Genomic DNA, 72,089 nt, shown 5'->3' with positions numbered 1-72,089 from the left:
CTTCTTGTATACCATCCAGAATTACTTGCTTATGAGATGGACAGCTGTTGTGGCCCAGCAGGAACCGTTGGAGCTGCAACCAGACTGATAGTGAGGGGCCTTATGAGTCGGCTCTGGAAGATGTGGAGGACCCTGGACAAGGTTCCGACTCCGAGCAGGGATCAGAGAGGCTGTTTGGCCACCAGGAAGCGCCTGAGGCGTGGAGCAGTGGTGAAAGCCAAAGGGAGTGTGCTCCTCACATCATGCCTTGGAGCAGTGGGGAGGAGACAAGGGAGTTGGTTTTGGATGCTCAGCAACAGAGGGCTGATAGATGTAGAGAACAACTAGGCAGATACAGAAGATACGTAATTGGACCCATGTGGTTGTAATTAGGCTCCTCTCAAGATAGTATTTAAGGAGGGACTTTCCTGGAGGCTGGTTGCAGAGTTCAACTTATCTACCAATGCTGGACAAGTGTTCTCGTGCCTTTGTCTTATCTTGGAAGTCTGGATTGCTGCCAAGGTCTAGTCAGTGTGTTAATTTACTGGGAATAAATTGTCTAGCTGTATTCTTGTCTTGGAGCGCTTTGGTGTACGAAGAGGGGGGTCAGAACAGTTTGAACTCTGCCCCAAACAAAGCTCCATTAAGCTATAGTGGAGCAACTACATGCTGAGAATGCCCAATTGGCACAACAGTTGGCTTGCTGGTTGGGCAAGTAGCTCAGCTTCAGGGGCCTGCTAACCCCCCCCCCCCAAGGAAATGTTCGGTGGCTGTGCCGGACAAGTTTGATGGCAAACAGGCAATGTTTACAGTGTTCTTGGTACAATGCCAGCTGTTTATCAGCTTGAGAGTGGAGGAACTTCCCACTGACTGGGCTAAGGTGGTATTTATTATTAGTTTGCTTTCAGGTGCAGCAGCTCGTTGGGCAACCCCGTTGCTATCTAAGCCTAGCCCTCTGTGGATGATTTTCCTTTTGTGACCATCTCAGGCTGATGTATGATGATCCCATCAAGGGGGAAACAGCCACCAGACTACTCAAGTTGCTGCAGCAGAGCCGTGGCTCCTTGCAGGATTACGTCAGTGAATTCTGGCTGTTTAGTCAAGATTCAGCTTGGAATGAGCCCGCCCTCATGGACACTTTTCAGGATGGGCTGTCAGATGACTTGCAGGATGAGCTGGTGCAGGTGGACAGGCCACCGATGTTCAACGAGTTGGTCCACTTGTGCCTCTGGATAGATATCCGGTTGCAGAGATGGCCCCCCCCGCCGTGCACCCCCAGAGACCAGCAGGGTGCTGGTCCCTCAGGAGACTACAGTTGTACGGGAGGAACCCATGGAGTTGGGTGCTGCCAAACCCTGCTTGTCGTGCACGGAGATGGACAAACGGTGTGCAGGGGGGTTGGATTTCTACTTGGGGATCCTGGACACCTGGATTTGGTTTGCCCCCAAAAGGGTAGGGGCGCTGCATGGCCTGCAGCCTCCCCTCCAGTGATGGAACAACGTGTCAGGAAATGTGTGGAGCCCGATCTGGGGGAGACTTTAGGTTGGGTGCACGCCAAAACAGAGGTGGACGGGCCTCCACAGCACATGATCTTAGCAGCACACCTCCTCTTGTCAGATAGTCCGCAGGGAATTCAGGCCCATGCCTTGGTCGATTCCGGGGCTACCACGAACTTTATGGATGCGGAGTTTGCTACAAAGTACGCTGTTCCTCTATGTCCAGTGGGCCCACCGATGCGGGTCAAGACCATTGACGGTTGGGTGCTTCTGTCTGGGCCTATCAAGGCCGCCATGCAGCCCTTGCTCCTAGTCCTCGGGGAGAACGAGGAGGCCATCCAATTTTATATTACTTTGGGCCTGCATTTCTCCGTGGTCTTGGGCTTGGCTTGGCTGCGAGTGCACGGCTCTCAGATTTATTGGTCGCAGAACCTGATTATGTTCCCTTCCTTGGAATGTGTCAACCACACCCATCACATCTGCACAGGCCAGGTGCTCAGCTCACCCAAGGTGGCCATGCCGCCGGGTTTAGCAGAGTTCGCAGACGTCTTCACTGAGCAGGAGGTGGATCAACTGCCGCCGCACCGGCCTTATGACTGTCCCATTGACCTAGTACCTGATGCAAAGCTTCCTACAGGTCGCCTGTACTCCATGTCCAAGCCGGAGTTGGACGCATTGCGGGACTTTCTAGACAAGAACCTTGCCCGGGGTTTTATCTGGACCTTGTCTTCGCCACTGTCTGCCCCGGTTTTGTTTGTGAAAAAGACCAAGGATCTGAGACTTTGTTGCAATTACCATCGCCTGAATTCCATCACGGTGCATAACCGTTACCCGCTGCCCCTGATTCCTGAGTTGTTGGAGCATCTCCGGTAGGCGACGGTGTTTACAAAACTGGACTTGCATGGGGTTTATAACCTGGTCCGAGTCAGGGCGGGGGATGAATGGAAGATGGCCTTTGGCACCCGGTACGGACATTTTGAACACATGGTCATGCCGTTTGGGTTGACCAATGCCCCGGCAGTCTTCCAACACTTTATGAATGACATCTTCCGGGACCTCTTGGATCAGTTTGTCGTCATTTACCTGGACGACAACTTGATCTACTCGATGTCCTGGAAGGATCATCAACAACGTTTGCACCTGGTCTTGCAATGACTCCGAGAGCATTGTTTATTTGCAAAGCTGGAGAAGTGTCAGTTCTGGCAGACTACCATTGAGTTCCTGGGACACCGTATCTCCCCTGAGGGAATTGCGATGGAGCCGGGCAAGGTGGAGGCGTTGCATAGTTGGCAACCTCCTCGATGTATGAAGGATGTTCAGAGGCTCCTCAGGTTTGCTAACTATTACCGGACCTTCATCCCCAGCTTTGCTTTCTTGACTGCGCCCCTCACTCGGCTCCTGCAAAAAAAAGTTCCGTTTTGCTGGGGGCCCACGGAGCAACAGGCATTCATGGCCCTGAAGCACGCCTTTACGAAGGAGCCGATCCTGAAGCACCCTGATCCCCATTGTCCATTGTGGTGGAGGCGGATGCATCTGACATTGCGGTGAGTGCGGTGTTACTGCAGGCTCGCGCCCCTGATGGTACCCTTTACCCTTGCACTTATTACTCACGGAAACTCAATCCTTCCGAGCACAATTGCACCATCTGGGAGAAGGAGTTGTTGGTTATCAAGGTGGCGTTTGAGGCCTGGAGGCATCACCTGGAGGGGGCCAGGCATCAAGTCAAGATCCGGATGGATCATAGAAATTTAGAGTTTCTGACAACGGCGCTTAAGTTGAACCAGCGCCAGATCCAGTGGTCTCTGTTCTTTGCCCAGTTCAACTTCAAAGTGACTTACATTCCTAGTGTGAAAAACCAAAGAGCAGATGCCCTGTCTAGAAAACTGGAGTACTCTGACCCTGCAGACTCACTTTTACCCTGGACCGTTCTACCCATCAAATCCTTCGCTGCAGTTCACGAGCCCATGGACTTACAGTCTCTGATACGGGATGCACAGCAGGGCAACGAATGGGTAGAGCAATGGAGGGCAGAGGTAGGGCCGGCTTCCCTGTGGACCTTCGACGATGACCTTTTGAGATACCGGGACCGGCTCTATGTGCCTACAGGGCCCCTCCATGGACTTGCTTTCTCCCAGTATCATGACAATCCAGTGGCGGGACATTTTGGCCTGTTCAAGACTTTAAACCTGGTCTCCCATACTTTCTGGTGGCCCCGTTTATGACACGACATGCAGTTGTATGTCACGTTGTGTGTGCAGTGTCAACAGGCCAAGTCAGCGACAGGAGCTCCTCCAGGCTTGTTGCAGCCATTGCCGACCTCAGACAGATCCTGGGGAGCCCTGTCCATGGACTTCCTGACAGAGGTGCCTCTGTCTTCAGGTTTTACCATGGTCCTCGTGGTGGTGGACATGCTCACCAAGATAGCGCATTTCATCCCCTGTTGGAGATTGCCGATAGCCCGCGCCACTGTTCGCATGTTCATCCAGCACGTTTTCCAGCTGCATGGCCTACCTGACTGGGTCGTATCAGACCGTGGGACGCAATTCATGGCCCAGTTCTGGAAAGGGCTGATGGCGGCTCTAGATGTCCAGGTTTGTTTGTCCTCAGCACACCATCCCGAAACTGATGGGGGGACGGAGAAGGTGATTGGGATTTTAGAACTGTACCTGCGTTGCTTTTTGAATCAGCAGCAGAACAACTGGATGGAGTACCTGGCCGTGGCGGAGTTTGCGTTTAACAACTTGCAGCATACCTCCACACAGACGACACCCTTCATGGCTAATGTTGGGTATCACCCTCGCTTTTTCCCTCTCACCCCAGTGGACTCCCCAGTCCCCGCAGCTCAGGACTTCCTCTCTGAGCTCTAGGTGGTCCACCAAGTGGTGCGCCGCTATCTGAATCAGGCAAAGAAGGACTACAAAGGGTGGCAGACAAGTCTCGATGTGTGCTGCCCGAGTTGGCTGTGGGAGATCATGTGTGGCTGTCCACGTGGCATCTTCCGTCCCACTGGCCGACTAAGAAGTTGGACAACCGGTATCTTGGGCTGTTCCCCGTGGAGGCCATCATCAACCCAGTGGCCTATCGCCTGACCCTACCACGCTCAATGCGAGTACACCCGGTGTTCCATCACTCGCTCCTCATCCCTGAGCGGTTGGCTTGCCCTCTCCGCCAACCCTCCCCCCCAGCTGTCATCGCATGAGGTGGAGAAGTGGCCCGGATCCGAGACTCGAGATGGCTGAAGGGATGTTTTCAGTACTTGGTCGACTGGAAGGATGAGGGGTCGGACAGGGGTTCTGGACTGATGCGACAGATGTGCATGCCCCTGCTTTGGTGCGAGCCTATCATGCGCAATATTCCTTGAGGCTGCACCCCAAGTGTCAGACCCAGGGGAAGGGCCCTGAGGTGAGGGATAGTGTTGTGGCCCAGCACGAGCCGTTGGAGCTGCAACCAGACTCTGACAGTGAGGGGCCTTCTGAGTCTGCTCTGGAAGATGTGGAGGATTCTGGACAGGGTTCTGACTCCGAGCAGGGATCAGAGAGGCTGGTTGGCCACCAGGAGGCGCCTGAGGCATGGAGCATGGTGAAAGCCAAAGGGAGTGTGCTCCTGACGTTATGCCTTGGAGCAGTGGGGAGGAGACAAGAGAGTTGGTTTTGGATGCTCAGCAATGGAGGGCTGATAGATGTAGAGAACAACTACACAGATACAGAAGATAATTGGACCCATGTGGTTGTAATTAGGCTCCTCTCAAGATAGTATTTAAGGAGGGACTTTCCTGGAGGCTGGTTGCAGAGTACCAATGCTGGACAAGCGTTCTCGTGCCTTTGTCTTATCTTGGAAGTTTGGATTGCTGCCAAGGTCTGGTCAGTGTGTTAATTTACTGTTAATAAGTTGTCTAGCAGTATTCTTGTCTTGGAGTGCTTTGGTGTATGAAGAGGGGGGTTAGAACAGACAGCTATATAATTTAGATAAATAAAATAAATATACTTCCAAGTGAATTATAATATGCCTGGTTTAATATACTGAACACTATTTTAAGCTTGTCTATGCTATCCCTTGAGTACTTTGTATTGTGCTTTTCAGAGCAACTCAGAGAACTGATGTGGAGCATGTTTATGAAGACTACTATGTTTTGTCTTTTTCATTTTCTTTCAGCCAGTGAATTGCTTCTTTTGAAGGTGGTCTCCTTTCAAAATGCAGATGGTTTCTCAGCAGAGTGAAGGAGAGTGAAGGAGAGACTTTGACAAGTAAACCTTCCCAAGTAAATGACTTAGGAAGCTCAGATATTCCCAGAAAGATTGGGTTTACTGCCTTCATCAAGGGAGAAAGCATCTATTTCACATAGATAATATACCTATTTATGGGAGAATAGACAATAACTTTGACAAAATGAGTGGGCATTATTCTGGTCAATAACCCTCCCCTTGTGTACAGTTTTGGCAACAATTCTCATCATTCTTTGGTTGAATGTTCATGACATAAAGCAGAGGGATATCTGGAAGTATTGGAAGAAATGGCCTTGGAATGCTTCAGGAGAGAGAGAGAGATGCGTGTGCAACCAGAGGATCTGTCCATCCATCCATCCATCCATCCATCCATCCACCCATCTCATATAGTTGTTCTCTTGACATGAGACTTAAGGAAGTAAGCACAATTAAAATCAATATAATTTAAGAAAATAATGATGACAATGATGGTTATAATCAGGGAAACAGAATACAGTGATATTACAATCTATATATTTCTGTTTTTACAGGTCTCAGATTAATAGCAGTGTTTTATAGCTATTCATATGTCATTTTATGAAAGGGAAGAATTTTGAGGGGAATAAAGAGAGGGGCATCAAAGATAATGACTTGGCTTTACAGTTAGTTGATAACATTTGACAGCAGAAAACAAAACCTCAGTTCAGTGATTATTATATGGTTCTGATTTCATACCAAGAAACTATCTTCTAAAACTGACAACAGATTCAGATTGGTTATGTCCTATGACATGATCACACCAAAGGGACAAAATAGATATTCATATTTTATTATACTTTTCTTTATTAATATTCCCCTGTTATTAGGCTGGGACTTAGCACAAGAATACAGCATTTAGGGAAGCAAATGCCACACAGTAGCCCAGCACTGGATGATAAGATGGAGAAGATCTCCATGGCCACCATTTATTTCCCTCTTGTATTCAAGTGATTGACACAAATGGCAGCCAAACACTGCAAAAGACCACCGTGCTGAAAACAATGAATTTAGATTAATTAAAATTGGCAGGTAGCTTCCTAGTAAAAAAAGCAGCAGTGAAATCAACAATGGCCAAAAGACCCAAATAACCTAGCACACAGCCAAACAAAAAAACTGTTTGTTCATCACAAGCTTCCAATCCAGCATCAAAACATTAAAAACCTAACATATAAATATAGTTAAAAGAATTAAAAAAAAAACATTTTAATGTTTTTTCCCAAAGCCTTTTCAAGCCACCAGGGACTTAACTGATGCAAGGACATCAATTGTTGGAGATTTTTAGCCTTCTTTTGAGAGACCCTGTTGTCTTCAATTATAGTTTGAAATGTTCTATGCATGTGTGTTTTTATGATAGTGGAAATATAACCTTAATGATGATCCATGAGTCAGGTTTTATAACTATAAGGTAAAGGAGATTTATGGTTTGGTAACATTACATGGCCAGGCAAAGCCCAGTCCTTAGCTACCTAGATCCTACCAGAAGGAGAATCTCTGTGTACTCTATGTATGTGTGTGCCTGGAAAGAACGAAGAGTCTCAGATTAGTAATGTTATAAAACCAAGATCAAGAAGAGTGATAGATAGATATTTTGCATAGCATCTGAAATAGTCTATTTGTATAGGGGCTGCATATGAGATTCAGGAGCTTGATTTATGTAGTGCCACGATGATTGCATGCAAATATAAAGGATCTTTCAGATATTCTACTAAATATTACGAATTGAGGTTGGCAATCTCAAGTAGACATGATTCTACTGCCCCTTGCAGGTGCATTGAATGTAATAAAGCACAAAGCCCAATTTTATTAATGTTCGTGTCACTGCGTTTTTTGTTTGCCAGCTGTGCTTAAACTCTAAGACATATGGTAGACTGATCTGACTCATATCACTAAGCTCACTACGCATGTCCACATTTTTTTTTTGTTCTCATGCCAAGAAGGTAGGCAGGAACACTGCCAAAATGTAATCATTAGCTAGTAAGTTTTGTTTTCATTTTCTTTACAATAAAATGTGTTTCTTAGAATATATCTCGGGTTTATTTTTCTTAATTATGAAGTATACTTCAAGGAAAAACCACGGTTCATCCCTCATTAAATACAATTACCTCAGGAGGGGAACAGGGCTGAATTTCCACCCTGACACGTGGTAGCAGATGATGGTTGGAATTATGGCTATTTTGGATTGATTTATGGTTTTTTCCTTGCTTGTTACTTTGATGTTAAGAGTCTAGGCTAATTAGTCAGATGATTATTTTTGCGACTGCGGAACGCTGATTTAAATCACCTCTAAAATGCCAAAAAAAGGAAAAAAATAAGAAAACATTCCACAAAAGATATAAATGTCTCTGGTCTCTCTGATGAAGAAGCGAAAAGTATTTTACACAGGCATTCAACCCTTCAAATGTCACATGATGTTCTTTCTTTTCAAATTACACATGCCACACAAGCAGAAAGATTAACTGAGCAGCCTAAAACTGAAATTGCAGCACCATCTGCTGGCAGAAGTAATTTACTAGAGAAAGCCGACATGCATTGTAAATTCCAGGAGCAATTACAGATATTGCACCAGACTTTATCAAACATGTCCTTAACTCACTCAGATATTCAGGCTGCAATGCAACAAGTGTCTCCACAGGCCCAATCTTCAGCACCCCCTGGTGGTGCTGGTGTTTTCTTAGATGGAGCACAACGATACTTAATGCAGCAAAGGCAAATGGCTGCGTCTCCAGCAGGCCATGTTAATATTGCTGCTTAAGCACCGGCTGCAGCTGTAGTACAGCAACCACAGATTCGAGTACAGAAACCACAGGGTCAACAACAAGTATATTTACCTGCACAGCCAGCATTTCAAATGCACATTCCTCAACAGGCAGCGTCTCTTGCTCCATTGACTGGTGAGTCAAAATTAAAAATGTCAGGACAGAATTATAAGGCCTGGGTCAGTGAGGTTGCACTTTTGCTTCACAGAGAAGGTACCCATTGTATGGTGTTGAATCCTCCTGTCCAGCCATGGACTCCTGAAATAAGAGACTTAGAGACTAAGGCTTGCACAACATTATTGATGTCCATGGATACTGAATTGCAGGTTACTTTTCCACCTGATGCAACAGCCCAACAAATTTGGGTCCAATTGGAAAATTTCTACAGGCCCGTTTCAATCGAATCTTCGTGTTTGCTCATGTCTGAGTTCCATGGTTCGAGATTGAAACCCGGTGAACAAATTGGAAGACATTTAACCAAACTGAAAGGAATGAGAAAAGAATTGAGAGAAAGAGGCCATTTCATTGATGATATTCAAATGATCAGCATTATCATTAACTCATTGAATTATGAATGGAAAGATGCCATTGCAAAGATTAACCAAGTGCCTATTGCTCAACGTACAGTGGACAATGTTTGCAGACTTTTAATTGAAGAAGAAGCACTCATGTTAAGCCATGCCACATTTGCGAAGATCACCCGCATCAATAGCTCCAGCGAGGCATCCCTTCCGAGGAAGAGTCTACGTTCCAAGGATGCCAAGATGCTACATCTGTAACCGTGTGGGACATGCCACGCGGGATTGTCTCCAACGAGTTCCAGCTCCCATCACAGCCCAGAGGAACAGATTCCAGAGGCAGAGATGGAAGACAAGGTTGTCATGGTCCAAGGCGTGATCCACAAGCTCCACTCACCACATTGGCCTTAACCAACGATCCACAACCTCATCCAAAGTACGATAGACAGCTTTTGTGGACTTTAGATAGTGATGCAGCGTTGCATGTTACCTACAGAAAGGAATTTTTCACAGAGATGCACGAGCCTGAACCTGAACTACACGAACTTTATTCTTTCTCCAATCATCCTTGTAAGGTCATGGGAAAAGGAATTGTTTATGTTGAAGAGCTCGATGCATTCATTCCTGATGTTTATTACATACCTACAGCAAAAAGTAATTTGCTTAGTCAGAGTCACCTGTCTAGAGTATTAAAGTTCCAGGTTCACCACCTTGAAAAAGCAAGTTACATAGTTAAAAATGGAGATATTGTTGCTGAAACCAAGTTAATTGGTGGTGTTTATTACATAAAACCAAAGCCTAAACCGCAAACACAGGCAAGTATACAAACTCCAAAAGAGGAGAGCACAGGCCCAGAGAGAGATGCTCCAGTGAGAGATCCTGTAGCTACTCCAAAGGATCCTAAGGCCAACAAAAAGAAAATAAGGAAACAGGGTGCTTAGAGCAAGCCTGCGGTTCCTCACAAAACTGTTAATGTTGAAAATTCACTAATTGGTAAACCTTTGCATTCCAGGTGTATCCACAAGTGGCATAGAAGATTGGAGCATGCCAGTTTCCGTGTTCTTAGGAAAATGCCAGAGTTCGCAAAAGGTTTGGATCTAAAGGGGTGTAAGGTGTGTTTGGATTGTGCTGTCTGCAAGAAGCCTAAATCCAAAGCAGCAGCCATTCCAAAACACGCTACACCCCTGTCAACACGCATTTTTGATTTGGTACACACTGACGTAGTGGGTCCTTTTCCGCCAACACTTGGTGGTAAAAAATATTTCTAACAATTGTTGATAATTACTCTAGATATGGATATGGATATCTTATGAAAGAGAGATCTGAGACCTTTCTTTTAAAGACTTTGCAGCTCTTGTTTCTACCCAACACCAACTTCGCATCACCAGAATCCAGAGTGATCGTGGTGCCGAATTCATGTCTCAGCGTTTCCAGGACTGGATGCGTAAGAATGGAATTCTTCATCAGACATTGGCTCCGTACACACCGGCTCATAACAGAGTCGCAGAACAAAAACAAGGGGTCCTACAAACCATGAGGCGTTGTCTCCTAGAAGACACCAACTTCAGTAACCCATACTGGGGTGAAGCTATCAAATATGCAAATTACATTGTCAACCGTACTTGGAGCAGTGTAATAAATCAGACTCCTTTCTTCATGATGTATGGATACAAGCCCGATCTCAAGAACCTCCATATTTTTGGTTCATACGCTATGGTGAACATTCCCTTAGCTCAAAGAAGAAAAGGAGGTCCAGCAGCAAAGAGACTGAGATTTATGGGTATTGATGATAATTCAAAATGGAGCAAATTTATTGACTCTAAACATGTAATTGTGATTTCCCAATCTGCTAATTTTAAGTAAGATGTTGATTGGTCTAGGATTCATGCCAATGATCCTGGAGTTTATTTTCCTAGAGATGATGTTGTAGATGCCATGCAGCCTGATGACCAAGATTCACAGGCAGATATTCCATCCACTAGTTCTTCTCAACCTGATGTTCCATCTTCGCGAGCCACGGATGCTGATGCTAGTGATGAATGTGAGGACTAGGACAAAGCAGAAGAAGAATGGTCTGTTGTTCCGAGACATTCCAAGAGGGTCACTAAGGGAATCCCTCCACAGAGGTATTTGTGGCAACTGACAAAAATACCCTTGCCTTTGATTTGCAATGTTACACTTCCTCCTGATACATTCACACCAATCAAGCATCTTCCTGATTCAGAGCAAGAGAAGTGATATGAGGCAATGTAGAATGAAATGGACAGTCTAAAGAAACTTAAGGTATTTACGCCTGCAAAACCTCCAGCAAACAAAAAAGTCATTGGCACTCGATGGGTCTACAGAATCAAAAAGAAGCCAAATGGTGAGTCATTGTACAAGGCTAGACTTGTAGCTCAGGGATTCGCTCAACGTTATCCTGAGGACTACACAAACACCTATTCACCGACAGTCAGAACTGAGAGTATAAAAATTGCTTTAGCCACTGCAACTATCCTTGGTTTAGAGGTTTTCCAGTTTGATGTTGACATGGCTTATCTACATGCTGATCTAGATGAAGAGATCTACATGAAAGGTCCTCCAGGATTCCGACAGCAAGAAGAGAATACCTGGTTTCTAAACAAAAGTCTTTATGGTTTGAAACAGTCTGGTTTAATGTGGTACTTATGTCTTACTGACAAACTAAATTCAATGGGCTTTATTAAGTCCTAAATTGATGAGTGCGTGTTCACAAAAAGATCTAACAATACATATGAGATAGTTCTTGTTTATGTTGATGATATTGTTTATATTGGTCCAAATAAGAAAATGAGTGAGATTTTTGCTAAAGGTTTGCAGAGATACTTCACGTTGAAATCTTTAGGTCCTATTAGCACTTACTTAGGTGTTCAGATTGACAAAACACAGAAGGGGTTTAGTCTTTCACAAGAGGATAAAATTGAACACATTTTGCATCATTGCAATATGAAGGATGCTAACACAACAAAGACACCCATGCAAACAGATTTTCACAACATGACACATGAATGAAGTCCTGAGTTCGAGGATCAAACACTTTATCGTTCAGTCATTAGGTAACTGTTGTACATTAGTAGTTGGACCAGACCCGACATTGCACTTAGTGTTAATTTCTTGTCTCGACACGTAGGTAAGGCAAAACAGTTTCACTGGACATGCGTTAAGAAGTTATTAAAATACCTAAAAGACACTAAACATATGAAGTTATTGTTACAACCAACACATACTGATTATGCAGAATTATGTTGTTATGCAGATTCTGATTAGGCGAGTGATAAGAAATCACATAAAAGTACTTCAGGTTATATGATGTTCCTAAATGGATGCCCTGTTTACTGGCAAGTGAGGAAACAGAATTTCATTTCTTGTTCATCTACTGAAGCTGAATATGCTTGTGTTTCAGATGCTTGTAATTTTCTAACATGGTTTGAAGCTTTGGTCACAGATATCTGGACACGTCCGATTCGACCAATCACCGTGATGGAAGATAATGAATCGGTGGTTTATATTTCTGAGTCACATTTCACAGGTTCTAGGTCCAGACACATTGACATCCATTATCAAAACATAAAGCAATTAGTTAAACAAGGTTTTCTTAAATTGCAATATGTATCTACACATGATCAAATGGCTGACATGCTCAACAAACCGCTTCCAACAGTTCAACACGAGCATCTGCGTAAGAAGAGGTGCCTTATTTGATGATGTACCTGATGTCCGCTCAACTGGCAAAAGAAGGAGTGTCACTGCATTTTTTGTTTGCCAGCTGTGCTTAAACTCTAAGACATACGGTAGACTGATCTGACTCGTATCACTAAGCTCACTACGCATGTCCACATTATTTTTTTGTTCGCGTGCCAAGAAGGTAGGCAGGAACACTGCCAAAATGTAATCATTAGCTAGTAAGTTTTGTTTTCATTTTCTTTACAATAAAATGTGTTTCTTATAATAGGTTTATTTTTCTTAATTATGAAGTATACTTCAAGGAAAAACCACGGTTCATCCCTCATTAAATACAATTACTTGAGGAGGGGAACAGGGCTGAAATAGCACCCCTGACAATGTGCATGTCAGATTGGTTGGAATGGAAATTGATTCACATGGAATTAAGACTTTAATAAACAGAATTTATGCTTCAACTGAGGCAAAATAGTATTTTATAAATAATTGATAAAGAATTAACAGGTTTTCTTATGAAAGTTGGTGTTTGATGGAGGATTGGAATGCAGTGATCACCCACAATTTGACAGAATTTCTCACATGAATATTAAAATCACACAGGGCAAATTACCAAAACATTTCTTTGATTTTGATGGGTTATTAATGTAGCATGAAAATGAATCTAGTGTACTAGATTTACCTAGTATACTTTCCAGTTTTAATCACTGCTATCAATTTGTTATATATAAAGTTTGACTTGTATATATTTTCAGGAAATTTGATTTTAAAAAGGCCCATGGCACTTTCATGGTCTAAAAATATCAAAGCAAACTACTCATTAAATATATACTTATATCCCTTTTCTCAGGAGATATGTGCAAAATATTGAGAATTGAAGAGGACTTAATTGTTTCCCCAATTGTTGTCAAAATTACAGGTTCCTTCTTTACCATTACTGATGACATTATTTTCAATTTTTGGAAAGTCAGCCTACTGAAAATGCTTTTGCTTATCTTCAAAATATAATTTGTTGAATAGTGGATAGAGAGCTATCATTTGAAGCATTTCTATTCTAATCCTTATTTCGTATTCCAAGCTGTTTTGTCTCTAGTTCATTCTCAATAGTTTCTGTATTTTTTCTCCCCTCATCTTTCCTCTTTAATCTTCCTAAAGGGGGGATGTACTTTATAAGACACACACCGAGAAAGTTTCTCTTTGTGTGCTGATTGCTGAGATCCCTTTTATATAAAAGAATTTATCTTTACCATATGGAGAGACAATGAAAGAGAAATGAACAAGTGGAAGCCTTATTGACTTTAAGAAGTGGTTGTCTACGCAGTATTTTATTAATTAAATTTAAAAGCAATGAGGAAATTGTCCCACTTTTCTATTCCAAGCAAGAAATGAAGATGGAAAAGTATCTATAAAACATTTTTAAAAACTGGCATTATTTCAAAACACATTAAAAAACTGAAAATAGCCCAGAGAAACCAAAATTAAAATCTCTTTGGAGAAAATATTCCAATATTGTGCCAACTGTCTTAGAGGCCATATATGTAAGGTAATAAAAATGATGCCATGGAGTTTAATGGTTTAGAGAGAGGATATTTTCTATATAGGAACATCTTTCTCTGGATAGAAATTGTCAACAATAGGATGGAGTTGATAGCAGTGATACTTCTTGTGTTCCCGTTCTGTATCATATGCAAAACATATGCTATCAATTGTAGCATACCTGATGACCCTCTTCCTATAGCCCATCAATTTGCTCAACCAGGAAATGTTATTTTGGGGTCAATTGTCCCTCAAGCCTTCTTCTTTCATAACAGTACCTCCTTCACAGAAGATCCTTCTCGGACATTGATCAATGAAGTGATGTAAGGAATTCTATTTTTCTTCTTCTTCACAATAGTAAGTGCAAAATAATTGTGTGTGCGAAGGGGGGAAGAATTAAGCAACAGGATAATAAAATGATAAGTCTTTGAAATTTTTCATACCTATAATGTTATTGGGAATTTTCTGTTAATTAACTTTCTCTCCTTTTGAAGTGTAAGAAGTTGGCTATTGAGTAGAAAATCTCTTGTGGATGCACACACTGCACAAAGTCCATATATGATTCTTCTGATGTTAACTTTGTGTTTCATAAAGCATTTGTAATAGGTTATGACAATTTGTCAAAAGGTCAGGCTATTAATAGCAGTGCTTCTTCCTATCTTCAAAATACCACTTGTTAACTACTGTATAGAGTGAATAGTGCAGTTCTATTCTATCCTTTATATAATATTCTGGTATTATTCTAACAGGGGTATGATACAAAAAGGCATACTCTGTGCATTTGTTGATTAGATCATTTTTAGCTAAGCAATTTATCTTTACTATGTGGTGAGATTATGGAAGGGAAAATTAACACATGGAAGCTCTATTAACTGTTAGATATGGTAACCCTTGCAGAATCTTATTTAGTCTGAAGTCAATGAGGAAAATTATCCCACTTGAAAATCACAAAGTAGCTTCTGAAATACAACACGCCCCCCCCCCCCCATGGCATCAGTTTAAAGGGAATGAAATTATTGAAAGAAGGTGGAAGTATACCCAAACCACACATACCTACACATAGACTGCATGCAGACAGTGAAAAAAAATGAAATCTGTTTGGACCATTCTGAAGATACTAGGTGAGGGCCTCTTCTGTTGCTGTTTACTTTCAACACCTGACATTTGAAGTGGCTGCTTATCAGATAATTATAGGAGTGATTCTATGGACTACTTTGAACTTTGAGGCATACAGTTTTTATGTATGTATTTTTTTTTATTTGTTTCCAAAGTTAAAAAAAAGAAAAGAAAAGAAAAGAAAGGAAAGGAAAGGAAAGTCAGGGAAGAGTATAGGACAAAATATTAAACATACATGTAATATGCCCCTCCATTGAGTACTGATAAATATATTTCAGCAAAAATAATTCTTTTCCCCTTGCAAGATAGGTCCACAATTTATGAACTTCTCAATCTATATTTGCAAAATTACTATATGACATTAAAAATATCACATAGGTATCAATTGACCTATGTGACCTGACATAAACTTACTATATAAAAAATAGGTGATATAAAAGGTGATTCTAACCACAAAGCTAAAATTTGCATTTCTCTGTTAACAATTTATTATTGGGTTTGATTCACTGAAAATTCAGAAGCATCTTGTAATCTCTCAAAAACCCATTACAACCATCATTTCTGATCCTTTCAGATCAAATACAATCAATTCTTAATAATAAAAACAATTCCTCCTAGTTTTTCCTCTTTAGTTTTCTTTAAAATTATAAGTGGGATATTTTAAAACAATTGTTTTCACTCCCAAAAAATGTATGTTTCCATTGAAGATATGCCCATAGCACTTGTTGTTCAGTAAATTTTCCTAAAAATTGGGACACAATGTCTCTTGACAGCTGCCTTCTGGCTGCATATAATGGCTCTATTCTGCAGACTCCATTAGTTTCCTGAGATGGTCCAGTTCATTAATGCCTCTTTCAACCTGATCTAGTAAGTGTCCAGTTTTTTCTTTCAAATATGTTAACATCAAATTAATTTCCAGTCCATCCAATTGCATGATTGATTTAACTGTTGTTGCCTATAGCTGAATGTCTTCTTTAGGATGAACTGAAATAATTACAAATTCATTTTATCTAATTTCTCATTTACAACTTATAAGTTGGCAAACATTGTTTTTTCAAATGTTTCTAAGAAGGCTTTAATGTTAAAAACACCTGACTCCCATTTCTCCCAAAACAATGCAATTCTTTTAGAATGACTAAAAAAATGGAAACTCCATAGAGTAAAAATCTAGTATGAAGCAGATCAAGTCATTTTCATTGCAAAGAAAAAAAAATCCCTGAAGCTGCTGATTTCCTTGCGGTAAAGAGAAAGTGTTTGTAAAAATCTAAAGTGAAAAAAATAAATAAAAGGTTACATTTGCAATCAAGCAAAGGAGTATAGAGCAAATGAGCATTCAGACAGCTATTAATAATTAAACTTCAAAAGGTGATGTTAAAAACAGAGCTGCACCTAAAAATACAAACACCCAATAGAAAAGTTGGTGACCTGATCTTCTGGCTGCTTTTACTGAGAATCACAATCCTCTAGTTTTCTCTTCTCAGGCAAGTAGACAGTCATCCAAGGGTCATTGTTCATTCCTAGAAGCTCCTATTCAAATCTGGGGAACTGACTTTGGTAGCAAAGTTAGCTGTTTGTCAGCAGGGAGGAAAAAAAACCCCACTCCACTGCTCAGTGTGCCATTTTCTGGTGATTTCTATAGCAAACAATACTATAGTTTTGAGTAAACAAGTAGAAGAGAAGTTTAGCAATTGCAATAAAACTTAGAGTATTATATACCACTTCACAGTGCTTTACAGCCCTTTCTCAGTGGTTCACAAAGTCCCAAACAATCTGGGTCCTCATTTTACCTACCTCAGAAGGACAGAAGGCTGAGTTAACCTTGCACCAATGAGAATCAAAGTGCTGGTAGTCAGCAGAATTAGCCTGCAATGCTGCATTCTAACCAAGCTCTCAGGATATACTTTTTATGTTGTTTAATTAAATTAATAGTTTTTAATTGCAGTTCTGTGCCAAAGGTGTATCAGCACATTCTTGCTTTGGTGTTTGCTGTAAAGGAGATCAATAGGAACCCTGTGCTCTTACCGAACATCACATTGGGTTTCCACATTGTGAACAACTATTTCCCTGCAAAGATAACATATAAGGCAACCTTGAGTTTACTTTCTACACAGCAGAAGTTTGTTCCCAACTTTACCTGTGATTTAAAGAAAACATTTATTGCTGCCATTGGAGGGCGTCTGACAGAGAACTCATTCAACATGGCCACAGTCCTTGCCAACTACAAGATTCCACAGGTAGATCCTTGAGGTGGCTCACTACAAATGCCAACTTTCTTTCATGTCTTTTTTTCTTAAAGTACCTTTAGAATTCTTTAAAGAATTGATTTTCACAGGGCAAAATCTAAGAGAGCATTGCATTGCACATTTAATAAACATAAATATAACTGCACAAATAATTAAATATTTAGAAACTATGGACTCTTTGCAATTTCCTCCAAATATTGAAGATTAGTAAACTCCTATTGGCATTGAGTTTCAAAATGGTTGGACTACTAAAGAACTTACTTTCCTACATGTTGCTTGACTCCCTTCAGGCAGTCAAACTAAAACACTTTTTCAGTTCATATATGCCCGGCTTTTGATATTATGCTATGCTTTAAGGGATTTCACGATCAGTTAAAATGGTCACTGAAATACATAGAAAAACCTTTTAACTGATATAATATTGCCTTTATATGAACAGAAATTTATAATTTCACCAACATGTCAGTGCTGACTTTCTACTTTAGTTATAATGAAAATGAATCACATTTCATATTCTTACATCATTGTTCTGATAATTTGGTTTGTATTGCCTTTCAGCTTGCCTATGGGACATTTTCTCCAGTAAATAGAGACAAAAATGTATTTCCATTCTTATACCAAATGGTCCCGAATGAAATAAATCAATACATTGGGGTTATTCGATTACTTCATCATTTTGGATGGAATTGGATTGGGATCTTGGCTGTGGATGATGACTATGGGGACATGTTCTTGCAGAAAATTGAACCATTGCTTTCCCAAAACAACATTTGTTATGCTTTTGTACTTAGAACACCACAGAAGGCATATGTAGATGAATATATACACTTGATTGCAATGGAGTTAAGATATGATCAACTCTTTATGGATGATAAAGTCAAAGTGTGTTTAATCTATGCCCTAACTCCAGCCATGCAAAATCTGAGAATGATTATTTTGGTATCATCTTTGACTTCATTGCCATCTTTGGGTAAAGTATGGATTGTTACATCCCATTGGAATTTTGAATCACTGTCCATTCAGAGACTTTGGGACATACAGAGTTTCCATGGTGCTCTGTCATTCTCAGTTCGCTCAAAAGAGCCCCCTGGATTCCAAGAATTTCTTCACAGTGTAAGGCCATATTGGGCAAAAGAAGACAATTTCATTCAGAATTTTTGGGAGCAGGCATTTGACTGCCCATTACATACTTCTAGTTTAAATGAAAATAGCAACCTATTATGCACCGGGAATGAGAATTTAGAGAATCTGCCAAGTATATTATTTGAAATGAGCATGAGTGGTCACAGTTACAACATTTATAATGCAGTGTTTGTTATGGTACATTCTTTGCATGCATTGCTCAAGTCCAGATCTAAAAGTAGAAATGCAATAGGAACAGAACAATTAATAATTCAGAATTTAAAAGCATGGCAGGTATTTTATTTTGTTTGTAACACAAATACAAAAATTGTTTGTTTAATTGCATTGTGTAGTGATGCTTCTAGTAATGATGTTACATAGCAGTCCTATACCAATGAATTATGTTGAATAAACATTACTTCCTTTTGCAGAGAATAAAAGCTTTTGCATTAGTAGTTTTATTGTAGTTTCCTAATTGGGAAACAATATAACTATTAATTTAAAAGATTATCTTTGGTTTAGAAGGAAGTGTTCTACGGAATTTACTGTCTTGTTCCAGAGATGGCCATTGTTGTTTTCCGTTAGAGCTGTAGTTTTACATGTTAATTTGTTTTGAATTCCATAGAAAACATGCCAAACTATGAAGTAATGTTGAAATGGGAAACAATCAGAGGTGGGTTCCTACCAGCTCGCACTGGCTTGATGGAACCAGTAGCGAAAATGGCGACTTGGTCTCCAAAGCGGTAGGGACGACATGCTACTCAGCTATACATTTCCACTCCGAACCACCCCAATGAGGCCGTCGAAATGATGTCCCGGTGTCTGGAGGCCGTACGGGTCTGGATGGATGGCAACCGACTAAAACTCAACCCTTCCAAGACGGAGTGGCTGTGGCTTCCGGCCTCCCGGTTCAACCAGGTGCTTCCATCTCTGGCCATCGGGGGCGTCCAACTAGCCCCCATGGAACAGGTGCGCAATTTGGGCGTCCTCCTGGATACCCGGCTGTCCATGGATAACCATGTAACAGCCGTGGCAAGGGGGGCGTTCCATCAGGTTCGCCTGATGCGCCAATTGCGCCCCTTATTGGACCGGGATGCCCTACGCACAGTCACCCATGCGCTAGTGACGTCTCGCCTGGATTACTGCAATGCTCTCTACATGGGGCTTCCCTTGAGATGCACTCGGAGACTACAATTGGTCCAGAACGCGGCCGCGCGGGTGATTATGGGGAGGACTAGATACTCCCCTGTAACACCTCTCCTGCGCGAGCTGCACTGGCTGCCTGTGGTCTACCGAGTGCGTTTCAAGGTTTTGATTATGATCTTTAAAGCGCTCCATGGCACAGGGCCTAGTTATATGCAGGATCGCATCCTGCCCCACACATCCCTACGACCAATTCGCTCACACAGAGAGGGACTTCTCCGGGTGCCGTCCGCCAAACAGTGCCGGGGGGCGACACCCAGGAGCAGAGCCTTCTCTGTGATGGGCCCAGCCCTATGGAATGACCTCCCCCGTGACATCAGGATGATTTCCGATCTCCGCTCCTTCCGTGTACAGCTGAAGACCCACCTCTTTCAATTATCCGGCCTGGCTCAATCGCAATCGTAATTTTCCCATTCCTCCAAACTGTTTTTTAAATTGTTCTTAAATATTAATTTTATTGGGTTTTTACAATTGGGGTATTTTAAAGCAGATTTTTAACTGTCTATTGATGTAATTTGCTTCCTCCTCCGTGTATGTATGTGTGTTGTGTATGTATGTACGTTTGGTGTTGTTATATATGTTTCATGTTATATGCTCCATTGTACGCCGCCCCGAGTCCTACTTGGAAAGGGAGCGGCTAATAAATCCAAATTTATTATTATTATTATTATTGCCATGCCCCCGTACCAGTTCCATGTTCACCACAATAACTTTTATTGACCTTTTAAAATGTTCTGTGCATGCGCAGTCCTATTTATAGGCAACTGGGCACATGCACACACTGAACCAGCAGTAATGATGGCAGAAACTCACTCCTGGAACCAATAACATATTAAGCTTTACAGAGAAGTGGGACAAAAGACTTACTAGGAAATAATCAGACAACTAGAAATTGTTATATGAGATAATATCATAAAATGTTTTTTGTTATTTGGAGGTTTAGAATGCAGTAAAGCTTATACCATGCCTACTAAAGTTTGGGTTCTAAAGTTTGGGTTCTAAAGTTTGGTTTATTAATAAAAAGTTAGGTTATTAAATGTAGATGATCCATCTATATCAATGAAGACTGGCCACTTTGTCATGGTATTTGAGAAGCACTATTTGAATATCTATTGTGGAGTGCATTCAGATTCTATGCAACTAAAAAGTTGCACATTTTGTAATTAGTCCTATTTAAGGTCAGCTAGTGACCTTATACCAGTCATTTTCTCTCAGACCTAGAAAGGATACAAGGGCAAACAAATTCTGGACATCTTGCCCAAAACACTGCAGTGTTGTTCAGACAACATTCAACACTGATTTGAAGACACTCATAATCCCCATTTTCATTTTTCAAAGCAGGATAGTTCAGTTTAAAATAATTTTTTGTGATTGTGATTACAAACCTTGCTGTTAATTTCTTTTATTTCTTTAAAAAATATAGTTTCATTCTTTCTTGAAAAGCATCATATTCAACAATAGTATGGGAGACACTATTACATTCGATGAAAAGAGAGAACTGATTATGGGTTTTGATGTTATAAATTGGATTACTTTTCCCAATAATTCCTTTTCTCGAATCAAGGTTGGAGCATTGGAACCTTGGGCTCCATCATGCAGAGAATTAACCCTTAATGACAATCAAATTGTATGGCACAGAAGCTTTAACCAGGTGAGAAGAAGCTGTAGATTCTCAACCAATAACAAAAATGCTCTTTCAAGCAATTGTCAAATACATGGCAGTAATTGAAGAAAGTGATTTTTTGGTCTTTTGGGGCTTTTCTTTTTTGTTAATTTTTAAAAAATTTATTCAAAAAAGTTAAAATTCAAGACTCCAACAATGTTTTAAAGAAACAATCAAAGGAAAAATAAAAACCAAATAAGGCATTTTAAAAATGCATAAAGAACTAACACATATACACAAATTATTCCCACTGCTTGCGAAATAGCCACCCAAATATGAAACTACTAATTCTATTTCCGAATTATTAATCTGTTATCAAAATACTATATTAATGACTAAATAATTAACCAGAATAACAGCAACAATAAACCGTATCAACCATTAGCACCAATCAATAAAATGTAATGTTACATTTCAAAATGTTCATTTGACTGACTTTCATGTTTAATGAATAAAAGATAATAATAATAATAATAATAATAATAATAATAATAATAATAATAATGATAATAATAATGATTAAAGTTTCAAAATCCTCTTTTAACAAACTGTTATTGTAATCAACTTGTAGGAAATTTATCATGACTTCTTATCTATATCTAATTGTTCCAAGAGATAACACTGATCTGTCCTGGATCAGATATTCATGTTTGTTTTTTAATACCATCTCTTATCAATTGTTTCTTGATTAAATATGTCCAATCTTCAAAGTTGATTTATCTTCCTAAAAAAGTACAAATGAAATCATTTTCCAGTTAAGTGTGATAAATTCCTTTCCCAATTTTCTTTGAATCTCTTACAAAAAAACAATTTATCACTTATCCATTCAGTCAGTTTTCTACTGTTGTAAAATATTACAGCTGAACATTAATGAATCCATGGTAAGTTTATGGCAAATGCATCCAGTTGGGCTTGGTATATACAAATTGCCAATGAAACTATGCATAGTCCTACAATCAGTCATTTAACAATCTTTAAAATTTACTATGAATTTTATAAAAGAGCTATTTTTGACCCTTCTTCAAAGTTGAGACTGTTGCCTCCTTTGTTGTCACATGAACACATTTCAGGCACATGGTAACTATTTCAGATTTATGAACATTGCAGTATCCCTTCATCATATGACCATGACTTGCAGAATTTTTACTTATTTTCCAGCAAATAATACACATTGGGCAGAATTGATTATTTTTAATGAACAAATGTTTGAATTAGCAATCATGTGATTCACTTTACAAAAAATTTAAAAATGAGCACAAAATTGAATTTTTTACATAGTGTCTTAACTTCCAAGTTATGACTGAAATTCTGCACCTCATTGTGGTTGTAAGTCAGGACCTACTTGTAGTAGAGTATGACATTTTGATTTTAAATATTTTGGCTGCAAAAGAATCTGGATTGCATTCACTGATGTTCAAAAAAAAATTAACTAATGAATCCCCTAGGACTAATCCAAACATCTGTCAGGATCCTATGAAAACATAATTTCCTGCCATTCAGGACACCAAAAACATCCAAAAAAGTCATCATCAAATTCCTTCCCATTAACTCCAGTTAGCTCATTTTCATTTTCTTCTGCTTCTTTATCCTGGTTGCAAGTTTCTTGCTTGAGAAAGCTATATTAATGCAAATATTTTATTCTCTGATTCTTTCTTACATATTATTGTTCAGGTGCTTCCTCTATCTGTGTGCAATGACCACTGCTATCCAGGCTCCAGCAGAAAGAAGAAGGAAGGAGAGAAATTTTGTTGCTATGATTGTGTGCCATGTTCAGAAGGACAGATCTCTGATGAAATAGGTAGGACAAAAAGATGTGAGGACTTTGGCTAACTCCAAAGCAAAGCAGCAAAAATCCAGTCCAATTTCCAGTTTTATTTAAGGGTAACTATATGAACAACAGCAAAAACAAAACAAGACAAAGATAGACCTCTGCTCCTCTCTTCTCTCGTTTCCCCCCTCTATCTTATTTTCTTATTTATCACCTTCTCATGCATGCATGTATCCATTCCATACATGCATTTGTATAGAATTTATTCATATGCCAAGGTAACACCACTTTTAAATGAATTGAATAATCTGGCCCTGTTTTATCCTTCCACTGTTGAAGAATAAATGTCTCTAAGCAATAAGAAAAGCATGTGGAATTGATTTTCACTGATCAGCTATAAGTTTCCATTTAATGGGTACATAGTTCAAAAATATGTATAACCAAAAATGTTAAATTCTATTTCATGGTCAAAACAATATGAAGAACAAATTAATACATAAGATGGAAGAAAAGTATAATTCAGTGAAGCATTAGTCTCTTTACATCTGGAATTACATGGGAATTCAGTCTTTTCCAGTAAAAAATACAGTTCTATATAATTACTGGTGTAAAAATATAAAAGTAGCCTACAATCTATTAAAACTTGGGTGTTCTGATTGTTTTGATAATTTAGATAAAATAGAGTTCTCCAATTTTTTGTTCCATCCATTACTTAAAATACCATATGAAATTGATTTATTAGTATAAAGTATTTCTACAAAATTGTAATCAGCTTAGTTTACGAATGAACAACTAAGCTTTCAACATATCATCTGTGCATAACACAGGATCTCGGGCTTAAATTTATGTTATGAGAATAATGTATGCCATGGCATTAAAAAATAACCCAACTCTAATGCTATAATTTGTTCACAAAATAGATATCAATTGTACTGTACTTATTTTAGACTGGTAGAAACTTTGTTATATTGGAAAAAATATCTCCTTTTCTCTTTTTCCAGATATGGATTTCTGCATGAGATGTACAGAAAATGAATATCCCAACAATATTAAAAATCAATGTATTCCCAAAGCTTTGACCTATCTCTCTTATAATGAACCTTTTGGAATCATCTTTGTTACATTGGCTATTGTTTTCTCTTTGATTACGGTCTTCATACTTGGAATATTTTGGAGGCATCAAGAGTCTCCAATTGTCAAAGCCAACAACTGGAACATCACTTGTATCCTCCTCCTTTCCCTTCTTCTCTGCTTCCTCTGCTCTTTCCTCTTCATGGGAAGACCTGAAAAGTTGACTTGTCTTCTCCAACAAACAACTTTCGGCATTATCTTCTCAGTGGCTCTTTCATCTGTTTTGGCAAAAACCATGACTGTGATTCTGGCATTTATGGCAACCAAACCAGGCTCTGGAATGAGGAAATGGGTAGGGAAAGGACTGGCCAATTCTATTGTCCTTTTAGGTTCTTTCATTCAAGTAGGAATTTGCACTGTTTGGCTGAGTACCTTTCCTCCTTTCCCAGATACAGACCTACATTCACTGAAGAGAGAAATCATAATGGAATGCAATGAAGGCTCAGTGATCATGTTTTACTGTGTCCTGGGTTACATGGGCTTCCTGGCTAGTGTCAGCTTTAACATTGCTTTCCAAGCCAGGAAGCTTCCCAGAAGTTTCAATGAGGCCAAGTTCATCACTTTCAGCATGTTGGTCTTTTGCAGCGTTTGGTTGACGTTTGTTCCAACCTACCTGAGCACGAAAGGGAAATACATGGTAGCTGTGGAGATCTTCTCTATCTTATGCTCCAGTGCTGGTTTACTGGGGTGTATATTTTTCCCCAAATGCTACATCATTATATTGAGACCTGATATGAACAAGAAGGAATATTTAATAAGGAAAGAAATGTAATTATTTTTTTGTATTTGGGTTTAAGGAAACATCTTTAGATTTTTTTGTAAGGTGCTTTTTCTGGGGTTTTTTTTTTGCATTAATTTATTTTTAAGGAATCTGGGAAGATCCCTCGACCTTGATTTACCTTTATTCATATACAAAACTTGATATGGAGAAAAATAGGTCTTTAAAAAGAGATTTGTTTCAAGATCAAAAATGGAAGTGCCCTATCCAACTTAATATGAATGATGATTAAATTTTGATTAACATATGTGCTCACATTGCCCAAATCTGAAAGAGTTGTCATATACAAATGTGGAATTTTTCTAGGTTGTGGATGGCCCACTGGATATTGAAGAAAATGTTCAATTTGAAATATATTGGAGTTTTATATGATTTTCATAGGGATTCACTATGGGACAGTTTATGGGCCAGGTTCCTTCTTGGGCTACATATTAATGGGAATATCCATGCCCTGATTGCTGTGTAATATTCACATTTTCAAATAAATTCTCAGTACAGATACAGATATTAATTTTAATTAAATCATATGGTGCTACTTTTGTGTATGCTTTTGAGGTTTAAAACAATTATGAATTAAAAAACCTATTTTACTGTTCAAATATTAAACAGGTATCTTTTTCAAATATATTTCAGTTGGAATTAAATTAGAGAAAGAAGACAGACCTTCATTGGAACATGCTTTGATACACCATTAAAACAAAAACAGAATTGTCATTCTTTGAAAAATAAATAAATAAAACAACACTTGCAACAAAGATTTCGACCTGCTCATCAGACACGTTGCTTTTGTCTGATGAGCAGAGCAATATGTGGTTATGGAATTCTGATTAAATCTAGTATTTTTGCTCTTGATGTGCTACATGTTGAAAAGGGCAGGGTTTTTCCCCATCCATTAAATGGACCAACTTTATTCATTTTCCTATTAAAATTTGTCTATGTTGTGGTATTGGAATGATATAATAACCCCCTCAGATAGATCTTCAGACAAATAAATTAAACCTAATCAGGAAAAACTTTCAAATTTACAGATTTTGGGGGGAAAAAGGCTGTGCAAGAGAATATATATTTTATAACAAAGATATAAGATGCTTTCAATTTTTTATATTTGAGAAGACTTCCAGAGGCACGCCAAGTATTGATTAATTGTTCTTACAGTCAGGAAATTTCTCCTTCATTCTAAACTGGATCTCTCTTTAATGATCTTCTACCCATAACTTCCTTCCTGTCCTCAGGTACTTTGGAGAATAAGCTGACTCCCTCTTCTCTGTTACAGCCTCTCAAATACTAGTCATTATATGGTTTATTCCAGACCCATTATCATCTTTATTAATTTTCACTGCACTCTTTCTTAGTTCACAATATCTATTTTATACAGTGGTATCCAGAAACTGGATACAGTAATCCAAGTTACTCACCTGTGCAAAGTTCCATGTTTTTTGGAGCATAAAATACACCTTTTTCCTTCCTAAAAGAGGGTGAAAATTTGGGTGCAGATTATACACTGAATGTAGCCCCATCCACCCACCGGCCCCAACTCTTTGGCCTCTGCCACCCAGCAGTTTACCTCTTTGCAGCAAATAGGCTATAGCAATCCCTGCAGCCTGAAACAGCTGATGATTGGCAGAAATTGTAAGTGAAATTTGCTGTTTGCTCCACGAGGCAGATTGCTGGGGGGCAGAGGCAGATTTTTTTTTCTTGTGCTAATCAGGCTGTTTTCTGCAAGGAGGTACTGTAAGTCAACAACTATAAATGCCTATAGAATGTTCAAATTATTAGACTTAATTTTTAAAGACTACTTTATTATTCTAGACAACAACAAAAATGAAGAAGCTTTTTAAAATAAATGCTTGATCTGAAGAGGCTCAGTGCTATTGTTTTTAAAAAGTGCTATTGTTTTAAATAGCAGAGAATAACTATACTTCCAGAAAGCACATCAATTTTAACAGCACCTGTACAGGTATAGTCTGAAATGTAACACTACAAACAGTGCATATTGTCTGTACAGTTTGTTGCAAGGAGGCAAAGTTCTCGGTTTTGCTCCCCAAAAGTTAGATGCGTCTTATACTTCAGAGCATCTTATACTTCAAAAAATACTGTAGCACTATCCCTGTGTTGATGCAACCTAGTAAAAGAATAGAATAACAGAGTTGGAAGTGATCATGGACATCTTCTAGTCCAACCCCCTGTTAGGCAGGAAACACTACACTACTTCAGACATATGATTATCCAACATCTTCTTAAAAACCTCCAGGATTGGAGCATTTACAACTTCTGGAGGCAAGTTGTTCCACTGATTAATTGTTCTAACTGTCAGGAAATTTCTCCTTAGTTCTAAGTTGCTTCTCTCCTTGATTAATTTCCACCCATTGGTTCTTGTTCTACCCTCAGATGTTTGGAGAATAGTTTGGCCATCTCCTCTTTGTGGCAGCCCCTAAGATATTGGAACACTGCTATCATGTCTCCCCTAGTCCTTCTTTTCATTAAACTAGACATATCCAGTACCTGCAACCATTATTCACATGTTTTAGTCTCCAGTCCCCTAATCATCTTTGTTGCTCTTCTCTGCACTCTTTCTAGAGTATCAACATCTTTTTTACATCATGGTGATCAAAACTAAATGCAATATTCCAAGTGTGGCCTTACCAAGGCGTTATAAAGTGGTATTAACACTTCACGGGATCTTGATTCTATACCTCCTTTTATGCAGCATAGAACTGTGTTGGCTTTTTTGGCAGCTGCTGCACACTGCTAGCTCATATTTAAATGGTTGTCCACTAGGACTCCAAGATCCCTCTCACAATTACTACTATTGAACAAGGTACCACATATACTGTATGCGTGCAATTTGTTTTCCTTGCACTTTACTTTTTTCGCCATTGAATTTTGTTAGCTAGCACTCAATGTTCAAGTCTGTCAAGATCCTTCTGTAACTTAAGCCTATATTCTGGAGTGTTGGCTATTCCTGTCAGTTTGGTGTCATCTGCAAATTTGATGAGTTCCCCATCTATCCCCTCATCCAAGTTATTGATGAAGATGTTGAAGTGTAATGGGGCTAAAACAAAGCCTTGGGGTAATCCACTGCATACCTCCCTCCATGTAGATAGAGTTCCATTGAGGACTACATGTTGAGTGTGATTGGTTAGAAATCCATCTGGTGGTGATTCTGTCTATCCCACATTTATCTACTTTATGTAGTAGTAGGTTATGGTCTATTTTATCAAAAGGCTTTCTGAAGTCCAAGTAAATTATATTAACATTATTCCTCTGGCCCACTAATTTTGTCTCTTTGTCAAAGAATGCAATGCGTGATCTGTTTTTGACAAACCCATGTTGGCTTTTGGTTATTACTTTATTTGCTTCTAGGTATTCACTGATTTGTTCCTTGATTATCTTTTGAAGAAACTTCCCTTGTATTGCGGTCAGACTGATAAGTCTGTAGTTTCCTGGATCTATTTTTTAAAAACTTTTTTTGAAAATGGAAACTACATCAGTTCTTTTCCAATCCTATGGCAGTTCCCTGGTGCTCCAGGATCTCTGAAAGATATAGTTCAGTGGTTCTGAGATCTTGTCTGCCAGTTCCTTCAGAACCCTGGGGTGTAATCCATCCGGTCCTGGTGATTTGAAATTGTCTAGGGTAAACAGTTGTTCACTTACCATTCCCCCCTATTTTAACTTGTGTTCCTAATCTGTTTTTTTGTGGTGCTGTTTTTGATAGATTGGACTGTTTTTTCCCTTTGTGTAAAGACAGATGCGAAAAATTAGTTAAGTAGTTCTGCTTTGTCCATGTTGCTTTAGTCCATTACCTTGTTTGGCAGCTGCATCACACTGCTGAATTTGTAGTTTTCTAAGACATCTACATCTCTCCCATAGTTGCTATTAAAGTCTGCATTTGTTTGCTTCTTCCTAGTCTGTATTTGTGTATTTGGTTCCCGTGCCTAAGGGTATGACCTTACTTTTTTCACTACTGAGTTGCATTTTGTTAGATAAGGCACAGCCAAATCTATCATGGTGTTTCTGAATTCGAGGCTATCATCTAAAATATTAGCGGTTCCATCTTGGTGTTTTCTGTAGATTTGATAAGAGACCCATTTAGATAATTTATGAAGATGTTGAAGTGTACTGGGCCTAAGACAGAACCATGACATATCTATGGTATGATGTTATGAGAAATATGAATTGTATGTTATTTCAAAATAACAATATTAAAACATGGAATGAAATTACAGATATGTTAAGCTGGAGGAATCTACAAGTGTCATTGCTGGGAAGATTTCTTTGATTTTTACGGGGAACTTAGGATAATTAATGTATGCATGAAAATGTCAGTTGGTCTTACCTGAACTGCATGTCTCGAAGATGGCATGGGAGTAGTCACGAATGGGTATTAACACAGCCCTTTTGCCCTGGAGACTGAGGTAAATCTTGAGGCCACACCTCCATACCTCCTCTGACCTCCCAGATTAACCGATGGTCGTTGTAGAGAACATGGAAAGGAAGGGACAGAGAAACATACACACATCCTTCCTGCCTGGTCCCTGACTGACCTTTGAACTAACTCAGGCCCTTAGCACAGGGCCCTCTAACTGGGGGGGGGGAGTGACTACTCCCACGCCATCTTTGAGACATGCAGTTCAGGTAAGACCAACTGACAGTCTCTGAAGTGAGGCGTGGGAGGAGTCACGAATGGGACATAGATGTCCTTGGGAGGAATAACTGGACCTGAGCCCCACGAGAGTCTAGGACTCCCTGAAGAACTCTCCTCCCGAAGGCCGCCTCCGCGGAGGCATAAGCATCTAGCCAGTAGTGCCTCCTGAAGGGCGAGGGGGAGGACCAGGTGGCAGCCCTGCAAATCTCCTCGATAGGAGTCTGGGTGGCCCAGGCTGCTGAGGTGGCAGCACTTCTGGTGGAGTGCACGGTGATGCCCTCAGGAACCTGTAGTCCTCGTGCCTCGTAGGCCTTCTATTTATCGTAACACTTATTTTGTCTAGCATAAATCTCTGCCTTAATTATAAGCTATGTTTAGTATTTTGAAAAAATTGAGGTTAACCTAACAATGGTTGAAAAGGAGTTAATAGTTAACAGTTAGTCTGAAAGACAGACACTACTTGTCTTCATACATGTTCCATTTTGTAAAATATGGAAGATCTATGATGATGATCATTTTGGTGCAGTGGTTAAATCATTGGACTAGAAACTGGGAGATGTAACTTCTGCAGGATCCAATCTGGGTCAGCCATCATGACCAAAACCAAAGGTTTTGTCTTTTGAGCTATCAGACTTGTGCTGGAGCCAGAGTCCTCTAGAGAAAAGTTCTCTGAAGATGAGCTCTACCTTGAGTCTGAAAGCTTGCAAGACAAAATCTCTGGTCCTGGTGACTGACCCAAATTAGATCCTGCAACATTATCCTGGAACATGTAAATTCTCTTTCATTCTACTCATGTTTAGGCACAAAGCCTTCTGGTGACCTTAGGCCAACCACTCACTCTCAGTCCTAGAAAGGATGCAATGGCAAACCAATTCTGTACATCTTGCCAAGTCTGGTTCAGACAGCAGTCAACATTGACTTGAAGATACCCTCTATCCTCGTTTGTGTTTTTCAAAGTAGGAAAGTTCAGCTTAAAATAATTTTCCGTAGTTGTTACGATTTGAAAGACTTGCTGTTAATTTCTTTCATTTAAAAAAAAATACAGTTTTGTTCGTACTTGCCAAGCATCATATTCAACAATAGTATGGGGGACACTATTACATTTGATGAAAATAGAGAACTGATTACAGGTTTTGATGTTCCAAACTGGATTACTTTCCTCAATAATTCATTTTCTTGAGTCAAAGTTGGAACATTGGAACCTCAGGCTCCACCAGAGAAAGAATTAGCCCTTAATGACAATCAAATTGTATGGCACAGAAGCTTTAACCAGGTGAGAATTCTCAACTAATAACAAAAATAAAGCAATTGTCAAATACATGGCAGTAATTAAACAAAATGATTTTTCTAACTTTTGGAATCTCTCAAGATGATGAGGTATAACATTTTCTGTATATAAATTTGGGTATTAATATGTTCACAAGAGGTTTATGGCAAATGGCTTTGATTGTGCTTGGGACAAAAATTGCCAATGTAGCTGCTAATAGTCCTAAAAATACAACTGTTCATTTAACCACCTCTGGAGAAAAAAGCCTGTTCAGTATGGCTGTTATTGAAGCAGAGATTGCTGCCTTACTTATTGTCATGTGATTACATTTCAGGCACATGCAACTTGCTTAGATTTATGAACAGTTGCAATGTTCCATGGTTACATAACTATGATTTGCAGAATTTTAGTTAGTTTCCAGCAAAAAAAAAAAAACAACAACACCATTTGGCAGAATTGATTTCTTTAATGATTGAATCACATGAATTAATCATGTGATTCACTAGAAAAAGTTGAAAAGATCATGTACATTGGTTCTAATATGCATGAAAGCTGGGACATGACAAAATGGAAAAGGTGTTCGGCAGTCACAACATAAGCCTAAGATTGCAAATCAGGCTTGTCAGATGTTAACACCTTTTCTATCTCGCTCTACGAAGTAGAGAATTGGTGTCTGACAGAAAGCCTTTTGAAGAGACTAGAAGCATTTGAAATGTGGATTTACAGATGGCTGGGTTAACAAAATCAGAAATGAGGAGGTGATCAGCCGCCTGGGAAAGTCAAGGGAAATCATCAAAACCATAAAAACGTGAAAGTTAGAATATTTTGGACATCTGATGTACAACCCAGAAAAATACAGCATATTTCACTTAATCCTCCAGGAAAAAATTGAAAGCAGTTGAGGTCCAGGCAGAAGAAGAACATTATGGCTTCAAAATCTAAGGAACTGGTTTGGACAAAACTCAGCAGAACTTTTTTGTGTGGCTGTTGACCAAAACAGGATTGCCAAGATGATCGCCAATATCTGATGATGCATACGGCACAACAACAAGAAGCAGATTCATTTAGCAACCAGTTTAAATATGGCTGCAAAATTGAATTTTTCACATAGTATCCAGACTTACAAGTGCAACATCTTATTACTAAAATCCAGTACCCCATTGTGATTGTATGCCTGGGTCTATCTGTGCTGCCATTTTTTTGTTTTAAACATTCTGGCTGCAAAGATCCTTTATTGCATTTGCTCATCTTCAGAAAAAAATATTAACTAATGAATCCATTAGGAGTAATCCAAACACATATCCTATGAAAACATAATTTTATGCCATTCAGGTCTTCCGCTAGAATATCCAAAGAAGTCAATGCCAATTCCTTCTTATTAATTCAAGTTTCTGCATTTTCATTTTCTTATGTTTCTTCAGCCTGGATAGGGGTTCTTGGGAAATTTGTATTAATGCAGATATTTTAACCTCTGATTCTCTCATGCTTATTATTGTTCAGGTGCTTCCTCTTTCTATGTGCAATGACCACTGCTATCCAGGCTCCTGCAGAAAGAAGAAGGAAGGAGAGAAATTTTGTTGCTATGCTTGCATGCCATGTTCAGAAGGGCAGATCTCAGATGAAATAGGTAGGACAAAAAAATGTGAGGACATTGGCTAGCTGAGCAGCAAAAATCCATTCTGATGTATGTATGTATGTATGTATGTATGTATGTATGTATGTATGTATGTACGTATATAATATGTATGTATGTATGTATGTATGTATGTATGTATGTATGTATGCATGTATTATTTATGTATATAAGTTAGGGGAACACTATGGGAAAAATTGACATTTGTTGGGATATTCAATTCAGTGATTACTTTCTATTTATTGGAGATGTAGTTAAAAATATGTAACTATTTGAAAATATTCCACCCTATGGTCAAATAAAAAGACAAATTAATACATACAATGTCAGAAAAATATAGCTTCGTGAAGCATTACTCTCTTCACATCTTCAATAACAGTAACAGTCTTTTCCAGTAAAAATACAGTTTAATCCAGTGGTGGGTTCCGGATTCCATTCCAACCGGTATGGTTGGAATGGCCCTGGAGTTACCCACATGCATGCACACAATGCGCATGCACACATGCGTGGCGCACACCTGCGTTCTAGCATCAAATGATGCTTTTGCAAGCCCCCGCGATGCTGCAGCTGCTCCGCAGAGCATCGTGCAGGTGCCGTAAGCAACATGTGCATGCGCGGAAGCACCAACAGCATAAAGCACCGGTAAGGAGCACGGGCCCTCTGGAGCACCATACTGGAACAGTATCCGGTCCTCCGGGCAGGATTCGGTACGCATGTACCGGGGCGTACCACCTGCAACCCACCACTGGTTTAATCTAATAAAATAGTTTATGATCCATTAAATCATTTAATTTGGTTCTTCTGATTGATTCCCATAATTTAGACAAAATAGGGCTCTCCAAATTCTTGTTCTATCTGTTCCTTAAAATACCACATCAAATTGATCAATTATCATCAAGTATTTATAATATTTATTTATACAAACCTATTTGTCTCTGAAATTGCAAATATTGCTCATCCAAGCAGGAATGGCCCTTAAGGATCTATTTGTAACCCCTCCCCCATTGTATAAATGCAGATAGTGGACAGAAAGCACTTTGATTTGCTTTTGTTTTTCAAACAACATCTCTGTGCATAACAAAGGATCTTAGGTTTAAAATTATGTTATGAGACTGATGTATGTTTTGGCCTTAAAAAATAATTGCTATCATTTGTTCAGAAAAAAGATAATTTATATCAACATAAATTGTACTGTACATATTTTATACTAACAGAAAAGTTATATTGGAAAAAATATCTTCTTGTTTCTTTTTCCAGATATGGATGCCTGCATGAAATGTCCAGAAAATGAATATCCAAACAACATCAAAAACCAATGTATTCCCAAAGCATTCACCTATCTCTCTTATAATGAACCTTTGGGAATATTCTTTGTGACATTGGCTACTGTTTTCTCTTTGATTACAATCCTCGTGGTTGGAATCTTTTGGAGGCATTGTCAGAGCCAATAAATGGAGCCTCACTTGTATCCTCCTCATCTCCCTTCTTCTTTGCTTTCTCTATTCCTTCCTCTTGATGGGAAGACCTGAAAAGATCGCCTGTCTTCTCTGGCAAATGACTTTTGGCATTATCTTTGCAGTGGCCCTTTCGTCTGTATTGGCAAAAACCATGACTGTGATTCTGGCATTTATGGCAACCAAACCAGGCTCTGGATTGAGGAAATGGGTAGGGAAAGATCTAGCCAATTCTATTGTCCTTTTAGGTTCCTTCATCCAAGTAGGAATCTGCACTGTTTGGCTGAGTACCTCTCCTCCTTTCCCAGATATAGACCTGCATTCAATGAAGGGAGAAATCATAATGGAATGCAATGAAGGCTCGGTGATCATGTTTTACTGTGTCCTGGGTTACATGGGCTTCCTGGCTAGTGTCAGCTTTAACATTGCTTTCCAAGCCAGGAAGCTTCCCAGCAGTTTCAATGAGGCCAAGTTCATCACTTTCAGCATGTTGGTCTTTTGCAGCGTTTGGTTGACGTTTGTTCCAACCTACCTGAGCACCAAAGGGAGATACATGGTAGCTGTGGAGATCTTCTCTATCTTATCCTCCAGTGCTGGTTTATTGGGGTGCATATTTTTCCCCAAATGCTACATCATTTTACTGAGACCTGATATGAACAAAAAGGAACATTTAATAAGAAAAGAAAAGTAATTGAAAAGTAATGAAATATTTTTAGATTATTGTGGACTGTTTTTATGGGGGGAGATAGTTTGTACATTAATTTTCCTTAATGGAATTAAGAGAAATCTCCCTGATCTTGATTTAACTTCATTTATACATAAAATTTGATTTAGGAAAAAGAAGTATTTAAAAGGAGATCTGTTTCAAGATCAAATAATGGATGTGTCCTATCCAGTTTAATGTGAATGATGGAATTTAAATTTTGATTAACATAATCAGATATATTCATATAGTGCCCAAGCCTACAAGATTTGAAATATAGAAATATGAAATTTTATTAGGTTTTGTATGACCCTTTGGATATTAAAGGAAGGGTTTATTCTGAAGCGTGTTTACATTTTATATGTTTTTCATAGTGGTTCATTAATGGGATTGTTTATTTGGCCAGATATCTTCTTTGAGTATATTTTGAGTGGAATACCATTGCCCTGTTTGCCATGTAATATGCAAATTTTGAAAATAAATTCTCAATCCAAGCACAGATATTAATTTTAACTAAATCATATACTCCTTCAAAATAATCTTGACTACTTCAAGATTATAGTAAGTGCTGTGTTATATGCTTCTTACCAAAAAGATGTATGATGCCGACCTGGGAAGAATGAATAAACAAGTTGTGGGATTATGCTTTGATGTTTAAAACTGAATGACTTCAGACCCATTGTTCTAACATTTGCAGTCATGAAACACTTTGAAAGGCTAGTGCTAGTCCACCTGAAAACTATCACAGATCCACTATTAGCCCTTTTGCAATTTGCCTACCAAGCAAATAGACTGACATATGATACTGTTAATACAGCTCTGCACTACATCCTACAATATCTTGAATCTTCAAAGTCCTATGCAAGAATCCTTTTTGTACACCAGCTCAGCATTCAATACCATCATTCCAGATATTCTTCTAACTAAACTAAATCAGCTAGCTGTATCTGATCACACTTGTAAATGGATCATAAGCTTCCTAACAAACAGGAAGAAGCAGTTGAAGCTAGGCAAAAATCACATCAGTTACCTGTACAATTAGCACAGGATGACCCCCCCCCCCGGGCTGTGTACTAGTTCCACTTATCTTCTCTCTATATACTGGGTGTCTGCAACCCATGGCTCTGGAGCTGTACAAAAGTCTTTGATCCCTTTGCTGCAGATCCCTGGCCCCACTCACCTTCCTCCCCTCCCTCACCTGGCCTGAGAAGGTAAGGGTGTTTGCTGGGGATGGAGAAGTGGCCGGGGCTGATTCTTTGGTGCCTGACTCTTGTGGAGCTTCTTCCAGCCATTGTTCGTGCTGTGCATGCCTCAGTTGCTTGAGGAAATGTGCAACCTGCTCTCCACCCTGAGATACTGGCTTTGCCCACCTGCAACTGACGCCAGCCTTGCTAACACAATGGCTGACTGTGTGGAAATGGGATCTGGGAGGAGGGACATTGGAAAGGGAGATGGGTCAGCAGTGCTGGCCACAGCTTTAAGAGGTTCAAGGCTGCCTCTGCTGAACTGCCATCTCGGGGGTCAGGCTCGGAGAAAGCTCTCCCCAAAGATGCTCACTCATCAGCCAATCTCCCCCTCTTTCTATCTTTCTCTCTCTCTGTGTCTCTCTCTTTCTGCCTCTGTCTATTTGTCCATCCATCCATCCGTCCGTCCGTCCGTCCGTCCGTATGTCTGTCTGTCTGTCTCTCTCTCTCACTCTCTTGCTCTCTTTTGTGCCCTCTCTCTGTCTCTGTGTCTCTTCTTTCTGGGAAAGCTGTGTCTGGGCCAAACCAGCAAGCTCTCCTTGGGGTGCCTCGTTAGTTATTTTATTTTTCTTTTTGGAAATCCAGGCTAGGTGAGGAATGATTGCCAGAAACAGCAGGCTTCCCTTTGGGTGACCCTCCCCCCTTCTTCTCCACTCATGATCCCATGGCCGGCTGTCGCAGGGCCAGAAAGGTCTGCACACAGAGGGAGATCCTCCTCAAGTGAATGTCAAAGTGCAGCAAAGGCATGGGTGGGGCAGGAGGGGTGGGCAAGTGCTCATTTAAAGAGGGTCTCTTGGCAAGTAAACAACCTCCTGGCCCCACCACAGCCGACCAGGGAGTCACAAGAGGAGAAGGAAAGCCTCCACTGTGGCTGGCAATCATTTCTCATCCAGCCCATATTTCCAAAAAGAAGAGGGTCATGAGAGGAGAATGAGAGGGAGGAGGAGGGTCATTGGAGCCTTAGTGCAGAAGCGCCACAGTTGTGCATAGGCAGCCTTTGCTTTCTGCTGCTTTTAGCTGGAGCTTGTGCCCTCCATGCTTGGCTGAAGAGCTGCAGGTGAGGGGGGAACAACATGGCAAGGCAATCGCCAGAGTCTTAGTGCAGGGGAAAAGCTGTGACCTTTTGTGTCCTTAAGTGAGCAGCTGGCCACTCCACCCATACCTTTGGTGTGCTTGAGGAAGATTTCTCCACATGTGTGCACCCTCCTTGCCCCGACACAGCCAGCCAGGGAGTTGCAAGAGGAGAAGGAGGGGATATATATATATATATATATATAGATAGATAGATAGATAGATAGATAGATAGATAGATAGATAGAGAGAGAGAGATACACAGAGTGATACACCGGGGGGGGGGGAGAGGGGAAGATAAGGAGAGTGGGAGAGAGAGATACAGAGGAAGAGAGACATACAGAGAGAGAAAGGGAGGAGAGGAGAGAGAGGGAGAGAGATACAGACAGAAGGGGAAGATGGGCAAGATAAGGAGAGGGAGAGGGAGAGAGAGAGAGAGTGAGGGACAAAGGGGGAGAAAGAGAAATAGGGAGAGGGAGGTTGTGAAAGAGAAAGAGATGAGATTGAGGGAGGGCAAGGGAGAAAGAGATGAGCGAGAGTGGGAGGGAGAGAAAAAGAAAGAAATGAGAGAGAGGGAAAGGGAAATATATAGAGAGGGAGAAAGAGACAGATGGGATAGGGAGAAAGAAGGAAAAAGAGAGATGGGAAGAGGGAGAGAGTAAGGAGAAAGAAAGAGAGAGAGAGATACCTGTTTCCCATAGAAAAGAAAACATAGAGAATCATGAAACCCATCATGTGACTCAGTGGGAGTTAGGGACATCGAGTTGGCTTTGCCCACCCAGTTTTGTGGCTCCTGTTGTTTTGTTTTCTGTGGGAATTAGGTACAAATGGCTCATTGAGTGTTTAAGGTTGCAGAACCCTGATATATACCAATATTGGCATCTCAAAAGATCCCTCTGTGAAAGTACTGAAGTTTGCAGATGATACAACAGTGATTGGTCTAATTCGAGACAATGACATATCTGCATTCAAATGGGAGGTTGAATAACTAGCTTTGTGGTGTGACCGGAACAATCTTGAACTAAACACACTCAAAACCATAGAAATAGTGATAGATTTTCCTATACCACCACCTCTTAAAGTAATTGACAGCACAGTATCAACAGTAGAGACCTTGAAGTTTCTAGGTTCTATCATATCTCAAGACTCAAAATGGACACCTCAAAAAGGTCATTAAAAAAAGCACAACAAAGAATATTCTTTCTGCGCCAACTCCAAAAGCTCAAACTGCCCAAGAAGCTGCTGATTCAGTTCTACAGAGGAATTATTGAGTCTGTCATCTGCATCTCTATAACTGTCTGGTTTGGCTCTGGAACCCAACAAGACAGACACATACTTCAACTATAATTAGAACTGCAGAAAAAAACAATTGCTACCCACCTGCCTTCCATTGAGGACCTCTATACTGCATGAGTCAAAAAGAGAGCTGTGAAAATATCTCTGGACCCCTCACATCCTGGAAATAAATTGTTTCGACTTCTACCCTCAAAACGACACTATAGGCAGGGGTGGGCTGCTATGGGTTTGGCCGGATTTTGAAAAACCTGTAGCTAACTATGGCTGGTTCAGAGAACCTCCAAATCTTCCCTGGCTAGCCCTGCTCCCCCCTCCCCCCAGGAGTCTCCATGTGGCCCATTTTGGATGAGAGGTAAGTGCAGGGCCTGTGCAGAGGCTCAGGGAGGGGCTTCATGGAAGCACTGGAAGGCCAGAAACGGGACCATTTCTGGCTTCCGGAGTGCCTTCAGAGCCTGGGGGAAGCAGTTTTTGTCCTCCCAGAGGCTCGAGGAAAACCTCAGGAACCTGGGGAGGGCGAATACACCCCCACCATAGTGCAGGAAGCCAACTAGGCCACACCCACCATGGCCATGTCCACCCAGCAACTGGGCAGCAATTGGGCAACCCATTGCTGAAATTCTTGGAGCCCATCCCTGGCTATAGAGCACTGAACACCAGAACAACTAGACACAAGGACAGTTTTTTTCATGAATGCCATCATTCTGCTAAATAACTAATTCCTACAACACTGTCAAACTATTTACTGGGATTGTATTACTATGATTCTTCTCATTTCTTCCTATTACCCATCTCCTCCCCCTTACAGTAATTAAATACATGTTTCAAGCACTTTCCTCAGGAGAGATGTGCAAAATATTGAGAATTGGAGAGGTCTTTATTATTTCCCCAATGGTCCAAACTATAGGTTCCTTATTCGACTTAATTTTTAGAAAGTCAGCCCATTGAGAGTGATTTTGCCCATCTTCAAAATATAGTTTGTTGAATAGTATATAGAGAGCTATCATTTGAAGCATTTCTTTTGCAATCCTCATTTCGTATTCCAAGCCATTTTGTCTCTAATTTATTCTCAATAGTTTCTGTATTTCCCCCCTCTTTTTTCCTTTGCCTCTCCCTATTTCTTCTTCTAATGTTCATAAATGGGAGGATATACTTTGTAAGACATACACTGAGAAATTTTCTTCCTTTGCACTAATTTTCAGATCACTTTTAGATAAAGGAATTTATTTTTACCATGTGGAGAGATCATAGAAGAAACCTGAATAAGTGGGAGATGTATTGACTTTAAGACCTGGTTGTCCATGAAGAATTATATTAACCTAATTTAAACACGGTGAGGAAAAATTGTCCTATTTTTAGTTTTCAAAGAAAGAAATGAAGATCTAAATGTAGTTTCTCAATTATATATATATAATCATTAATGCAAATAATTTTTTTTTTTAGTACTGGTCTTAGAGACTATAAACAGCATATAAGGATAATGACAAAATGCACTAATGGTGTAGTGATTGGATATTTTTCTGTTTTCTCTATCACCCATCTTTTTCTGGATTGAAATTGTCAACATTAGGATGGAATTGATGGCACTGACGCTTCTTGTGTTCCTGTTCTGTATCACATGCAAAACATATGCTATCACTTGTAGCATACCTGATGACCCTCTTCCTATAGCCCATCAATTTGCTCAGGCAGGAAATATTATCTTTCGGGCAATTGTGTCTCAAGCCTTCTTTTTTCACAACAGCCTCTCCTTCACAGAAGATCCTTCTCACACATTGATCAATGAAGTAATGTAAGGAATTCTATTTTTTTCTTCTCTTCAGACCAGTAAGTACAAAATAATTGGGTGAAAAAGAGTTAAGCATCAGGATTATAAATCTTTTCATACCCACAATGTCATGAGAAATTTGCTATTAATCAGCTTTCTCTCTTTTTGAAGTGTAAGAAGTTGGCCACCGAGTGGCCAACTTCACATACTGCACAAAGTCCATATATGATTCTTCTGATGTTCACTTTCTGATTCATAAAGCATTTGTAATATTTTATGATAATTAGTAAGAAGGTCAGGTGAATAATAGCAGTGCTTCTACCTATCTTCAAAATATCATTTGTTGAATAGTTTTAGAGAAGTGTCATTTGAAGCCTTAGTATTCCAATCCTCATGTAATATTGTAGTATTACCTTGTTAGGAGCAAGGCAAAGCAGCTATACTCTCTCTGTGCGCTGATTAGATTACTTCTGATGACCAAATGTATCTTTGCTATGTGGAGATATCATGGAGGGGAAAGTAAACACGTGGAAGGTTTATTAAGTCTAAGATAGGGTAACCTATGCAGAATTTTAGTTCAAAGTCAATGACGAAAATCACCTCACTTTTCTTTTACTGAAAACTCACGGTGAAAAAGGAATAATCGGTTTGGAGAAAACAGTCCACTATTGTGTTAATTATCTTAATGGCCTTAGGAAAATATTATGTATAGGAGAATCTGTGTTTTCTTGGATGGGAATGGTCAACAATGATTATGAGGATAACAGAATAAAGAGAGCGGAAAGGGACCTTGATGTCCCTTCTATGCCATACCATTTGAGATAAATGGTTGTCCATTTTCTTCTTAAAAACCTCCAGTGTTGGAGCATCCCAACTGATGGAGTAAGCTGTGATGGAGCATCCACTGATTAACTGTTGTAGCTATCAATAATTTTTTCCTTAATTCTAGTGTGGTTCTCTCTATGATTTGTTTCCATGCATTGGTTCTTATCCTGTTTTCAGGTGCTTTGGAGAATAGGTTGACCCCCTCTTTTTTGTGGCAGCGCCTTGAATGGATAATATGATGTTGTTATCCATTCAATTGTGTTCATTCTTGGTGATTCTACAACTTCAGGAATTCTACTGCTACTTCTCTAACTTTTTCTATGATCTGGCTGGTGTTGTCAACAATAGAATGAGAATGCTAGCAATGTTGCTCCTTGTGTTCCTGTTCTACATTATGTGCAAAACACATTAATTGTACCAGATCTGATGGGAAAGAAGATTCATTAATAAGGCTACATGTTAGATAGGAAGCATAGCATTTAGAAATAGATTCAAAGCACATTTCCTGTCTATAAATTGTAAACTGTTTCTTTCCAAAAATAAAGTATGGGAGGAAATAAAATAAAAGACAACTTTCTTTGTTTGGAGAAATTGTTCTGTCATCTCAAGGCAGAAACAAGTGTTGCTCTCTTGCAGTTACTTCAGGCACCCTTCTGAAGTGACATTATGTTTTTCCCTGAACACTTGCAACATAACAAAGCATTGTAACCTTTTTTTAAAATGATGTGCTCATTTGAGGTTTTCAGGATTTCTTTCACCTATTACTGCTGAGTTTCAACATCAATAGCTTGAAGAGCAACAACAATGTTTAGGGGACTAGAGACTAAAACTTATAAAGAATGATTGCTGGAACTGGGTTTATTTAGTCTGATGAAAAGAAGGTCTAGGGGAGACATGATAGGAGTGTTCCAATATCTCAGGGGCTGCCCTAAATAAGAGGGAGTCAAGCTACTCTCCAAAGCACCTGAGGGAGGACAAGAAGCAATGGATGGAAACTAATCAAGGAAAGAAGCAACCTAGAACTAAGGAGAAATTTCCTGACAGAACTATTCTATTTTGTTCTGTTCTGTTCTGTTCTATTCTATTCTATTCTATTCTATTCTATTCTATTCTATTCTATTCTATTCTATTGATACTTTTTATTGCAGTTCTCTGCCAAAAATGTATCAGCATGTCCTTGCTTTGGTGTTTGCTGTCAAGGAGATCAATAGGAACCCTGAGCTCCTACCAAACATCACATTGGGTTTCCACATTGTGAACAACTACTTCCCTGCAAGGATAACGTATAAGGCAATGTTGAGTTTACTTTCTACACAGCAGAAGTTTGTCCCCAACTTTACCTGTGATTTAAAGAAAACATTTATTACTGTTATTGGAGGACGTTTGATGGAGACCACATTCAACATGGCCACAATCCTTGCCAACTACAAGATTCCACAGGTAGATCCTTGAGATTACTCTCTAGAAATCCCAGGTTTTATTTATTTCCTTCCATTTTTAAAACATCTTTAGGCCACTTTGCACAGTTGATTTTTATAGGGGAAAATCTAAGAGAACATTGTATTGTAGTTTCACCTAATATAAATATGAATAAATTATAGGGATAATTAAATATTTAGAAACTCTTTGTAGTGTCCTCCAAATATTGAAAATTAACAATCTCCTGGTGGCATTGAGTTTCAATATGGTATGGCCACTAGAGAACTTACTCTATCTTTCATACTTGCTACTTCCTTCAGACAATCAAATTATAAGGTTTTTGCAGATCACAAATGCCTGGCTTTTGTGCTATGTTTTCACATTCAGCTAAAATATTCTCAGGAACAGATAGACAACCCTTTTAATTGATAGAATACTGCATGTATATGAACTGATATATAATTTTCACCAACAGTTCAATGCTGACTGTCTGCCTTACCTATGATGAATATGAATCCGATTTCATATTCTTATATAGTGTTTCTGATTATTTGCTCTATATTGACTTTCAGCTTGCCTATGGAACATTTTCTCCAGTACATGGAGAGAAGAATATATTTCCATCCTTGTACCAGATGGTACCAAGTGAGATGCATCAATACATTGGGATTATTCAATTACTTCAGCATTTTGGATGGATATGGATTGGCATTATAATTGCGGATGATGACTATGGGGATATGTTTTTGCAGAAAATTGAACCGTTGCTTTCCCAAAACAACATTTGTTATGCTTTCATACTTAGAACACCCAGGAAGGCATTTCTGGAAGAGTATATAAGGTTGATTACAATGGAATATATGTATTATCAACTCTTTATGGACAATAAAGTAAAAGTGTGTTTAATTTATGGAGTAATTCCAGCTATGGAAAATCTGAGAATTATCATCCTTGTAGCATCTTGGCCTTCACTGCAACCTTTGGGTAAAGTGTGGATTGTTACTTCCCATTGGAATTTTGAATCACTGTCCGTTCAGAGACTTTGGGACATACAGAGTTTTTATGGTGCCCTATCACTCACAGTTCGCTCAAAAGAGCCCCCTGGATTCCAAGAATTTCTTCACACTGTAAGGCCATCTTGGGCAAAAGAAGACAATTTCATTCAGAATTTTTGGGAGCAGGCATTTGACTGCTTATTGCACATATCCAGTATAAATAAAAATAGCAACACATTTTGCACTGGAGAAGAAAAGTTAGAGAGTTTGCCAACCATATTATTTGAAATGACCATGAGTGGACACAGTTACAACATTTACAATGCAGTCTATGTTATGGTACATTCTTTGCATGCATTACTCAAGTCCAGATCCAGATGTAGAAATGCAATAGGTACTGAGCAAGTGTTATTTCAGAATTTAAAACCATGGCAGGTATTTTTTTTATTTCTAATACGCAAACACTGTTTGTTCTATTGGGCCATCATGTTTCCCTAATCCCAGTGATGCTACTGGGAATGATGTTATACAGCACTGTTTACCAATGAATTCTGTTGAATAAGAACTCTTCCTCTTGCAAAAAATAAAATCTTTTACATTAGTAGTTTTATATAAGGGGTATTTCTTTCCTATTTGTGAAACAATATAAGTATACATTTAAAAAGATTATCTTCGGTTTAAGAGATAGTGTTCTTTTATTCTGCATAATTTACTGGGTCCACAGCCTTTATCCAGAAATGACCATTGCAATTTTTTCTAAGACTTGCAGTTTTACCTGTAAATTTTCTTTTGGATTCTGAGAGCCATAGAAAAGATGGCAGACTATGAAGTGATGTTGTAGAGATGGAAAAAGAAATATATTAAGTTTAATTTGGGTGTTATTTTGGAGGTCCAGAGAGTAGAAAAGGTAAACCATGTATTCTAAGGTTTGGATTGGTTATCATTTTTGGATGATCCATCTGGCCACTTTGTCATGGAATCTGAGAAACACTGTTTGAGTATCCATTATGGAGTGCATTCAGATTTTGTGTAGCCAAAAACCTGCAGGTTTTCTAATTAGATCTTTGTCAGTTAGTTTCCCTTATGCTCCTGAAAAGTTTTGCAGGCTGATATTTCTCATAAGCTCAGGGGATTTTTAATAATAACGGAAGCTCAGGGGATTTTTAATAAAAAGTTTTTTAACAGTTTTAGGGGGCTCCAAAGGGGAGGGGAGGGCTAATCAGACCAGGAATGGGATTAGAGCCAGGCGAACAGGTGTGTCAGGAGGGGAGTGAGCGGAGCGGGGGAGAGGGGGGGGGAAATAACATTCCTACAGAGGGCCTTGTTATACCAACAGTCGTAGGGAGGGTGGGTAGAAGGACAGACAAAAAACTCGCAGCTGGTTGGGAGACTGTGGTCATTGGACACGCCCGGTCACTTGTACCAACCCCCACTTGCTAGGTGGCCAGGATCTACAGAGCCAGGGCCTGAGGCTGATGCTGTGTAATGCGAGGTCTGTTGTCAACAAGGCCCCCCTCATAAAAGACCTGATTTCAGAGGGGAAGCCAGACCTCGCAGGAATAACGGAGACCTGGTTGGGCCACGAGGGAGGTCTGCCCCTCGTGGAAATGTGCCAACTGGGCTACCGCGTATTCCACCAGCCACGGGCCCAGGGTAGGCGTGGTGGGGTAGCGGTGATTATACGGGAGAGTCTGGAACCGAGAGAGTTCACTGTGCCACAGACATCCGGGTGTGAGTCTCTGGGCGTGAGATGGGGCCCAGGGAGACAGTTGGACCTGCTGATTGTATACTTGGCTCCTCGCTATACATCAGCGGCCCTGCCCGAACTCCTCGAGCTGATCGCAGAGATGGCAGTTGAGACCCCCAAACTGTTAGTTATGGGGGATTTCAACCTGCCATCGATGGGAGAAGCATCCGAGGTGGTCCGGGAGTTCATGGCTTCCATGACAGACATGGACCTGACTCAATTAATCCAGGGCCCCACGCACGAGGGAGGCCACACACTGGATCTTGTTTTTGTCTCTGGCCAGTGGACGAGTGATCTGGGAATAGGGGACTTAGTCATCACACCCCTGTCATGGTCAGATCACTCACTACTCCGGCTTGACTTCCCTGGCACTACCCCCCACCGCGGGGAGGCGGAACCAGAATGTCCTAGATGGTTCCGCCCCAGGCGCCTGATAGAACCAGATAGGTTCCAGACGGAGCTTGGGCCACTTCCTGTCGACCTGACCCGCTCCCGGATGGAGGACCTGGTAGCCGCATGGAATAGTGCGGCCGCCGGGGCCTTAGACTGGGTTGCGCCTTTGCGGCCTTTCCTTTGGCAAAGAACCACCATGGCCCCTTGGTTTACCAAGGAGCTAAGGGTGATGAAACACCAGAAGAGACGCCTAGAGAGCAGATGGAGATCGTCTCGTTCCGAATTTGACCGAACACAGGTAAGAACCTATTTAAGGACATACCTTGTGGCATTGAGAGTGGCCAAACGCCGATATTGTGCCGCTCTCATTGCATCCGCAGATAACCGCCCTGTCGTCCTGTTTCGGGTGACCCGCTCCCTTCTGTCACAGAGGCCGCGGGAAGCCCCCTTGCAGGGCAGGGCAGACGAATTTGGGGAATATCTGCAGGATAAAATCGCTCAGATCCGGAGGGAATGGGTCTCCCTCAGTGATCCAGGGGGGACATCCGAGGCTAGTCTTGAGAGACCATTCTGGGAGGAGTTTGACTCTGTTGCCACCGATGATTTGGACAGGTTGCGTGGGCAACTGCGAGCCACCACATGTTTATTGGACCCATGTCCCTCCTGGCTTGTACTGGCATCCTGGGAGGTCACACGAGGCTGGCTCTTGGGACTAGTGAATGCTTTGTTGAGCGAGGGGTTCCTACCAGCCGCCTTAAGAGGCGGTTGTGAGGCCCTTACTCAAGAAGCCTTCTCTGGACCCAACTGAGCTAGCTAATTATCATCCTGTCTCCAACCTTCCCTTCTTAGCAAAGGTTGTAGAGAGTGTGGTGGCCATACAGTTCCCACGTCACCTGGAGGAAACTGATTATCTAGACCCACGCCAGTCCGGCTTCCGACCCGGGCACAGCACAGAGATGGCCTTGGTCGCGTTGGTAGATGATCTCTGGAGAGCCAGGGATAGGGGCTGTTCCTCTATCCTGGTCCTATTAGACCTCTCAGCGGCTTTCGATACCATCGACCATGGTATCCTATTGCGCCAGCTGGAGGGGCTGGGGGTAAGGGGCACCGTTTTACGGTGGTTCTGCTCCTACCTCTCCGACCGGACGCAATGTGTGTTGGCAGGGGAGCAGAGGTCGACCCTGAGGCCGCTCACTTGTGGGGTGCCGCAAGGGTCGGTCCTCTTGCCCCTCCTGTTCAACACGTACATGAAACTGCTGGGTGAGATCATCCGTGGTTTTGGGGTGGGATACCATCTGTACGCTGACGACACACAGCTGTACATTTCCACCCCGAACCACCCCAACGAGGCCATTGACGTGATGTCCTGGTGTTTGGAAGCTGTATGGGTCTGGATGGGAGACAACAGACTTAAACTCAATCCCTCCAAGACGGAGTGGCTGTGGCTACCGGCCCCCCGGTTCAACCAGCTGACTCCATCGCTGGCCATTGGGGGCGAGCAACTGGCCCCCGTGGAGCGGGCGCAAAATTTGGGCGTCCTCCTAGATGCCCGGCTATCTATGGATGACCATGTGGCAGCCGTGGCAAGGGGGGCGTTCCACCAGGTTCGCCTGGTGCGCCAATTGCGCCCCCTATTGGACCGGGATGCCCTTCGCACAGTCACTCATGCACTGGTGACGTCCCATCTGGATTACTGTAATGCTCTCTACATGGGGCTCCCCTTGAGATGCACCCGGAGATTGCAGTTGGTCCAGAACACAGCCACACGGGCAGTTATGGGGAGTACGAGGTACTCCCATGTGACACCTCTCATGCGCGAGCTGCACTGGCTCCCTGTAGTCTTCTGGGTGCGTTTCAAGGTGTTGATCACCATCTTTAAAGCGCTCCATGGCACAGGACCTAGTTACTTGCGGGATCGTATCTTGCCCCATACATCCCTGCGACCAATTCGCTCTCACAGAGAGGGACTCCTCCGGGTGCCATCCACTAGGCAATGCCAGAGGGCGGCGCCGAGGGGTAGGGCCTTCTCTGTGATGGGCCCAGCCCTCTGGAATGACCTCCCCCCCCGACATTAGGACAACTACCGATCTCCGCTCCTTCCGCACGAAACTCAAGACCCACCTGTTCCAACTAGCCGGCCTGGCTTGAATTATAACTACATTCTCTAATCCCCCTGGACAATTTTAAATTTTAAATTAATTCTGACTTTTTGGGTATTTTAATTGTTTTAATCTTACTGTGTTGTTTTAACTCACGATTATTTATTTATGTATTGTAAAATGTTTTTGTATATATCTCCTCCTCGTCATTTGTTTATATATTGAATTGTACGCCACCCCGAGTCCCTTTGTGGAGAGGGAGCGGCCTATAAATGGAATTAATAAATAAAATTAATAATAAATAACACCCATAACAATTTTTGAGGCACAAATTTCTGCCTTGAAGATATCATATTGTTCAATATTTTTTTAAAAATGGGCTAACATGTTAATAAGGTAACAGAAAATGGCTGTGATTATAAAATATGAAATATATATGATGACAAGCAATTTAGTGTAGTCATTAGGCTGGCTAGAAATTGGGAAATGTAACTTCTGCTCCTGTTTAGGCCCAAGGCCAGCTGTAACCTTAGGCCAGTCAACCCCTCTCAGTCCTAGAAAAAATGTAATGGCAAGCCAATTCTGGATATCTTGCCAAAGGAACTTCAGAATCTTATCCAGACAACATTGACTTTAAGACAACCTCAATCCTCATTTGTGCTTTTGAAAGCTGTATTTCAAGATGTTCAGCTTGAAATAATTTGATGTAGTCGTCATGATTTCAAAGTCTTGCTGTTAATTTATTTCATTTTTTAAAAAAAAACACAGTTTCATTCTGTCTTGCAAAGCATCGTATTCAACAATAGTATGGGAGACACGATTACATTTGATGAAAACAGAGAACTGATTACAGGTTTTGATGTTGCAAACTGGATTACTTTCCCCAATAATTCCTTTTCCCGAGTCAAAGTTGGAACATTAGAAATTCGGGCTCCACCAGGCGGAGAATTAACTCTTAATGATGATCAAATTGTATGGCACAGAAGCTTTAACCAGGTGAGAAGTAGCTGCCAGCTAATAACAAAAATAAAGCACTCTTTGGAGCCATTGGCAAATACATGGCAGTGATCAAAGAAAATGACATTTTAGTTTTTTTGAAGATGACGAGGTATAATATTTTCCATATACATTATAGTAAATGCTTCCAATTATGCTTGGGATGCAAAAATTGCAAGTGTAACTACAGATAGCCCTAGGCTTAACGACTGTTCATTTAACAATCTTTCTAATCTAAAAGGGACTGAAAAAGAAAGCTATTTACAACCCATCCTTCAAGAAGAGACTGCTGCCTTCCTTGTTGTTACATAATCACATTTTTGGTATATGATTCAGATTAATGAACACTTGCAAATGACCCATGCAGTGGTGGGTTGCCAATTTTGATACTACCAGTCTTGCGCACATGCGACACTTCTGCACATGTGCAGAAGTATCCGGGTGGGTGGGTGGAGCCTCCCGCCATCACTACTACCAGTTTGACCAATCTGTGCAGAACCAGCAGCAACCCACCTCTGGTCCCATGGTCATATAACCATAATTTGCAGAGTTTTTAGTTAGTTTCCAGCAAAAAAATGCCAATTTTCCTAACAAACATGCAACTCACTTAACAATCATGTGTTTCACATAACTGAAATTCTGCACCATATTGTGGTTGCAAGTCAGGAACTGCCTTTAGTGCCACATTCTGATTTTGAATATTCTAACTATAAAAGAACTTGGATTGCATTTTCTTCTGCTTCCTCAAGCAGGTTATGTGTTCCTTGTTTAAGAAAGCTTTTTTAAAGCAAATGTTTCATTCTCTGATTCTCTGATTCTCTCATATCTCTTACTGTTCAGGTGCTTCCTCTTTCTCTGTGTAATGACCACTGCTATCCAGGTTCCAGCAGAAAGAAGAAGGAAGGACAGAAATTTTGTTGCTATGATTGTGTGCCATGTTCAGAAGGACAGATCTCTGATGAAATAGGTAGGACAAAATGATGTGAGACTTTTGGCTAACTGAGAAGAAAAAAATCCAGTTCTGTGCCCTTATTTATTTGGATCAAAACTAATAAAGAATCTCTCACAATAATATTCTCTCTTCTCTCACTCTGTCTTCCTCTACTTTGCTGTCTCATATATGTCCTTCTCATACATGTATATGCAATTAAAATTTTAAGCAAAAGCTTTTTAGGAAGATATATCGTAGTATAATCAGAAGCATATAAATTAATTTCAAATAATTCATTTATAGTCCAAGACAACACCAGGTTTTAAATAAATGAGCAATGTGGGCCATTTATTTATCCTTTTCCCGCTGAAGGACATATCTAAGCAAGAAGAAAAGCCTAGGAAATGGTTCCATAGTTCAGCTACTCATTTATTGGAGATGTAGTTCAAAGATGATTAGAGGACTGGAGACTAAAACATATGAAGAACGGTTGCAGGAACTGGGTATGTTTAGCTTAAGAGAAAGAAGGACTAGGGGAGACATGATAGCAGTGTTCCAATATCTCAGGGGTTGCCACAAAGAAGAGGGAGTCAAACTATTTTCCAAGGCACCTGAGGGTAGAACAAGAAGCAATGGGTGGAAACTAATCAAGGAGAGAAGCAACTGAGGAGAAATTCCTGACAGTTAAAACAATTAATCAGTGGAACAGCTTGCCTCCAGAAGTTGTGAATGCCCCAACACTGGAAGTCTTTAAGAAGATGTTGGATAGCCATTTGTCTGAAATGGTATAGGGTTTCTTGCCTAGGCAGGGGTTGGACTAGAAGATCTCCAAGGTCCCTTCCAACTCTACTATTGTATTGTATTGAATATGTAAATATTACATTTCATAGTCAAATTAATACAAAGAATAAAATAATATATGCAATGTGACAAAAATAATTCAGTGAAGCATTGCTTTCTTACTTTTGCAAGAATATGACAATTTAGTTTATTCCAGTAAAATACAGTTATATCTAATAAAATAGTTTATGATCTATTAAATTGTTTAATTTAATTATTCTGACTGATATTCATAGCTTAGACAAAATAGGCTTCTCCAATTTATTATTCCATCCATTCTTTAAAATACCATATCAAGTTGATTTATTAGTATCAACTATTTATAATATTTATATTTTACAAATTTGTCTCTGAAGTTGCAAATATTGCAAGTCAAAACTGGAATGACAATTAAGAGTCTATTTTGCAAATGAGGAGAAGGGACAGAAAACAGATTGGTTTGCTTCTGATTTTCAAATACCATATGCATAATGAAGGAGCTCAGGCTTAAATTCATGTTATGAGACTGATGCATGATTTTGTATTAAAAAAAGAGAGAACTGCTATCTCTCTTTACAAAATAGGTAACTTGTATCAACATCAGTTGTACTCTATATATTCTACACTGATAGAAAGTTTGCTATATTGAAAGATAACTCATTTTTCTTTTCCCAGATATGGATGCCTGCATGAAATGTCCAGAAAATCAGTATTCCAACAATATTAAAAGTCAATGTATTCCCAAAGTGTTTACCTATCTCTCTTATAATGAAACTTTGGGAATCCTCTTTGTTACATTAGCTATTGTTTTAACTTTGATTACAGTTCTTTTGCTTGGAATCTTTTGGATGCATCAAGAGACTCCAATTGTCAAAGCCAACAACTGGAGCCTCACTTGTATCCTCCTCATCTCCCTTCTACTCTGCTTCCTCTGCCCCTTCCTCTTCATGGGAAGACCTAAAAAGATAACCTGCCTTCTCCGGCAAATGACTTTTGGCATTATCTTCTCAGTAGTACTTTCATCTGTACTGGCAAAAACCATGACTGTGATTCTGGCATTTATGGCAACCAAACCAGGCTCTGGATTGAGGAAATGGGTAGGGAAAGGACTGGCCAATTCTATTGTCCTTTTGGGTTCTTTCATCCAGGTGGCCATTTGCACTGTTTGGCTGAGTACCTCTCCTCCTTTCCCAGATACAGACCTACATTCACTGAAGAGAGAAATCATAATGGAATGCAATGAAGGCTCAGTGATCATGTTTTACTCTGTCTTGGGTTACATGGGCTTCCTGGCTATTGTCAGCTTTAACATTGCTTTCAAAGCCAGGAAGCTTCCCAGCAGTTTCAATGAGGCCAAGTTCATCACTTTCAGCATGTTGGTCTTTTGCAGTGTTTGGCTGACATTTGTTCCAACCTACCTGAGCACGAAAGGGAAATACATGGTAGCTGTGGAGATCTTCTCTATCTTATCCTCCAGTGCTGGTTTACTGGGGTGCATTTTTACCCCCAAATGCTACATCATTTTACTGAGACCTGATATGAACAAGAAGGAATATTTAATAAGGAAATAACTGTATTTTTATTTTAAATTTAATGAAGCATCTTTAGATTAATCATAATTGTTTTTGTGGGTTTTTAAATATATTAATTTACTTTGAAGGAATTTTGACAGATTCCTGACCTTGGTTTAACTTCATTCATAAACAAACCTGATAGGGAGGAAAGAATTCTATAAAAGAAGATCTATTTCAAGACCAAATAATGGATGTGTCCTATCCAGTTTAATGTGAATGATATACGTTTTGAATCTGATGTAAACAGATGAGATGTGTCCATATGTTGCCCAAATCTGAAAGAATTGCCATATACAAATATGGAATTTTATTAGCTTGTATATGGCTCCTTTGGATATTAAATGAAAAGTTTATTTTGGAGCATGCTCACATTTCATATATTTTTAATAGTGGTTCATCGATGTGATCATTTTTAGCCACATTCCTTCTTTGACTATATATTAATTGGAGTGACATTGTCCTGCTATGTAATATACAAGTTTTGAAATAAATTCCAAGCCAAGCACAGATATTATTTTAAAATAAATCATATATTCCTTCAAAGTAGTCTTGATGTTTTCTGCATATGGTAAGTACAATGCTATATGCTTCTTACCGGAAATATGTTTTGATGCCTACCTGGGAAGAACAAATAACCCACTTGTGGGATTATGCTTTGAGGTTTAAAAATAACTACATGTTAGGGAAATATACAAAGGAAGATAAGGGATATATTTATATGATCAAAGTAGCTATGTACGATAAGTAGAAACTGTATTTATTGTTATGTTAAAATATGCATGGAAATGACAAAGCCAGAAAGGTCACTCTATGTCCAATGTTTTAATGTTTATTCATTTTTTTTTAAAAAAACTATGTGTTTAAATACTAATTTATACTAATGTTTATTCAATATTTTTTTAAAAAAGCTATGTTTTTAAAAACTAATTTAAGACCAACAACTTTGTTGTTCAAAATAAATAAGTATTAAATACCCTTTTCAGATTTATTTCAATTGGAATTAAATTAAAAACAAGACAGACATTCATTGAACTATAATTTGTTTGCTTTCAAAGAGTGCAATATATAAAAATAAAGTTCCATTTTTAAATGTCTTTAACCTCAAAGCTGAAAGGAGAAACTCTGTTTTCAGTTTTATATTTTAAAAATCTTCTGAATTAGGACTATAATTTCCAGGATATTTGAAACTCCTTTATAGAAGATTCATGTTATAATTCAAAGTAAACTTCAGTCCATACGTCTATATATTTTCTGATTGGTCAATCATACTATAGCCAACATTTTAACCCACTGAATCAAGGAGTCCTTAACATATTTATTTTCCAAATTCAGTTTCAATAACATTTTGTAAACCTGAACCCTGATATGTTCATCATTAGCACACAATGCAATTTCAAATTTATTTTTTTCCAAATTCAAAACAGTTTTTCTTATTTAACTTAAAGCTATCTCTTAATTGTATATATATGAACCATCGCCAAAATGCTCTTCTGTCCCCAGTTCTTCCTTCTAGAAGGTGAACTAGGTTCACCTTGAATAAAGCATATTTTTTTCACTTACATGTTTAATCCCCTACTCGATATTCTATTAAAAATAGAAGAGGCTTTCCACTGGGCAAGTTTTAATAAGAGAAGAGGGATTATTGATTTATGAAATGTTTAAAGAATTTTACTTTGTCTTCAATTGTATGTAAAGTATCATGTTTTATGTATTATAAATGGAGAAAACAAAGAAGACAATTAAAAGAAGCCCCCGTGAGTTTGTCAAAAACCAATAAGAATAAAAAAAGCTTATTGCCTTTTTTGACATAGTGACTAAATTAGGGGGTAACACAGTTTGCTTAGACTTCAGTGAGACATTTAAGTAGATCACAGCTTACTTCTTGATAAGATAAAACAATGTGGGACAAATCTCAGGAAGTCAATTTATAAATGAGATCACAGCCTATTTTTGGGTAAGATAGAACAATGTGAAATAAATACTACCATCACCAGATGGATTTCCAACTAGTTCACCTACCACACTTAGCAGGTAATCATGCTCCTAGAGCAGTGGGTCTCAAACTTCCTAATGCCGCGACCCTTTAATACAGTTCATGTTGTGGTGACCCCCAAACATAAAAGTATTTTATGTTTCCAATATGTTTTTGAAAATATGTATTTTCTGATGGTCTTAGGTGGCCCCTGTGAAAGGGTCATTCGACCCCCCAAGTGGATCCCGACCCACAGGTTGAGAACCACTGTCCTAGAGGGAAGTATTCAGTAGGTTATCTCAAGATTCTTTCTTAGGCCCAGTACTCTTCAACATGATCTAGATGAGGGGATAGAGGGGGAATTAATCAAGTTTGCAGCCATTGGCAAGCTAGGGGGGAATAGCTAATACTTATTTACTTAGGATATGGAATATCATATATCATACATGAACTAGTAATATAAATTAACATTTCAACGAGACTACTAAAATAGAATAAAATATAAATGTCTGGATCACTATATGCCCTTAGCTTATAGTTGGTCATGATGTGATCTACATTTTGACATGGGACCTCAGAGTCACACTGAGGGGAGGATACTATGCCTTACCTATACAGAGAATCCTTGCAGATGGTATGTGAGGTGAAAATCCTATTCAGGATGTGGAGATGGAAGCCACAACTAAAGAATCTGAGAGATTTGGATTACCAATATGTAAATTGGCATATCAATAGGTCTAATACGGGATCGCGTCCTGCCCCATACATCCCTGCGACCCACTCGCTCACACAGGGAGGGGCTGCTCCGGGTGCCGTCCTCTAGAGAGTGCCAGGGGGCGGTGCCCAGGAGTAGGGCCTTCTCTGTGGTGGGCCCTACCCTTTGGAATGACCTCCCCCCAGACATCCGGACAACAACCGATCTTCGCTCCTTCCGTATGAAGCTGAAGACCTACCTGTTTTGTCAAGCCGGCCTGGCATAACGTTACAATCTTGCCACCCCAGGTCATTTTATAATGGGAAATTTTGTTTTTAATATTTTTGGGTTTTAAACTTTGTAAGTATGCTTATTTATGGACTTATTTTTACCTCCTCTGCACGATATATGGTGCTATCTTGATTATTGCTCTGTACGTCGCCCCGAGTCCCTGTGGGGAGAGGGGGCGACTAATAAGTTCAATAAAATAAATAAATAAATAAATAAATAATACACCATTTTAAAAAAAGAAATTTTATTGTTTGAAAAAAATAAATAAAGCCACATTTGCAACATAGTTTGATTTTATCTGATGAATAGGTTGAGATGTAGTTGTGGAATTTTGACCTGAGTGATTGAAACTAGTATTGCTGGACTCTGTGCTGCATGATGAAAAGGGTAATTCCTGCCCCCCCTCATTTAATGAATCATGTTTGTTCATTTTCCTATCAAAGTTAGCTGATGTTGGTATATTGGAATGGTGTAATGATCTATGTAAGACCCACCTATTCCAAGCAGCTGGCCTGGCTCAACTTTGATCTAACCATATAGCTCCTGACGGGTTTTTAACTGGGTATTTTAATTATATTTAATTTCTAGGGGTTTTTAAATACTGTATTTTAATTGTTTTATTTATCAGCCGACCTCCTCCTTGTGTGTGTCTCAGTATATGTCTCTGTTATATGTTTGTTTTGTCCACATATTTATTTCGTATGTTTCATTGTACGCCGCCCCGAGTCCTTCGGGAGAGGGCGCGGCTAAGAAATAAATATATTATTATTATTATTATTATTATTATCCCTCAGATAGATAGATCAAAGATTTCTTTGATTTCATAAGCAACTTGGGATAATTAATGTAGGCATGAAAATGAATCCAGTGTAATAGATTTACCTAGTATACCTTTCAGTTTTAATCACTCTATCAATTTATTGTATATGAAGTTTGCCTTGTGTATTTGTCAGGAAATTTGATTAAAAAAGGCTCATTGCACTATCATGGTGTAAAAAAAAATCAAATCAAATTATAGTAATTAAATATACATATTGAGCCCTTTTCTTAGGAGTGATTACAAAATATTGAAAATTGGAGAGGACTTGATTATTTCCCCAATGGTCCAAATTATAGGTTGCTTATGAAACTGAATTTTCAGAAAGTCAACCTATTGTGAGGGCATTTACCTAACTTCAAAATATATTTTGTTGAATAGGGTTAGGGTTAGGATTAATCATTTGAAGGATCACTATTCTAATCTTCATTTCATATTCCAAGGGAAATAGGATTAGAATTAATACAGTGCAGGAGGCTGAAGCCTTCATTAAAAAACATTTTTCTCTCCTAGAGGACGAACACAGGGAAGGTAGTGAAAAGGGTAGCAAGGTACAAGATATGAAGGAGCGGGGAGGCTGTGGCTCCACCTGGGGACAGGGAGGAAGGAGCAATATTGAAAAGGCTCAGGTCACATAAATAAAAGTATTTGAAATATTTGTAATTGTTGATATACTAGAAAGTGACAAAGGAAAAATGATTGAACACATGGTTGATACAATGTAGAATAAGATTCTGTTTTTTGCTTATCTTTTATATGTTGTTTTTAATATTGTAAAAATTGAGAGATTTGGAGGGATTTCTACCACTAGTGTGGGAACTGCCAAAATTTTCTATGTACCCCTTTAACTTTTCCCATAAATGTTTAAAAACCAATAAAATTCTTTGGAAAAAAAAAGAGACCATATATGTAAGGATATTGAAAAAAAAAGATGCCATGTAGTTTAATGTGGTAGAGATAGTATATTTTTCTATGCAGGGACATCTATATTTTTCAGGATGGAAATTATCAACACTGGGATGATGCTTCTTGTGTTCCTCTTGTGTATTACATGCAAAACATATGCTATGAATTGTAGCATGCCAGATGAACTGAGTCCCCATTGTGGACCAGGCATCTTTCGAGTGCAATTCAAGAACGACAGCAGCCAGCTCCCAGTGACGGTGGTCAGCAGCGACCTGTAGAGCCTCCTGGGGCTTGACTGGTTCAAAACCCTGGGTCTAGAAGTGACCAGTATCAACGCCTTGAAATACGAGAGCGCCGAAGCAATTTGAAGGAGTTAAAGGACATCTACGGCACTGGTCTGGGTAAGTATGTGGGGACTCCAATTTCTTTTAATTTGGACTCCAACATAGCCCCCATAAGGCTAAAACCCAGGAGAGTATCTTTCGCACTCTGCCGAAAAATTGATCTGGAAATTGACAAGCTTGTAGGCCAGGGAATCCTAGAGCTGATTGATCACACACACTGGGAGACCCCTATAGTGACACCTGTCAAATCTGATGGGTCTGTCAACATCTGCGCAGACTACAAACGCACAATCTATAAAGCATTACAACAAAGGGCTTACCCTGTACCCATTATACAGCACTTATTACATTGTTTAGGCCCTACTAAAGTATTCGCTAAATTGGACATGGCGCAGGCATACCAACAATTGCCTGTAGATGGCACTATGGCAGAGACCCAAACCAATACGATGCACAGGAGTGCATTCAAATGTCACTGCCTGCAATTTGGAGTTAGTATCGCCCCTGGACTGTTCCAAAGCATCATGGAACGGCTTTTGCAGAGGATTCCAAGAGTTGTCCCCTATTTTGGTGACATCTTGGTATTGGCTGCAAATGAGGAGCAACTTTTCAAATGTTTGCGAACTGTTTTCACAAGAATTTGAGACAAAGGCCTCCGTCTCAAAAAAGAAAAATGCCAAATTAACATGCCAAGGGTTGAATTCTTAGGGTACATAATCGACAGTTCTGGGATTCACCCAACCACTAAAAAAATTCAAGAAATACAGGACGCCCCTACACCATGTAATCAAACCGAGCTGCAGGCATTCCTTGAGCTCCTTAATTTCTACAGCATCTTTCTTAAACAGAAAGCCACCATTACTGACCCCTTACACCCTCTCCTGGCAAAGAACGTGAAGTAGTCCTGGGGCAGAGCCAAGGCAGCCCCATTTGCTGTGGTAAAAAGACTTCTGTCAGCAGACATGTTCCTGGTGCTGTATAGCCAGACCCTGCCACTGGTGTTGACTTGTGATGCTTCCCCGTTTGGCGTCAGAGCCATCCTCAGTCACCACATGCCCAATGCATAAGCTGAATTAACTCTATAAACCAAATCAATATCCCACCCTAACTGTTGTTTGTCTTTTTTAATATATTCAGCTAACATTGTTGTCATAATCTCCTTCAAATCTTCATTATCAGTTTCAATTACGTTTTGAAATCTAAGGAAAAAAGACATCCTTTCAAATTCAATTTTTATCATGTGGTTTTCAAGTTCTAAGTTTCCTCTCTGAATCACCTTCACCTCCCCACTCATCTCAGTTGTGCCACTCTTATTGCGTCCGCGGATGACCGCCCTGCCGCCCTGTTTAGGGTGACCCGCTCTCTCCTGTCACAGGGGACGCAGGGGGCACCCTTGCAGGGTAGAGCAGAGGAGTTTGGGGAATATCTGCAGGACAAAGTTGCTCAGATCCAGAGCGGATGGGCCCCCTCCAGTGGGCCGGACGAGCCGTCAACAGTGAGTCTTGTGAGACCATTCTGGGAGGAGTTTGACTCTGTTGCCCCCGAGGATTTGGACAGGTTGCGTGGACGGCTGTGACCCACCACATGTTTATTTATTTATTTATTTATTTATTTCTTGGATTTCTAAACCGCCCCCTCTCCCAAAAAGGGACTCGGGGCGGTGTACAGTCAAATGCAGATAAAAATACAATAATATAAAACAATTAAATACATTTGGATGGAGGAGATAAGGCTGTACAAGAAATAAATATACTATAAAAACCCTAAAAACATCCCCAATTAAAATACCCCAAACCCAATTAAAATATATCCCCGGGAGGTAAAACTAAGAGAGTGCCAGGCCAGCTGCTTGAAATAGGTGAGTCTTTAATTTTTGACGGAAGGAACGGAGGTCGGTGGTAGTTCGAATGTCAGGGGGGAGGTCATTCCAGAGGGTTGGGCCCATCACAGAGAAGGACCTACTCCTAGGTGTCGCCCGCTGGCATTGCCTAGCGGATGGCACCAGGAGGAGGTTTAATGGACCCGTGTCCCTCCTGGCTGGTACTGGCATCCTGGGAGGTGACACGAGGCTGGCTTCTGGGCCTGGTGAACGCCTCATTGGGTGAGGGCTTCTTAGCAACTGCCTTGAAAGAGGCGGTGGTGAGGCCCTTAATCAAGGGGCCTTCACTGGACCCAATGGAGCTGGCTAATTATCGTCCAGTCTCCAACCTTCCCTTTTTAGCGAAGGTTGTTGAGAATGTGGTGGCACAGCAATTTCCACGACACCTTGACGAATCCGAATATCTAGACCCACGCCAGTCTGGCTTCCGACCCGGGCACAGCACAGAGACAGCCTTGGTCGCGCTGGTTGATGATCTCTGGAGGGCCAGAGATAGAGGTTGTTCCTCTATCCTGGTCCTATTAGACCTCTCAGCGGCTTTTGATACCATCGACCATGGTATTGCGCCGGCTGGAGGGGATGGGAGTCGGAGGAACCGTTTTACGGTGGTTCGGCTCCTACCTCTCCGACCGGTCGCAATGTGTGTTGACAGGGGGGCAGAGGTTGACCCTGAGGTCACTCACTTGTGGGGTGCCGCAGGGGTCGGTCCTGTCGCCCCTCCTGTTCAACACATATGTGAAGCCGCTGGGGGAGATCATCCGTGGTTTTGGGGTTGAATACCATCTGTACGCTGATGATACTCAGCTGTACGTTTCAACCCCAAATCACCCCAGCGAGGCTGTCGAAGTGATGTCCCGGTGTTTGGAAGCCGTCGGGGTCTGGATGGGGGACAACAGACTCAAACTCAACCCCTCCAAGACTGAGTGGCTGTGGCTACCGGCACCTCGGCTCAGTCAGCTGACTCCAACGCTGGCCATAGGGGGCGAACAACTGCCCCCTGTGGAACGGGCGCGCAATTTGGGCGTCCTCCTAGATTCCCGGCTGTCAATGGACGGCCATGTGGCAGCCGTGGCAAGGGGGGCGTTCCACCAGGTTCGCCTGGTGCGCCAATTGCACCCCCTTCTGGACCGGATGCCCTACGCACGGTCACTCATGCACTGGTGACGTCTCGCCTGGACTACTGTAATGCTCTCTACATGGGGCTTCCCTTGGGACGCGCATGAAGACTGCAGCTAGTCCAGAATGCAGCCGCGCGGGCAGTCATGGGGAGTACTAGGTACTCCCACGTAACACCGCTCCTGCGCGAGCTGCACTGGCTACCTGTGGTCTTTCGGGTGTGTTTCAAGGTTTTGACCACCATCTTTAAAGCGCTCCATGGCATAGGGCCTAGTTACCTGCGGGATCGCATCCTCCCACACACATCCCTGCGGCCAATTCGCTCTCACAGGGAGGGGCTTCTCCTGGTGCCATCCACTAGGCAATGCCAACGGGCGACACCAAGGAGTAGGGCCTTCTCTGTGATGGGCCCAACCCTCTGGAATGACCTCCCCCCAGACATTAGAACCACCACTGACTTCCGCTCCTTCCGGCAGAAACTGAAGACACACCTGTTCCGACTGGCTGGTCTGGCATAATTTTTAATGTCTACCTCCTGGCATATATATTTCCTACTGGTTTTTTAGGGGACTTAATTTTATAGGACACTGGGGTTTTAAATTCTGTATATTTTAAATTATTTATTTAGCAATTACAGTTCTGTCTATTTTTATCCTCCTCTTATTTATGTATTTATCCATTTAATAATTTTAATTGTTTAAATTTTATTTATGATGTTTTCGATATGGACTGTACACCGCCCCGAGTCCCTTTTGGGAGAGGGGGCAGTCTAGAAGCGCTAATTAAATTATAAAATATAAATATAAGTTGCCCCCTCCTCCAGAACGTCTATTCTTTGTTTATTTTGTGCAGTTTGATTTTGATTTTCTCTGAGTTGTTCATTCATTTCTGTCAATTGTTTTTTCAATTCATCCTGCCCTTTTAAAATCTTTTGAAGCATCTGGTGAATTACTGAGTCCCCTTCAGGGGCTTTTGGTTGTAAAAATGAAGCCAGTGGCTGTTGTCCAATTGGGCTGGATGTTGAAGATGTTGGAGCGGATCCTGGCTTCCCAGGCGGTGGTCTCTTCGGAGCCATCATAAAAACTCAGAGATATTTGTGTCCATACAAAGAAATGGCGACTGTGGAAAAAGCATAACCGAGAGAGGCCACGAGGCAGACAGTCCAGCCAGGAATAGAGACCTTCTATATAGTTCAAATCCAATCAATTAAATCAGCTATTCCAAGTCCAAGATACTATGTGACAAGAGATGCTTCTGGGAGTCACAGAGGTATAAATACAGTGCCAGCAAGATTTTTCAAAAGAGGAGTCTGATTTCAAAAAGCATGAAGAAAAAGGAAGTGTGCCATCTTGCTCTGCCAGCACCGGAGATCAGGAAGCAACAGATCAAAAGGATGACATGCAAATTCGTGAAGCGTTCCATATTTTAAAAAGACTTCCGGTTCCGGCTGACGGTGACGGGCAACTTGTTGCTCGCTCCGGTTCCCCGGTGGGCTTCCCCACTTCTTGGGGGGCACAGGACGCCCTGTAGAGGCGTCCTGCCAGAGGGGCGGCATCGCGGGGGATCCCTACATCGGCGGCGGCCGGCAGGAGGTCCCCTGCGCGCTCAAGGCACCGGGGAGCAGATCGGAGGGTGTGTAGGTGCGTCTTCGCTGACAGGCTGTTCGGAGTGAAAAAAGAAAGCTGAAGGATGCGGCGGCGGAGCGGTGAGGTGTAGACTCCCTTCATTCCTATTACCAACTATAAAATCTGTCAGCTGTGCAAACTTGAACTTTTGGCTTGATTTGGAGAGGTGCGGCTGGAGGGGAGGGGGATTTCCCCTCCCCCTTGGACAAGCGGCTGGAAACAAGTGAGCTCTCAGCCCCAAGGGAAGGAGGAGGGGGAGAGCCAAATTAAAGATGTCACACCCCTATTAAATTGATTTTCAGACTTAAACTTTTAAGGTTTAAGACAATGAGATCTGGAAGCCCTGGGAACTTTGAACTTTGAAAACTTTATTTGTTGCCTCAATACCCGAAGCTGGCAGGGCAAGATGGCACACTTCCGTTGTCTTCACGAGATGTGAGACTTGACTCCGCCTTTTAACTTCAGGCTTCCGGTCTTTGTCTCCGTGCTACCTGGATAATTCTCTTGTGGATTGTTTGCTTCTGAACCCCCTGGAGTGAAAAACGACTGCTCTTTTGCCAGGGTGATTAGAAAACTCCCCTGTGCCTGGACTCTCTGCCTCCTGGATTCTCTTGGCTGTTCTATCTCTCTGACTGATCCTTCTTTATACTGACTGGACTCTTTACTTTATAAACAATGGCATCTAAAAGACCACCTCCTGAAAAGTCAGGCTTTGCTGCCTCAGCCCCAACATCTGCAACCTCCAGTCCTAGCACACAATCAATGTTAACAGCCTTCAAGCAACCTAAATCTACGGACCTGGAATTTCATCAAATGTTACAACAACTTCTACAGGGACAAGAGGAAATAAAGAGACAATTGAAGGAGATGAAAGAAGAAATTAAAGAGAACCAGGATAAAATTAATAAGAACTCACAGAGACTAGATCTTTTGGAAGATGGGGCAGCTGAGATGAAGGGAGGGATAGAGGGTGTGCAGAGGGGAAACAAAGAACTTGACACCCAACAAATGAAAATAGAGTTTGAGAGAATGTCTTTTTATCTTAGATTCCAGAACGTGATGGAGACAGATGATGAAAACATAAGGGACATCATGACAACCATTTTGGCTGAGTATATTCAGAAGGAAAAACAACAGATGGGGTGGGAAATAGACCTGGCCTATAGAGTGAACTCAGCGTATGCTAGAACACACAATGTCCCCAGGGAGGTACACATTAAATTTCTTAGGAAAAGCACAAGAGATGAAATCCTGAATGCACAAAGGGGGCAAGCCTTGATATACAAAGATAAGGAGATAACCATTCTGAAACAGATCCCCAAGAAAGTGAGGGAGAAAAGAAAATCTTATTCGCAATTGGTGAATAAACTATACCAGAAGGGGGTGTGGTTTCGATGGTTACTGCCTGAAGGTATGCTAATATTCTGGGAGAAGACAAGAGTTAGAATTAATACACCCATAGAGGTGCAGGCCTTTATGGAAAAAATAAACTACTCCTAGAAAAACCAGAAGACATTTCAGTAGATGTACAAGACACGGGAGGGGCCGGAGCACTGCCAACTGGGGGAGATGGGGCGACATCAAGAAAGCTCAGATCACACAAATAAGTAAGAAAATCCACGTGATATAAACTGACCGAAATTACCAATTGAATTTACCACACTGACTATATGTAATATTTGAATTTTATGCAAATGTATACTATGAGTTTGGAGGGGGGGTGCACCTACCGCATTTCGCAGCTGCCAAAATTTGTAACCTTTCCCTTACCTTTTCCCTATGTAAAATATCAAAAAACCAATAAAAAACTTTGTTTAAAAAAAAGTTTTCAAAGTTTTTAAAGGAGTCAGATCACCACTTTTCTTTCACAATTGCATTGAGAAAGTCATTTTGCCATTGCTTATAAAGAGTGGGATTCTTTTTTAAAACTCTCCCTCTCTCCTCCGAGAGAGAGGAGATAAGTCCAAAGCCGCTTTTCCAAGGAGGGGTAAATCCCCCCCCTCCAATCACACTTCCCAGAAAAAGATTGAAAGTCTTCTAAAAAGCTGAAATTCTTTCATTTAAATGTCAAAAAGAGAATTGGGGAGGATTCCCATCTCACCGCACTTCAGCTGTAGCCTTCAAATTGCCGATCATCCAGCTGCCTCGCAGCAAAAGCGCACGGGAGCGTAAAAGCTCCGTCGCGCACCCCCTCTCGCTTCTCAGCTTCTGGGCAAAGCTGGAGACCCCCCTGCGGCTGCCGCCGATCCAGGGGACCCCCAGCAAGCCGCCCCTAAGGCAGGGCACCCCTTCGAGGTACCCTGTGCTCCCCCCAAGCCAAGGGGAGCCCACCAAGAGAACGCAGGGTGGACGAACACATCCATCGCTCTCAGTGACCGGAAGTACAGCCACCTGGACCGTGAGGCTTTGGCTGCAGTAAAAAGGTTCCATGAGTACCTCTATGGCCGTGATTTCGAACTAATTACAGACCACAAACTGATTTTGGGCTTGCTGGCCGGGGACCGATCTACTCCTGTGTCATTATCGCTGCGGATGACCAGATGGACTATTTTCCTAGCTGCCTACACCTATCGTCTCATCCACCGACCTGACTCCAGTTTGGGGCAAGCTGATGCCTTGAGTCACTGCCCGCTGCCAGAATTTCTTGTAGATCCTACCCCCAAGACTCCAATTCTCTTGATTGACTGCTTAGAGACTGGTCCTGTCTCGTATAGTGACATTGCCTGCCACTCTGCAAAAGACTCTACCATCAAACAAATTTTGAACTGGCTGGGGGGGGGGGCAAGGGGCCTATTGGGTATGATTTCAAAATGTACTATTGTAAGAGAGATGAATTGTCTGTTGCTAATGGCTGTTTGCTGTGGGGGGACTGGGTCCTTGTTCCACCAAAACTGCACATTGCAGTATTAGAGGCTTTACACATAGGGCATCCTGGAATTGTCAGGATGAAGTCTTTGGCCAGGAGTTATGTATGGTAGCCTAACATGGACAGGGAGATCGAAGAATGGGTGGCTATCTGCACACCGTGCCAGGAGTCCAGACCAGCTCCCCCAGAAGTGCCCGCTAAGGAGTGGGAGCGACCTCAAGCACCATGGTCTAGGGTGTATATTGATTTTGCTGGCCCAGTTCATGGCCAGACATTCCTCGTAGTTGTGGATGCCTACTCGAAATGGCTAGAGGTAGTCCTGATGACCTCCACTATGGCAGAAGCGGTGATCAAGGTACCAATGAGACTTTTCTCCATGCACAGCTTGCCCGATGTCCTGGTCTTTGGCAACAGGCCCCAATTCACGGCTGGGAATTTGAGACCTTCTTAGCAGCACAGGGAATCTGACATGCCCTTGTCATGCCATTCCATCCAGCCTTCAATGTTCAGGCAGAGAGAATAGTGAGATCTGCAAAAGAGGCCCTCACTAGGATGGGCCTGGGAGATTGGCAAACACGGGTTGACCACTACTTGCTAATTCAGCATGTCACACCCAATGCCACTACATGTAGAAGCCCATCAAAGCTTCTCATGGGTCGCCTGCTAAGGTCCCACTTAGACCGGCTACACCCAAACTATTCTGCCGCAATGTCCCCTGACTCCATGAGCAAAATTTGGAACTTTAGCATAGGGGATTCAGTTTACGCCCACAACTACACTGGGGGAACTCTGTGGATTGCTGCCACAGTGATAGGCATCACCAGGCCTCGCTCTTATCTTGTAGAGCTCGAGGATGGTCGGAATTGGAGAAGACACATTGACCAACTCCATGGCCGCCTCTCCAACTCCACTCTTAGACAAGTAGAGGTAACTCCTGCACAAGTTAGCCAAAGCCCTACCCAAATGGAACAAACACTCACTCCTTCCACAGACAGCTCAAGCCCGAGGGTACCAGGAAACTTATCTGGTTATGTTGCAGGCCCGCAATGAGCTCCGAGTGAACTGGTTCTAGAAGATACAGCCGCAGCTGGAGAAAGGTTCCTGGAGTTTTCACGAAGCCGAGCTGTGGAGCAAACAGGTCCATCCAGCCTGTCCAAAGAACACCCTCTCACTGAACTGCACAGGTCTGGCAGAACTACCCAAAAGCCCGCCTACCTGTGTGACTATGTAACAAGTAGGATTATTCCATCCAAGAGGGGAGGGGTGTTAGATACTTGTTTCAACTACAGTGGTTTCCACCAAGGCCCTCTGTTCTGGTAGGAACAGAGGTTTAATCTCATTGGTCGAAGGGTCTGACAGCTCCATATAAAAGGGCTGCTGTCGGACTCAACCTTTGCTGGATTGTTCATACCAGTTCTGTTACAATAAAGAGCTGTTTTTACCATTAGCCTCTGTATGTTTTTCCATTACCCGATCTAACATGTACACTCCTCAGAAGAACAAAATACCTAGATTTAGTGGTATTTTTTTTAGGATTGCATAACCATTTTGAATTAAGATTAAAGATAAAGAAACAATTTTGAAATTAATTGGTGGTCTATTAAGATACCTACATTTGTCCCATAGTTGCTGCTATCAAAGTCTATAGTTGTCTGCTGCTACCTTGTGTATTTGGTTTCCCTTGGTAAGTGTATGACCTTACTTTTGTCACTACTGAGTTGCATTTTGTTAGATAGGGCCCAGTGTTCAAATCTATCAATTCTTTCTGAATCAATCATCTAAAATATTACTATCCCTCCTATCTTGGCATTTTCTGTACATTTGATAACTTTCCCTTCTATCCCCTCTTCTAGATCATTTATGAAATTGTTGAAATGTACAGGGCTTAAAACAGAATCGTGAGGTATTTATAGTAAGATGTTGTGACAAATATGAATTGTATGTCATTTAAAAATAACAATATTAAAACATAGAATGAAATTATAGATGTGTTAAGATGGAAGAAATCTGCTGGGTAGATTTCTTTATTTTGGACAACTTAGAGTAAATAATGTATGCATGAAAATAAATCCAGTGTATTAGTTTTACCTAGTATACTTTTCATTTTTAATAACTATGATGAATTTATTGTATATGAAGTTTGCCTTGTGTATCTATCAGAAAGTTTGATTAAAAAAAAGGTTTGCAATTTTGTGGTGTAAAAAAAAAGTCAAAGCAAATTACAATAATTAAATACACACTTTGAGCCCTTTTGTCAGGAAAGATGACAACTATTGACAGTTGGAGACTGTTATTTCCCCAATGGTGCAAATTATAGGTTCCTTTTGAAACTGAACTTTTAGAAAGTCTGCTTATTGTGAGTGTTTTTACCTATCTTCAAAATATATTTTGTTAAACAGAAACTCTATTTAAATCTTCATTTCATGTTCCAACCTGTTTTATTGCTATTTCATTCTTAATAGTTTCTGTAATTTTTCCTCTTCTTTTCCTTCTCGGCTCTCCTATTTCTTTGTAGCATTGTGGCAACTGTCTTAGAGACCAGATATGTAAGGATAATGAAAAAACAATGCCATGTAGTTTAATAGGGTAGAGATGGGATATTTTTCTGTATAGGGATATCTATTTTTTTCAGGATGGAAATGATCCACATTGGGATGCAGTTGACAGCAATGATGCTTCTTGTATTCCTGTTCTGTATTACATGTCAAACATATCCTATGAATTGTAGCATACCTGATGACCCTCTTCCTATAGCCCATCAATTTGCTCAGCCAGGAAATGTTATGTTTGGGGCAATTGTCTCTCAAGCCTTCTTCTTTCATAACAGTCCTTCCTTCACAGAAGATCCCTCTCAGACTTTGATCAATGAAGTGATGTAAGAAATTCTACTTTTTTTTCTCTTCAAACTAGTAAGTGAAAAATAATGGGGGGGGGGGAAGAGTTAAGCAGCAGGATTATAGTGATAAGTGTTTGAAAATTTTTTCACACCTATAACATCATTGGGAATTTTCTGTTAATTAGTTTTTCTCTCTCTTTGAAGTGTAAGAATTGGCTATTGAGCAGAAAACTTTATGTGCCTTCACACAATGCACCAAATGTATATAATTCTACTGATGTTCAGTTTGTGATTAAAAAACCATTTGTAATACTTTATGATAATTTGTCAGAAGGTCAGGTTTATAGTTGCCGAGCTTCTACTTATGTTCAAAATATCACTTGCTGAATAGTGCATAGAGAAGTGTCATTTGAATCCTTTTTATTCTATCTAGGAATAGGGATTCAAAGCACATTTCTTGTATATGATCTTCAAACTGTTTCTTTCCAAAGACAAATTATGGCAGGAGATTAAATAGAAAACAACTTTCCTTTTCTTTGGAGTGGTACAAATTTTGTACCTCAAGGAGGTACAAGAATTGCTTTCTCCTAGTCCATTCAGACAACGATCTGAAGTCACATTGAGTTTTTCCTTGAACACTTGCAGTGAGACAAGACATAGTAATTCTTTTTAGAAGTTCAGTTATTTAAGGGTTTCAGCATCTCTTCCACCTATTACTGCACATTCCTACCTATTCAGCAACTGTAGCTTCAAATGACTGTTTCTCAGTTAATTATCTGGTTTATGGATGACTTTGAAATTCATGGCCTTCAGTTTTATAGCTTGGGTACACAGGAAACCATAGTCTCCTAATATCTTTCTCATATCTCAAATGTATTTGCATATGTGGCCACCATAATAAGTCCACACCTTGATTCTGTAACTCTTGTTTGGTTTCAAGTTCTCCTTCCACATTTAGGATATCTTTATATGCCAACATTTTTTCCAGATTTCCTACATTGGATGGATAAATGCTTCCATTGTTGAGCACCAAACTGGAATTGCCATATATATATATTTGCTTTCACCTTTTCCCATACTAAAAGTAGAGCATTTCTTATATACCATATTTTTTGGCGTATAAGATACACTGGAGTATAAGGCGCACCAAGGTTTTGATGAGGGAAATTTAAAAAAAGCAGGTAGGTAGACAGAGGGATAGAGATGGAGAAAAAGAGATAGAAATACAGTAGGTAGGTAGGAAGAGAGAGAGTAATTAGATAGGTAGGTGATAAAGGGATATATATAGAGAGAAATAGAGAAGTACAGTAGATAGGTAGGGAGGGAGAGAGTAGTTAGGTTGGTAGGGAAAGGGAAAGAGAGAGAGAGAGAGAGAGAGAGAGAGAGAGAGAGAGAGAGAGAGAGAGAGAGAGAGAGAGAGAGAGAGAAATAGAATAGATAGGTAGGGAGAGAGAGAAGATAGGTAGGTAGGTAAATAGAGGGATAGAGAGAGAGAAATACAGTAGGTAGGTAGGGAGAGAGAGAGAGTAGGTAGGTGGGTAGATGTTTCCAGGTATATTTATCCATGTGCTAGAGAAGGAAATAGCTGACAATCTGCAGCACCTAAGACTTTGTTTCTGCTGGCACAGCACTTGATCAATATAATTCTCATCAATGAAGAGCTTTCCAAAAGGAAGAAAAAAGTTTTTGCAAATCACATGAAAACGGGCCCATTTTCCCCCCCAAAAGGAGGCATGAATAGCCTTGGGGGGGGGCTTGCAGAGTGCTCCTGGGAGGGGGCGCAAAACAAGCAAAAAACCACCCATTGTTTTGCTCATTTCTGTCCTCCTCAGCCCCCAGGAGCTCTCTGAGAGTCTCCATAAGAGGCTGCACGGCCATTTTGGTGAAGGGGCGGGTTTTCTGGAGGCAAAAAATACTGTATTCGATGTATGAGATGCACCCAGATTTTCAGCCTCTTTTTTGAGGAAAAAAGGTGCATCTTATACTCCGAAAAATATGGTAATGTCTTTGAAAATATCAATGAGTTTTATTTTTGTCATACCATAAAAAAGCATGCCATCCTAACTGGAGATTGCGACCTTCTAAAAACTGTAATCTTCTATGTCTAAGAGTAATCCATTCTCTCACCCATGTTAATAGAGCAACTTGATAATAAAGCTCCCAGTCAGGTAGGCCAAAGCCCCCATTATATTTAGATTTTTGCAACATTTTCATTTTTTAGTTATACTGATAGTTTTTCTTGTAGTTCTCTGCCAAAGATGTATCAGCAAATCCTTGCTTTGGTGTTTGCTGTCAAGGAGATCAATAGGAACCCTGAGCTCTTACCAAACATCACATTGGGTTTCCACATTGTGAACAACTATTTCCCTGCAAGGATTACCTATAAAGCAACCCTGAGCTTACTTTCTACACAGCAGAAGTTTGTTCCCAACTTTACCTGTGATTTAAAGAACATATTTATTGCTGCTATTGGAGGACGTTTGACAGAGACCTCATTCAACATGGCCACAGTCCTCGCCAACTACAAGACTCCACAGGTAGATCCTTGAGGTGGCTCCCTAGAAGTCCCATTTTTAAAAAATTCCTTTCATTTACAAAGCACCTTTAGGTCACTTTCCAGAGTTGACTATCAGTGTGGAAAATCTAGGAGAACACTGTATTGTGGATTCAATTAATATAAATACAAATAATCTATAGGGATGAGTAATTATTTAGAATTTAAGAACTCTGTGGATTCCCCCAGATATAGAAGGTTAGCAAATTCCTGTTGGCATTGAATTTCAAAGTGGTTGGGGCACTACAGAAAACACTCTGCCTCTCCTACATGATACTTGATTCCCTTCAGGTAGTAAAACAAGAAGACTTTTGCATATAATAAATGCCTTGCTTTCAGTTTTGTGCTGTGTTTTAAGTGTTTTCACATTTAGTTAAAATGTACTCAGACACATATACAGTAGACAATACTTTAAATGGATATAATATTGCTGGCATATGAACTGGCTGTATAATTTCTACCAACATTTCAGTGCTGACTTTCTGCCTTACCCATGTTGAACATGAATCCAGTTCCATATGCCAATATAATGGTTCTGGTTATTTTCTATATATTGACTTTCAGCTTGCCTATGGAACATTTTCTGTAGTACATGATGAGAAAAATGCATTTCCATCCTTGTACCAGATGGTTCCAAATGAAATGCAACAATACACTGGGATTATTCAATTACTTCAGCATTTTGGATGGATATGGATTGGCATTATGACTGTGGATGATGACTATGGGGACATGTTTTTGCAGAAAATTGAACCGTTGCTTTCCCAAAACAGCATTTGTTATGCTTTCATACTTAGAACACCACCAAAGACATATCTAGATGAATATATACACTTATTGTCAATGGAATTAAGATACGATCAACTCTTTATGGATGATAAAGTCAAAGTGTGTTTAATCTATGCTCTATCTCCAGCCATGCAAAATCTGAGAGTGATCATCCTTGTAGCATCTTGGACTTCACTGCAACCTTTGGGTAAAGTGTGGATTATTACTTCTCATTGGAATTTTGAATCACTGTCATTTCAGAGACTGTGGGACATACAGAGTCTCTATGGTGCCCTATCATTTGCAGTTCGCTCAAAAGAACCCCCTGGATTCCAAGAATTTGTTCACACAGTAAGACCATATTGGGCAAAAGAAGACAATTTCATTCAGAATTTTTGGGAGCAGGCATTTGACTGCCCATTACACATATCTGGTATAAATGAAGATAACAAGGTATTGTGCACTGGGAATGAGAAGTTAGAGAGTCTGCCGAGTATATTATTTGAAATGAGCATGAATGGACACAGTTACAACATTTACAATGCAGTCCATGTTATGGCACATTCTTTGGATGTCTTACTCAAGTCCAGATCCAAATGGAGAAATGTTATAGGAACAGAACAAGTAATATATCAGGATTTAAAACCATGGCAGGTATTTTATTTCATTTCTAATACATAAAATTTATTTGTTTAATTGTATCATCATATATTGGTCTTTACACGTAAACCTCCTGGGAATAATATTACACAGCACTGTTGAATAAAAAACACTTCTCCTTTTGAAAATAAAAGCTCTTATATTAGTAGTAGTTGTTTGGTAGGCATATTTCTTTGTTAAATGGGAAAAATATAACTACTCATTTAAATTAACTTTGGTTTAGGATGAAGAGTTTTTCTATTCTGCAGAATTTACTAGACTAACAGGGACGGCCATTGTTTTTTCCCTATGACCCATAGTTTTACATGTTAATTCATTTTGGAATCTAGAAATCATAGAAAACATGCCAAACTATGAAGGGAAGCTGTTGAAGTGGGAAAGAACAATATGTTGAGATTAAATTTTTATTATGTTTAGTGGTTCCCAAACTTTACAGCTTTGTTTACTAGGGGGATGCCTGGAAAAATGGTTCTGTGTGAGCCGGAGATGTGCAGCTCCACTTTCACAAGAGGCGGGCACTATCATGTGTACACATTAAGATCTATTTGTCTAAGCATACATATGAAAGTCTATTTGTCCAAGCAGTGGGCTTCATGGATAAGAGTGCTTCTCCATTCATTCTGCAAATGGAGCTGCACC

General features: G+C 40.5%; 2 protein-coding genes across 2 annotated transcripts in view; both read left to right on the top strand.

Moving 5' to 3' along the window:
* Window positions 1–17,536: 17,536 nt before the first annotated feature.
* LOC309401367 (vomeronasal type-2 receptor 26-like) lies at window positions 17,537–52,119 on the top strand (the record flags this gene model as incomplete). Its single annotated transcript, XM_081970437.1, has 9 exons — window positions 17,537–17,572; window positions 18,140–18,901; window positions 21,330–21,557; window positions 23,241–23,367; window positions 24,339–25,236; window positions 34,371–34,456; window positions 34,554–34,734; window positions 36,111–36,159; window positions 51,697–52,119. 9 exons carry the CDS (start codon window positions 17,537–17,539, stop codon window positions 52,117–52,119), a joined length of 2,790 nt encoding a protein of 929 aa, XP_081826563.1.
* A 17,607-nt stretch (window positions 52,120–69,726) lies between these two features.
* LOC309401366 (vomeronasal type-2 receptor 26-like) overlaps window positions 69,727–72,089 on the top strand; it is a gene marked incomplete at both ends in the record, with an annotated part of 6,568 nt that continues 4,205 nt past the window's right edge. The window contains 2 exons of the mRNA XM_081970436.1: window positions 69,727–70,005; window positions 70,587–71,414. Of these exons, the coding sequence (XP_081826562.1) occupies window positions 69,727–70,005; window positions 70,587–71,414 (1,107 nt within the window). The remainder of the gene's footprint in view (window positions 70,006–70,586; window positions 71,415–72,089) is intronic.

Source organism: Natrix helvetica (genome assembly GCF_964273705.1).
Source record: "Natrix helvetica genome assembly, chromosome: Z".
Lineage (NCBI taxonomy): Eukaryota > Metazoa > Chordata > Lepidosauria > Squamata > Natricidae > Natrix > Natrix helvetica.
This window is presented reverse-complemented; position numbering and strand designations above follow the sequence as displayed.